Genomic DNA, 72089 nt, shown 5'->3' on the forward strand with positions numbered 1-72089 from the left:
TAATAAAAGAATTATTTTATTTTTAAATGTATTTATGTATCAAGTATTAATATTTAATAAGTATTATATAATATATACCATTGATTCATAGACCATTTGACTATTATGACACTTTGACTCGTGATGGATGGCCTAAGCTCGTAAGTCGTAACCTGTAAGGTTAAGTCTGTAACCATTTTCCCATTTTCCCTAAATAATAATCTCAAAATCAAATCACGTATTGGCGTATCTCCTTCTTCCATATTTCTAGTCTCCCGGTCTCCCACTGTCCCACTCTCCCTCTATAAATCTGTGATCGAATTCAGGTATCGAAATAGTGTTGGAGAATTGACTTTGTTTTTCTGGGAGAAAAAATGGGAATTGTGGCTATTACTTTAGCACTTGAATTATCTATGTCTGTATTAATGTTTAGTTTGAGCATGTTTCTATAAATGTTTTTAATTTTCATTTGGACGTTTAAGACTTAAGTGTCTAAAATTCGAAAATGTTTGCATCAACCATCAAGAATTTATTCATGTTTAATTGTCAATTTTATTTATGGAATCTGACCCACGAACCCAAATCTGACCCACGAACCCACCTACCTGTGAACCCGTATAAATAAATGCGTTGACAGGTCATATATGGGTTTATATTCCAAACCCGTCAACCCGTGTCCCGCCAACCCATGATCCGTATATTTAAATGGGTCATGTTTGGGTTGGCATATTTTGACCCGCCAGCCCAAACACGACATGATTGCTAGGACTATCGTGGATAATGTGTCGATTGTGAGGGAGTACCCGGATGTGTTCCCGAAGGATTTGACTGGGGTACCTCCAGAGAGGCAAGTGGAGTTCAGGATTGATTTGATTCCGAGTAAGGCTCTGATAGCCAAAGCACCGTATCAATTGGATCCTACTGAGATGCAGGAGTGTTTTACACAATTGCAGGAGATGTTAGACAAGGGATTTATAAGACCAAGTAGTTCGCCATGGAGTGCCCCAATTTTTTTTGTGAGGAAGAAGGATGGGTCTCATCGTATGTGTATTGACTACCAGGAGTTGAATAAGGTAACAGGGAAGAACCGTTATCCCCTTCCAAGGATTGATGATCTTTTCAACCAGCTTCAAGGTGCATATTGGTTCTCCAAGATTGATCAGCGTTCAGGTTATCATCACATGCGAGTCAGGGACGAGGATGTGCAGAAGACAGGTTTTTGGACTCGATATAGCCATTATGAGTTCATGGTGATGCCTTTCAGGCTCACCAATGCTCCATCCGTGTTCATGGATCTCAGGAACCGTGTGTGTAGGCTGATACTGGATCGGTTTGTGATAGTCTTTATTGATGATATCTTGGTCTATTCCATTACTCAGGAGCAACACGAGGAGCGCTTGAGGGAGGTGATTGAGACCTTGATGAGGAAGAGACTTTTTACAAAGTTCTCCAAGTGCGAGTTCTGGTTATGCGAGGTGATGTTTCTAGGTCACCTTGTCGGTCAGAAGGGTATTTTGGTCAATCCAGCCAAGAATGAGGCTGTGATACAGTGGGAGATTTCGAGTTCTCTATCTAAGATTCAGAGTTTCCTTGGTCTGGCGGGTTACTATCAGAGATTCATCTAGGATTTCTCCAAGATTGTTGTTCCATTTTCCCGACTGACCAAGAAGTCGGTGACATTTCGATGGGGGCCTGAGCAGCAGGCAGCTTTCGAGACTCTTAGACAGAGATTGTGTGAGGTGTTGATTCTGACCTTGCCAAAGGGTGTAGATGATTTTGTGGTTTATTGTGATGCCTCAATCACAGATTTGGATGCAATTTTGATGCAGCGGGATCGCACGATCGCTTACGCTTCGAGGCAGTTGAAGCCTCACGAGGTGAATTATCCGACACATGATTTTGAGATGGGGGCTGTGGTTTTCGTCCTCAAGATTTGGTTGCATTACCGCTATGGAGTTCGTTGTACTATTTACACGAACCACAAGAGCTGGGGGTATTTGATGGATCATCTGAACCTAAATATGAGGCAATGTCGTTGGTTGGATGTGGTGAACGATTATGATTGTGAGATCCTTTATCATCCAGGGAAGGCTAATGTGGTGGCCGATGCTATCATCCGCAAGTCGGTCGCGGCTCCGATTTGTGGTATATGCTTGAGGGTGATAGTGATTACTCCATTACTGGAATGGATACGGGAGGCACAGGCTGAAGCTATAAAGGAAGAGCACCGAAAATGTGAGCGGATTGTGGTTCAGGTGGATTCCTTCGATTATGATAATTGTGGACTATTAACTTTGCATCGGAGGGTCTGGGTTCAGTATTGGGGCCGGGTGTGCCCATTTCTGATGGAGGAGGCTCAAAAATTGAGATTCTCCATTCATCCCAGGGCAACAAAGATGTATAGGGATGTTCACCCTGATTATTAGTGGCCCTTCATGAAGCAGGATATAGCATGGTTTGTGGAGCAGTGCTTGTGACAACCCGAAGTTCGTTCCATCATTTGTAACCCTTTTCGTTAATATATTCGTCGTTTTCAATTTCATTTCTATTACATCATTAAATTAAGTCATAAATGTGGGATTTCTATTATTACTTAATGGGTGTCCAAACGTGTTTAGAACTCATATTAACACCCCATATTAGTAATTGGAAACATTTTAGAATCGACCATATCAGGTTACGACGATTTAATCGGGTGCGACCAAAAGCATCGTATAACGTCAGTATCGGGTAGAATTCCACCGTGTCCCGAACTTGGAACATATTTAAAGTGGATTAAGCTTCCATTTGAAGCTTTTTCTCTCTCTCACTACTCTCTCTCTCTAATCTCTCTCCTCCAAGCCAACTTAAAGTCCAAAAATCATCAAATTTAAGCTCCATTTTATCAAGGTAACCTCCCTAACTTGTTGTACAACCTTTCTAGCTTCCAAATTCTAGTTCAAACTATTATTTAGGACCATTTTCATGTGTTTACGGCCCTGGATCATGCTTGGGCTGTAAACACACATATAATGGGTTTTTGAGCCTTTAAACCCTTCCAATCCACTTTTGGAGCTTAGATATGGCTAAATGGCTTAATGGACTGGACTTAGGACACCTTGAATCCAATTTTTGGGGAGTAAACATGAGTTTACTACCCAAGAACATGCTTAGTCTGTAAACTCATCATCATGGAGAGTAAACTCAAATTTGAGTGTTTAAATGCCACTTAAACACACCAATAGCCTTGGATTAAATTCTAGAACGCACCACAATCGATTTAAGGGCCTTAAACTTGATGAAAAACACCCCTTTGAGAGTTCACGGTCGTAAACCCCCCTAAAATGGGTTCCTGGGCCGTAAACTTATATACACTAGTCAAATGATGCCCAAAATTCATTCTAAGGCTTGTAAAATTGGTTTGAATCATATATGATTAATCTAGGGCCACCAAATCATGAAAGGAATGGGTATATAGGAGCTTAAGGCTGTAAACACCTAGTTTAGGGCCGTAAACTCCCTTTGATGGTCCCTTTGGTGGGTTAACTCATTCCTATTCCTTAGATTAAATCATAGCAACCCTTCCCAAGTGTTATTTGACCATTTGACACCATAATACCCCACATTCATGAGTTCACGGCCATGAACTCATGTGTTCATAGTCTTAGGTCCGTAAAATCCCTAAGGAGTTTACTCTTGAAGAGTAAACACATTTTCCAAAGTCCTACACGTCTGTAGATGTCACCTGGGTCACTCCAAACACTTGATTTGAAGTGTTTTCTCGTATTGGAGTGTATAATCATATCTAGTTAGTGATTTAAAGTCTAATTAGATACATTTGTATATCATTTCACATTATATAGGAACCTCACGCGTTATCAAGCCCCGAACCGACACATAGCATCCAAACCAACACGTTTTCTCGTATGGTGAGTTCATACCCCTACCCTTTTTCAATGTTTTTCACTGTTTTTAGGGGGAATACAAGCAAAGTACAAGGAATACTTGTACTCAAAACTTGTTTTATATGTGTTATGTTTCATATTACATATGCTTTTAACACTAACAATTATAACAGATAACCGTTTTAACTTACAAAACACTCTATCGTATGATTTGTGAAAAACGTTATAAAATGTTGTATATTATATTTTCACAAATGGTTTTCCACATTATAATAGTTAAAAGCATAACATTTGAACTTTGAACATTAACTTAGAATATTGTTTTGTCCTCGGTAACACTCCACAGAGATACGCGAGTGGAGGATCGTCATTTGATCTTTCTGTATTATTACTAGTAAATTTGTTATTCCTATAAAATGGAGACATGTCCTTGGAGAACACTCCACAGAGATACGCGAGTGGAGGACCGCCCCTGTAACCAGAATCTCTTAGATAGGGAGTGTGACTTGAGTGTACAGATCTATACGGGGCTGACTACCCCGCACCTGGCTGCTAGCTACAACCGAACCGAAAGGTTCAAGGGTGACGAAAGTCATAAAGTGAGATCGACTACTTATTGCCATATTTAGTCTATCGTATGGTTATGGAACTCGCAATTTGGATAACAAGGATTTACTTTTTAGTAATAATGGGTTTAGTAATTAGTTTACTTTGTATTTATTAGTTTTATATACATGTTAAAACTAACATACACATCACAAGGATAACCAGGTTTTCAGTATACATCTTTCACATTACATTTCAGATCGGTAGCCAACTTTTAGGAAAATATGGGATTTTTCTGGGATAACAATTGTCCATAACCAGAACCATGTAACATAACAGATAACTAAACTTACATATAAGAAAATATGGGATTTTCTTGGGTCGTAACATTTTCAGAAACCAAAAGGAAACTCGTACATTTTCAGAAAACAAAACCGCTTATGAACTCACCAGCTTTATGTTGATTTTTAAAATGCTTGTATTCTCAGGTCCGCATTAGACAAGTACTCGATGATCCTTTTGACGAAGACGGAGTGCGTCGAAGACATGTCTTGCTTTTGTTCATATATATACATATGTATCACACTTGTACAACTTTACTTTTGAACAAATGTAAATTTTCGTATGTAATGTAATGGTTGTTTACTTTGCTTACTATGTGCATTGGATTTGATACTCAACATGGAGTCCGACCCGGAAATGTTTCCGCCTTGGTTTTCGGGGTGTGATAGTGCTTGACTTGCAGGAAAGTCAAGGTTGAGCATCAGCGATCTCACGACAAAATGCAACCATTGGAGATTCCCGTATGGAAAAGGGAAGACATCACCATCGATTTTATCATAAAGCTTCCCAGGAATGCATGCAGAGTGGATTCTATTTGGGTCATCATGGATCCATTGACCAAGAGAGCACACCCAATCCAGGATAGTATTTCTACAGAGAAATTAGCCAAGATTTATGTTCGAGAGGTGATGGTACGTCATGGGGTGCTCGTGTCTGTTGTTTCAGACTGAGATGTTCTCTTTACTTCCAGATTTTGGAAGCAGTTTCATGACGATCAGGCACTCGTCTCCATTTCAGTATGGCATTTCATCTGTAGACTGATGGTTAGAGTGAACGGATGATTCAGACTCTTGAGGGCATGCTGCAAGCGTGCGTATTGGATTTCGGTGGGAGTTGGGATACGTAACTTTCGTTGGCGGAATTTTGTATAATAACAGTTATCACGCCATCATCGATCGACCTCCTTTTGAGATGCTCTATGGGAGGAAGTGCAGGACCTCGATTTGTTGGGGGGAGGTTGGTTAGCGAGTCATAGGGAGTACCGAGGTGGTGCTCAAGACCACTGAGTTGATTCAGCAAGTCCGGAGCAGACTCCAGATGGCTCAGAGTCGGCATAAGAGTTATGCTGACAGGCGTCAGTCGGACTTGGAGTTTCAAGTGGGAGACATGGTTCTCCTGAAGGTGTCACCTTGGAAAGGTGTCATCCAGTTCAGGATGCGGGGCAAGTTGGGACCTAGGTATATTGGTCTCTTCAGGATTTTGGCTCGGGTGGGTCGAATTGCTTATCGTCTTGATCTTCTAGCCGAGCTCAGTCAGATTCATAGCACATTTCATGTCTCCCAACTGTGGAAGTGTTTAGCGGATGACTCCATAGTGGTACCCAAAATAGGATATTCAGGTGGATGACAGCCTAAATTATATTGGGAGATTGGTGGAAATATTAGATCGAAAGACGAAAAACCTAAGGAACAAGGTTGTGGAGCTAGTAAAGGTGCAGTGGCTGCAGCGTAAGGGGTCCGAGTGGACGTGGGAGCCATAGGAGGAGATAGGGGAGCATTATCCAGATTTGTTCAGGTTAGCAAACTTCGAGGATGAAGTCTAATTCCAATGGGGGAGAAATGTAACATCCGTGATTTCAAGGTATTCCTAATTTATTTAATCTTGTATTTAATTGTTCTAGGCCACGAAGTTGTTTTGGGCTTAGAGGTTTGGGCCTCTATGTGCTTGGACTAGCTGAGGTCGTACGCTAGGCATAAGCCTGGTATACGCGAGGTGTAGTAAGATCAAGGAAAAAGTGGAGCCATCCGCGTACATGCAACGTACAAAATGGTACGTGCAGTGTACGTGTGCTGACTTAAAACCCAAATTTTTAGGGTTCAAGCTATATATATATATATATATATATATATATATATATATATATATATATATATATATATATATATATTATGTTCCATGCCCCAACCTCCTTAGTTCAGAAACCCCAAAATCTAACCCTCATCATCCTTGTGTGTTCTTGACCTTATTGAGTTCATTTTTGGTAGCTTGGATCCTTAGAAAGAAGAAAAGGAAGTTGGTGAAACTTGAGCATGAATATCGAATCATCATCATCATTTAGAACTTGTTTAATTAATGCTTATATCTCTTGTGTTAGAGATTTTGGACCTTTTTGGTCTCATGGATGAAGTTTTGTGGATTAAGGTCGTTTCATAAGCTTAGAGTTTCCACTCTTGGTGCTATTTGATTCCTAAAGTCATAAAGTTGGCATCTTGGAGGTCTTGAAGCACCCATGCATGAGTATTGGTCATTTTTAAGGAAGTAGATTGTCATATTCCATGTTTGGGTTCATTTGGGGGCATGTAAGCCACCGAGTGGTCGACTTACGGGTTAAGACACTTCATTGGACTTAGATCTGTATTGGAACCTCAGATCTTAAGGGTTTAAGTGTTGTTTGGGGTTATAGCTTAATAAGAGAGTACACTGGGTATACAAGCCCTGCAGCCTGTACACTTAGCGTATGGTTGAGTACTCCCCACGTACTCACTGAGTTTAGGCTTTGCGTTATTTGGGTCACTTTCATGGATTGGTGACTTGGTCCATGTTGGGACATCTAGAATTGGACCATTGGGCTAGAGAAGCATTATTGGGCCTTAGGCTAAGTCCATGCAAAAGGATTGGTCCCAATTGGAAATTGGGCCATATATTGGGCTTTATTGGATTGTTTAACTTTTGGGCCATAGGTTTGTGATTTAAGGTTTTGCTTTTGGACCAAGTTATGTTAAGGGTAAAATAGTCTCTTACCTCAAGTAGGGATTTTTGGTTAATGATGTAGATATGATTGTTAATTAGCTTTTATTTGGAAAGTTTTAGCTTAGGGACCTGTAGGACCAGCAGTCGGGGATCATTTCGGTCAACTTATCGAGGTGAATTTCCTTACTGGGTTTAGTGGGTCGAAGGCACCAATGTCATCCCATGTTTATGCTATAATAGTATGCTAGCTGTCTTCATGACTCTTGCATGTTTATGTATTTATATGCTTTCCATGCTAAGGTCCGATGTCGGGCTGGGCCTGATGACTGTTTATATGCTATATATCTATGTTGTATGTGCATGTGTTTAATTAATATATGTTATATGCATGCTGGGTGGGGCCCGATTTACTACCGATCTCAGCTCGATGACCGGGAGGGGTCCATTATATGTGTATTATATGTATGGTATGTTGTAGTTTGAGGGAATTCACTAAGTTTCGTGCATATGATTTCTAGTTTTGTTTCCGGTACTTCTGGTTCCAAGGGGAAGAGCTCGAGTTGACTGTATCGCACACACCATTGGAGTTTCGCATTTGACATTCACTTTGATTTTGATAACACTTGATGTATTGGTTTTGTTGTGATGAATGTTTAACATTCGAAATACTATTTATCTATTATAAGAAAATGAAATTTTTTGGACCATATTGTTGGAATGTTTCAACGCAAAGTATGACACCCTTCGATGGTACAACCTGCATATCAGTGAAAGTGATAGAACTTTGAATGGTTGAGACCAAGAGGCCAGGGGAGTGGTTAATCTCTAGGCAAAGAAAGGGTTTTACAGGTCCGAAAGATGAAGAATATGGTATGAATGGGTAGGGCTAATGGTGGGTAGTGAGCTCTATTGGGTCCCCAGGGTCTCTTGGGAGCACCTTGTTGCTGCTGAGGATCATAATTAGCCATAGGTGCAACGTTGTTATGAGGGGTCATGGAAAGAAAAGGTTCAAAATCACTATCAATTCCTTTTTTCAAAATCATGTTGCAGATGCATGATGTAAGTCCATGATCTACTTGTATATCAATCAGATCCGTTTGATGATGCAGAATCCCAATCAAACGGATGACGCCAGATCAAAATAGAAGAGAATAATATAAGAATAACTTGAATCTTCAATGTATTGAATAGATTGGAATGATGCTCCTTTACATGAGATTCGCACACACACACACACACATAAGCTCATTTCTCTATCTATTATTCCCTCCCTTCCTCACACCCCTCGCCCTATATATATACATACATACATGAGAAACATGGGCCGTAAATGGGTTTACGGCTGTAAACCTGTTTATGGCCGTAAACACCTCCCTGGCCATAAACCTTACCGTAAACTCATAAAACATTACAGAAAAATACAGTTGCCTAGAAAAGCAAAGTATAAACCATAATTTTGACCCAACAATCTCCCCTTGGTTTATAGCTTTCTTTTCTTAATTGACCCAACAAGCTCCCCCTAAAAAGTAGCTGGCTTTTCTTGTCAGTCTTCATCGAGAGCTTGGCTTCAGCATTAATCTTCAAATTCTTCACAACTTCAAGATGAACATAATGAATCTTCAATGAATGAATTCATCTTGAGCAGTTGGGATTTTCTTCAAAATTTGACATTGAACGCACATTGGGTGACAAGGCTTGATGTACTGATTCTTGAAAGATGGCGCTTTCAGCTTGAGAATCATCAGAGATAACTAATCTTCTGGTTCACTTCAGCAAGTTTAAGATAGCAGCGAACTGATTGAGGAGGCTTCTTGAAAAGATTCTTGCAAGATAGCGCTTCCAGCTTGAGAATCTTCAAAGAAAATATCAGAGAGAGCTAATCTTCTGGATCACTTCAGCAGGTTTAAGATAGCAGGAGACTGATTGAGGAGGCTTCAATGCAATCTGTCACATAATCTTCAAGTGCAGCTTCACCTTGCTTCTAGGGTTGAAAGATTGAATGTTAAAAGAATAATCTTCATTTCTTGCGCATTCGAATGAGAATTCTTTGATGATCACGGATGAAGCCTTGGCTTAGAAATTCTCAATACAGTCTCCATGAGTCTCATCTACATCTGAATTCATTTTTCAAGACAAACCAAAACTAACAGAAAATTTTAGCACTCAATATTTTTGGGTTTTTCATATTTTCTGAAAAGAAAAAAATAAATAAAACAGAAAAAATATTTTTGGATTTTTGATTTTCTTGAACAAGAAATAAAACAGAAATAACACTAATTTTTTTTATTTTTAATTTTCTGATGTTATTATTATTATTATTATTATTATTATTATTATTATTGTTATTATTATTATTATTATTATTATTATTAATTCTCCCCCTAAATTTGTGCATAGAGGAAAACTATGAACAAATCTAACAAAAACAAAAATATTTGGGATCAAAGTTGTGAGACAGTTTGAACTTGTTTATCAGTACCTTCACCTTCATGAATAGATCTGGTCAATTTCCGGTATTGTGGTCCACTTAAACACGAAGAATATTGACAAATTTTTCTAAATACACCATTTAGCTGACGACGACCACGTGTATTGTTGTCTATTTAAATTAAGCAGCGATATCTACAGACAACCTCTAAATGGTTCAATTTTAGTTGCACTAGAACGTGTTTCCCGCTTCCTGATATACCCTGGTTATCAAGAACTTCCTAAGGACTCCTTACTTTAGGTGAGTAAACAATTATTTAGGAGGAAGTTAGATTTAGAAATAGGTGCATATGTTATGTCCTAGGTCGGATATATTTCAATCACGCAGAGGGGACCACATATGCCTAATTAGGATAGAGGGATTGAGAGGTAGAATGTTGCATATGCTGTGTCCCCGGTCGGATCTTCCGATCACGCAGAAGGGACAACATACGGCTAACAAATATAAATAGTTTCATACATAAGAAGGTGTGTAGAAATAGAGTTGCATATGTTGCATTCCAGGTCAGATCTTCCGATCACGCAGAGGAAGCAACATATGACTGACAAATAGAAAGCAAGAAAATAATTTCCTACATACCTACTTTATGTGAACCCCCCAGTCACCGTATCAGAACCAGAATTAAGGACATAAGTCCGTACATCAAGGAAAATTTGAACCACAGTTCTAGATGCGTATTAATTTAGTGTATCCTGTAGGTTCCTGGGTTTATCTCACTGCTTAATCTACCAGAGCGTCGTATGGTCAGTCCAAACAATCCTATCTAAATCCACATTTTCAAATCCTTCGTGCCTAACAGCACATTGATCACAGAGTCTATAAAATTCAGATTTAGTCCTTTACACATGTTTTAGACTGCCTGTTATCACTTTCTTGATATCACTTCCCAATAATAACTACTAACGAAAAACTATTAAGAAAATGAAAAATTATCTTTAAAACGAATCAGAGTAAGATAAACTTAGGAGTATAGAGAAGAAAACACAAACCATAATTCACCGATTGAATTTGCATCCAGAAGGACTGAGAACAGCACACATAATCTCAGAACATATCCGAAAATTCTTCATGTCATTAACCACTAACCCCATTTGTGATCGCTTCCTTTCCTCCTTTCCCGCAAAAGGACACATACTCTCAAACAAAGGTCTGAATGTTGTACAGTTGAGAGATGTCCCATATCATGTGCCTGTAACATCCACTAAGTCTGATGATATGCCTTCATTGCTACTCTGACATAGAGAGGGATCAGTTGGTCTTTGGAACCTAGTCCATTTTGAAATTGTGTCGATCTTTGTCATCTTTGCAAGGAACATTCTCCCACGACATGTCCTGTTTATCACAAACAGAAGATGTAGAAATATTAGAGTCATTAGGTGATTTGGGAGATTGAACCTTTGGAACCCATTTATAGATGGGTTTGACCCATTTCTTATTCGATATGATGGGGGCCTCGGCACTTGATTTTGAACTCGAAGTCAGCTTCTGAGATGATTTTTGACCTAACCGGTCTTGGCTTCACATGAGCATCTCTTGGATTGGACTTCTTGGTTGGCATTCCCCTCTTGCCTTTGGAATTTGGATTCTTGACCTTGGAAGTTTGATTCTTGGCCTTCTGTGCGTTCCAGTCACCATTACGCGATTGTGACCTGGAAGGCTTTCTTTTGAAGTATCTCCCACTTGGCGCGTTCTGCCAGCCTTGTGCATAGTAGGTAATGTATGCACGATTAGGACAATTTCTGGCAATGTGTCCAGGTGTTCCACAGTGAAAACATGCCTTTTTCTTCACTGTGAAGTTGTTTCTTCCTGCCCCTAGTGGCGTATCATTGCCTTGTCTCTTATTGTTCCCACAAGCATAATTACAACAGGCACTCTGTTTCAATGGAATTGGTGACCTATATTTCTCAACAGTAGGTTGATCAGAAGCAGCTAAGTTCGAAGCAACAGATTCAGAGTTCAAGGAGATTTTGGTTTGTTCAATGGTGTTCTCCTTGTTCTCATTCTCTATTACTTTACCTCCTGACACAAATCCAACTGATTTTCCACATTGAAGATGTGCCTTCCTGTTAATTTCTTCTTATGTCATAGGGATGGATGTGTAGTTATGATTGAAAGGTGGAGGAACACTATCATACCCTAGACCTTTTTGCTGGTTATTTTTAAATTGCAAACAATGGTCTATCATGTTCGCAACTACTTAGCTTGACACATCAAATTTTCTAAAATCAAAATCTACAGTTTCAAATTTGCTTTTTAATGTGTCAAGCTCAGCAGTTAATTCAGTAAGTTGTCTCTTAACATAGTCATAATTTTCACATTTATTACTATAGTCTTCCTGAAGCCTCCTAAAGTCTTTGATTTTCGCTTCTAATTCAGCCTTTAGGCGTTTTTGTCATTTCCTGAGTTGATATCCTTCGTATTTTAGGTCCTTGACTTCCTTTTTTAGCAAATCAGTATGTTCACAAAGAATTTTAATCGTATCTTCACAAGATGGAGTACATGAAACTTCATTAACCGGGATGTTTGCGGAACTCATTGTTTTTCTACACTTCAAAGCGTCAAGTTCTTCAGTTACAACAGCAAGACTAAGACGATTTAGATCTTTTGTCTTCTTGATGGCAGCCACGTTCATATCCCACGATTTCGAAAGTGAATTCAGCAACTTTTTGTTTATCTTATATTTAGTCAAGAATATCCTAACTATATTCATCAGTAGTAAGTGAAGTAAATCGCTGCAACTGAGCTTCCAGGGTTTCTTCAGGAATATAATTGAACATGTTGAACTTCCGTCTTAACATATCCTGAAGACTCTCTTTCATGTCTTTAATTCCCTCGTAGACCTCAAGAACCATTAAAAGCACAACTATAAGCCAAAATCAAACTTAAAAGTCAAACTCATAAAGTCAAACTCATAAAGTCAAACTCAAAGAGTCAAACTTAAAAGTCAAATTTAAAGAGTCAAATTTAAAAGTCAAACCGAAAAGCTAAATTTGAAAATTTGAAGGTTAAATGAGAAAGTCCAAGGTCAAACTTGAAAGTCAAAGTCAAAATTTTAAGTAAAAAGTCAATTTAGAAATTTAAAAATTAAAAGTTAAAATTTTGGAAGAAAATAGAATTATTATTATTTTATTTTTTTTGAATTTTGGGCTAAAAGTGTAAAAATTGCGAAAATGAAGAAGTGCATATACGATATTTGAATTAAGAAGCGAAGATATTTATCATCTAGCAAACTAGATGAGTTGGTTAAGGCATGTGTCTGATGAATCAAGGGACCCGGGTTCGATCCCCGACACCCTCAATTCGTTTCCCTTCCTAAGATGTGCACGAGTAAGCCACTAATGCTGCCGAGTCTAGCCTAACCCACCAAGTCGTACCAAGCCGTCTTCCCTAGCCGCCCAACGAGCCACACACTTTCCGAGTCGCAACCGCCATCGTAAACTCCGACCGTAAACTCACCGGACGTAAACCCTTCAAAGGCCATAAACACTGCTTTAGATCGCGAAAAAAACGACGTTTTTCACTATTTTTGCTCCAAAACTCGATCCAGAAACTCGTTTTTATGAAAAACACGAAGAACAAACCCCCCTTAATTTTCAGAGATCTATCCAAAAACGCAAGAATCCTTCCAAAATAAGATTAAATAAGCTCCAGATCTGACAAAATTGATTGATACAATCCAAGCTCTGATATCACTTGTAAGTCCTAAATTTGCTTGTGTATCAATCAGATCTGTTTGATGGTGTGGAATCCCAATCAGAAGGATGATGCCAGATCAAATGAAGAAGAGAAGGAGAAGAATAATAACTTGAATCTATGATGTATTGAATATATGAATGAAGCGCCTTACAATAGATTTACACACATTCTCTTCTCCTCTCTTGTTTCTCTATCTACAATTCCCTCCCTTCCTCACACCCCTCACCTATATATATATATATATATATATATATATATATATATATATATATATATATATATATATATATATATATATATATATATATATATATATATATATATATATATATATATATATATATATATATATATATATATATATATATATATATAAAATGAGAAACATGGGTCGTAAATGGGTTTACGTCCGGTAACCTGTTTACGGCCGTAAACACCTCCCTGACCGTAAACCTTACCGTATACTCAAAAAACATTACAGAAAAATACAGTTTCCTAGAAAAGCAAAGTATAAACCATAATTTTGACCCAACACATGTGCTCTTCCTACATGCCACAAATTCCCTACGAAGTTAAATGTGGTGTTTCATATGGTGTGATAAAAAAAACAAAAACCGAATAACCGGACCGAACCAAATGATTATGGTTTATTTGGTTCGGGTTATTCTGTTATTTGGTTAACTCAGTTTGGTTAACCGAATAAGGATACATTATTTGGTTTGGTTTTTGTTAAATTTTTTTATTTTGGTTAAACAGGAAAAACTGAATAAGCTATATAAGTAATATATATTTTTATAGTTTTATATCTATAAATTAACATTTTATATTAAGCTTGATGGATTAGTTACTAAAAAAGATTTTGATAACACATTATTTAACTATAAACCATTATAATTTTATAATTGATTATATATTATATTAAAAAAACAACAACTAATTAGCTAAATGTTAATTAATCTTCAGTCATTTCTTTAATCTTCATATACGACTAAAGCTATTGTAACATCCAGATGATTTAAGGTACTCCTAATTTCATCCCTTTAATTTATTTATATTGCAATTGGTCCTAAAGTTCAAGAAATATATGCATGAAGGGCCTTAATGGCATTTTGGTAAAATGAAGCTTCGAAGTACGCCATGCGTACATAATGCATGCTTAGCATACTAGGGCGCGCCCTAGTACCTAGGCGTACATCGTTGTACGTGGGGCATACTAGCTAAATAAGGAAACCCTAATTTTTAGGGTTTGGCTGGTATTTAAGCATCCTCATCGCTTCATTTCCCTTCATCTTACTAGCCACCACCCTCTTATTCATGTTTGCAACTCTAATATCCCCTTGAGGAGCCATTTCTAAGCTTGTGAGTGTGTGTGTGTGTGTGTGTTTTAGTGCTTTAGAAGAATAAGAAAGGAAGAGAAGACCTCCTTGAAGGAGTGGAGCTCTCTAGATCCCAAATTACACAACCTTTGGCACCATTTTGAGGTATCAAGTTCTGAACTTGGTGTTGTTTCTTGTAGATCTTTTTTGGGTTAGTTTTAGGTTCTTTTTGTCCCAAATGTGGTGTTTCTTGAACAAAGCATGTTCTTAAACCTTGAATATGTCATTTCAGACCCTTGGGAGGGTCTTGACTCATAAAAATGGGTTTCAAATGGTTGGTTTTGCTCCATGTATCTTGTAAAATGTCTTAATGGATTAAGAAGTTGAGATAAGCACTTAATAGGCATGCAAAGTCATAAAAGTGGAAACTTTATGACTCTATAGTGTATTTTGGACATGGATATGAAGTTGGGACATGAGGGCTTAAGTCGTTAAGCTCTTAATGAAGTTTTTGGGCTTGTGAAGGCACACCCCGCGCACTCGAAGTACGCCCCGTATACTCGGTCAACCACCCCGATGGTAGTCAACTGCGAGGGTTTGAGTATGCCCAACATACCTCCAGAGTACGCTCCACATACTCGCACCAGGTCAGCTCGGTTGGGTTGACTCGGTTGACTTAGTGGGTTTGACCAGTTGACTTGACTTTAACTTTGACCAAGTTTGACCGTAAGGGTATTTTGGGGATTCTAATTGAGTTTGGTCATTTGGTTGGAATAGGAGGTAGTCGGAGCTGAGATTCAGAGTTGAGATTCCTTTAGCTTTTGTCCAGTTTACGAGGTGAGTTTTCCTCACTGTACTTGCGACTCGAAGGCACCAAGGCTGGCCCATTGGTTTGATATTCAAATATGCTGAGTATAGAACATATATGTATGAGTATGCTAGTTAGTGAGACAATAGTAGTAGATCTGTAGGACTACATGTGATTCCTTCTGCATGATTATTTATATATGTTGTTATCTATTATATGTCGACATATTGTTTTGGGTTGGGTTGAGGCTGTACTGCTTCGTGCGGTAGTCAACAAACCCTGGAGCAATCCAGATATGAGTTGAGGGTCGGGTAGGGCATGCCAGAATCATACTGACGGCTCATGAGCATTCCAGATACGAGCTGAGGGCCGGGAAGGGCATGCCAGACTCGTATTAAGGGCTTGGTGGCATTAAGTCTGAGCATTGATCTAGTCGGGGAGCAAGCCAAACATAAGCTATGGGCCCCGAGGACAAACTAGACTTATGTTGTAGATTCAAGGTAATCCAGTCTTTTAGCTGTGGACCCATTGCATGTTGTTAATTGTATATGTGTTGGTACTTTGGGGGAACTCACTAAGTGTTGACTTACATTTTTTGGTTATGTTTCAGGTACTTCGGATGACTGCAGAAATGCGAAGGTGTGACCGTACACATCATGTGTGTATGATCTATGATTTTGAGAAAACTCTGATGTCAGAAATGTTTTAAAAACTATTTGTAAACACTTTATGGTTTTGGAATGTATTTAAAAAGTTAAAATTTACCTCGATTTTTATGGATGTTATAGTTATACTAAATTTCCTTTACAACTTGTATGACTACATCGATACTTTAAAACAACATATCGTGAAAGACTGAATATAATGTGATGTATTAATGTATTTTTTCATTTGGTAAAATTTTAATATGTTTTTTTTTCCTTTTAGTTTAATATTTGTTTTTTACAAGTGAAATTTTATTTGGTTTAACCAGTAAACCAAACCGAATAAACTATAGTCGAATTAACAAAAATTGATTAAACCGAACCTTATTTGGTTTGGTTATAATTATTTTTAAATATAAAAAAACCAAAAAAAAACTTAACTAATTAAAAAAAAAAAAAAAAAAAAAAAAAAAAAAAAAACGCTATACCACTAGTGTTCCGGAGCAAGTGGTTGTTTTACCAAAAAAAACAAATTTTTTTTTTTTGTTAATGAGGTCATTTATACGAGGGTTAGATTAAACCGGAGGCTTAAGAGGGTGTTTGGTTTTGTTTTTAAAATGACTTTTGAGACTTTTGGCTTTTCCAAAAAGTCAAAAGTTTTAAAAGTTGTTTGGTAATTAAAAAAGATCTTTTAAAATAGCTTTTTGAAAAGAAGGAAAAGGAGGATTTTAAAAAATCAGTATGTGTGACTTTTGTCAACTTTTGCATTTTTTTTCTTTAAAACCATCTTTTGGAAAAAGATATGAATCAAAAAGTTCTTTTCTAAAAAGGACTTTTTGGTTTAAAAAGCTATCCCAAACACCCCTAAATTGATTTAGGATGTAAAAATGAAGGGAACTTTTGTAAGCATCTCAACCACAAGGGTGTTTTCCGACTTTAAGTAAAAGTTGGAGGCATGAATAAACTCCGCACCTGAAAACCAGTCATAGAGATCCTCGCAGACGAGAAAGAAAATGGCGAACATTCGAGTTTTGAAAGAGTGGTTCGACCGAGTTGACTCAGAAAAAACAGGGAACATCACAACAATCCAACTCCAGGTTCTTTCGTTTCCAACCCTTTTAATTCTAAGCTATTTTGATCCCAAATTTTTGAATCCTCCCGATGAAAATTGACGAATTTTATATTGTTAGACTGCTCTTGCTGTTGGCAATCTACAATTTCCGATCACAGTTGTTCAACAAATGATCAGGTTGGCATATTCTCCAGCTTCAACATCATCAACTGTTTAGATTTCTTCCAATTTCTATTTTGTTCTTTATTCTGGGTAAATTGATGTCAAATTCATCAGGAAACTGAAATTTTTCGACCAACAAAGTCAAACCAAAATCTGGGTACTTTAAAAAAGCTCATTTTGTAAAGCATAGCCTATTTATGATCGAATCTTCAAATCGTCTTACTTATAAAGTAGCAAGTAGCAACTATGATCATGAAATGATGAAATGTCGTAATGCACCTTTTCCCCTTTACACAATCACAATATATTTCACGTTTATAATGTGTTTATGGATGTTACGTTTTTGTTTTCTTCTACCTTCTACAGGATGTATGATTTTGACAGAAATGGAACCATGAGTTTTGAAGGTAAACCTCATATCTTCACTAAGCTTAATGTGTTAAATCTAGTGAACATTTGAATTTGACTTAGTTTCTTTTCGTCTTCTCAGAGTTTGTGGCTCTTAATAAGTTTCTTCTAAAGGTTAGAACTTTTCTATTCCAAAAAGATTACGCTATATGACTTTTGAGATCAATTATCCAAACTTTTCAACTTAAAAACGACCAAATCTTTTCCAAACAATCCACCTACATACAAAAAGAATCAAATAAACCACTTCGAATTGCTAAAAAATAATAACTTTTTCTAATATCTTTACAGGTTCAACAAGCTTTCTCAGACTTAGAGAGGTAAAGCGACATTCATTTATCTCAATTTAATAAATCGAATCACTTAATAATGTTTTTTGGTCAAACAGGGGTCGTGGGTTTCTTGTTCCTGATGAAGTCTATGAAGTAAGTAACATCATTGTGGCCTTGTGGGCCCCTATATTTCCTATATTACCCTTGTTTAATACGTATAGGCTTTTTACTCTGTGAATTCAATAATAATAGGCTTTGCTGAAAATGGACATCTCTCTTGATTCTCCCGCATTTTATACTGTTTGTGAGGTATGAATTATGTATATGATACTACTTATTTAATCAATCATGTTACGTATTAATATTATAAACCTAAGGTGAAAATTATACTTTACTTTATGGAAATTGCATCGATTTACGTTTTGGATGTAGAGCTTTGATAAAGAAAAAAATGGAAGATTTCGGCTGGATGATGTCATGTCGCTTTGCATATTTGTTCAATCTGCTAGGTAATTAAGCAAAATCATATACCTTTAAATTCATACAAATTGTTCTTACATAAATATCTTAATGGGTGTTTGTGTAATTTTGGTGTTATGTTTTGTAGGAATCTTTTTAATTCTTTTGACACGAGTAAACAGGGGAGGGTGACTCTTGATCTTAATCAATTCATATTTTGTAGTGAGTTTACCTTATTTAAGTATATTCTAATGTTTATGGCTTATATATATTATAATGACCTTTAAGCTTGTTTTTTGAATTATTTGCAGCTGCGAATTGTAGAATATGAAGCCTATCTGCATATGTGATATCCCACGTGGAAAATAACAATTTAGTTTCAACAAATGCGATTGAGTTTCTATAGTTGGTGTTAATATCTTTGTATTTATTGGGATCCATGTATTATTAACATTGTTGTGAGGGGTTATTATAACGTAGTTTGGAATAGGGTTTTAGCTTTTGATTTAATGAGTGCAACAAAAAAGAATCACAATGCTTTTTGACTTTTGTAAAATGGTTATTCTTTAAGAAGGCCCATTCCGTCTTGTACTAGAAGTAAAATATGATATGTAAATTAGATCCAAAACTTAACTTAGAAAACGTCATAAATAAGCACCCTATTTGTACTAATTAAACTAGAAACCTAAACCTACACAAAAACTTCATAAAATGGAAACTTTTCTTTTTACCTCTAGACTTAAATTGTCCCAGATTTCTGGATTATTCCAACCGTTGATTTCTTAACCAAGGGTGAACTCATATTTCTTCCGGAGTCTCCGTTTGAACATTTTTGAGGTATCATATCAAATGACATTTTTGTATGTATCAATTGAGTGAATATATACAATTTGATGATGTTTGATGATATCAAACGACCCTAAGTGAGTTTCATCTTACTATTCCTATAAGGGATTTTCTAATATGTGCCCTAAAGCACATATAAAAAATATTAATTATGAAAAATATTATCGTATTTAAATGTGAAATGCATTAATTATGGTAATTATTAATGAATTTTATATTTAATTATGATAATATTTCTTATAATTAATGTGTTTAACATTTAATTATAGTAATAAGTATGATTAATTAATACTTCTTATATGTAGGGATGTCAAAAAGTCCCGTGGGGGCCCCGTCCCGTTTGGGGGATTTTTTTTAAAAAAATCGGGGGCGGGGGCAAGGTTAACCCCCGTTTTAATTTCGGGGGCGGGGGCGGGGGTAGGCAATCCCGTCCCGAAATCCCCATGGGGACCCCGTTAATAAATTACACATATATCTATATATATATTAATTATACAAATATAATAAACAATAACATGATTTTGAGCTTCCAAAATTCATCAAAAAACATGTTTTTAAGTTGTTAGTATAATTTTTTAAAATGCTATAACTTTTTTATTTTTAACATACAAAATTCTGCTATAAATAATTATTTGTTACCTAAAAATAGCTTATTTTAGCCTAAATAACTTCTTTTAGCCCAAAAAAAAGTAGCTCCAAATCAATCGGGGGCGGGGGAACGGGGGCGGGGGCGGGGGAACAGAGAAATTTCGGGGGCGTGGACGGGAGATGCACTCCCCGCTCCGTTTGCCCCCGTTGACATCCCTACTTATATGTGCTCTAAGGGCACATATTAGAAAATCCCTTCCTATAATTAAGCTCAATTCTAGTTAATTCATGTTAGTTTTGATTATACGAATTTCCTTCTTCATATCAAACATATTTTCAAAAATGCGATATTAATCAAATCAAGTAAAATTTTAACCCAATTAAAAGCTATATTATCATATCTTACCCTCAATCAAAGCCTTTGATGGTAAAAAAATGTCGTTGAAATGAATAAGAATATTCATTCTCGAGCTCCTAAATCACCAAGGATCTATGTGCTTGTTAACAAAGCAAACGGGTCAAATCCGTGGGTTTTGGGTCACTACACGGGCCAAGAATAAGTTCTATGGGCCTGCATGGTGTGAGCCCAATTCCTTCTTAGGCCTACTCGAGCCGCACCAAACATGTTAAAGTTTTGAATGTTTTGCCCATTTGTAATATCCATGCTTCAATGTACCTTTTCATTATAAACATCTGTATTGTCATTTATTTAAAATTCATAACTTTCAAACAAAAAGTACAAGCACACATAAATTTATACAAATAAGCAACAATTTCATTTGCACCGAAAACATTTTTAGAAAAGCCGGACACGATTTAGTGATCTAGTCAACAAATAAAAAACCCCATCAACCTTGGAAACCGTATATTTTAGTAAAATCGAATAATACACCTAAACTGAAAGGTCATTTGTTAATATTGGCAAAAATACTACAAATTTTTAGGGACCAAACTAAAAAAGCATACGATTTTTTTTTATAAATCACCATAATTTATATCTATAAAAGGTTAACGTATAATAAGTTCTTTTCCTAGCGAGGAAAACCATATATAAAGATAAAGAGAGGGGGAGATGATTTCTGAAATCCGGCTCGAAACCGCCTTCTTCTGTGATTTGAATTCCCTGAGCAATTTTTCGCTCACATCACAAAGTAACAGAGCATGAAGAGATCCACACGAGTGAAGGCACCAAAACTCAAAGATGGAGTCGATATGATCAGCAACTTGTCGGATGATATTCTTCACTTGATCCTTTCATGTCTTCCTACCACCGAAGAAGTTATTCGCACCAGCATTTTGTCTACAAGATGGAGGTATCTACATACTTCCTTTTCCTATTCCTCTCTGGACATAGATTTTTCCCGAACACTGAAATCCCCAACACGATTCGAAATGAACAAATTCAAAGAGTTTATGAATAGGGTTTTGGTAAACAAATCCATCGATCTGGATAGTTTCCGTTTATGTTGTTCAAATTACGACAATCTGAGGACATTAGGGCGGTGGATTGAAGCAGCAGTTACGAGAAACATCAAACTGCTTCACTTGATGCTTTGCCCCATAGTTACCTAAGTCGTGGTTCGATCCGGTACGGGAACGAGGTACGGGTACGGGATTCACTAGATTGGACGTATCCGATTCGGAGGGGGTAGGCTCATTTCGGTACGAACCGGTACGGTGTACCATGAAGTCCGGTACAGTGTACCCAAATGTAAACCATTTTTAGAAACATATTATTGTAAATGTATGATGAACAAGGAACATATTATATCAAGATTACCAAAATACCAAAAACATAGTCTTAATTCATTAAGTACCAAAAGATGTAACATATTACATGCAAAATTACCAAACGTAAAACATCACAAGATTACCAAACATAAAACATCTAATCTAACCGCTGCCTTTTTCCTTTTCCGTTCTCCACGCTTTCTTCATCAAGATTCTCCCAAATCATTTCCTCCAATCGGGCACTTGAACCTTCTATATAATCGCTTTCCGGATTTATATCCCATTTTTTCAGGGGTCCGAATTTATAAGATTCTGAGAAACGGGATAGAAGCCGAATGTTTGAGTGAATAAAAACTAGTTTGTCCGCTCTCTTGCAATTTAAACGATTTCACTTCACGTTATGAATATAGGAGTATGTACTCCAATTTCTCTCCGCCGAGGAGCTACTAATCAGTTGAGAGAGTACTCTTTTCGCTACATCCGCCAATTCTGAAGTCTCCGATCCATAAGTTGCCCACCAATCAATTCCGTCCATGGTTACGGCGTCAATTTGAGTTGAGGTCATAGAGTAAATTCCTTTCTTCATATGAAATTTCACGAATTGTTCTCGTAAAATTTTTGCTTCTTCTTCATTCTCCGCAATTCTATCAAACGCCTCCATAACACCAAGTACAATTTCTTTATCTTTGTTGGGAGCTTTTCGTGCCATGCCACTGGGTGCCAATTTTTCTAGGTAGTGCTTATCATAGAATTTTGGATTTAAGGCAAATCCCAAACAATGAAGGGGTATTGTCATCTTCTCCCACCTATCCAAAACAATTTTTTCAACTTGAGGATAATAACTTGCATATTTATTTTCCCTCATGACATCCTTGATTTCACCTAGCATGTTGTCCATCCTTTCATAAATCTCTCCCATTTTGGGACCTTCACCATCACAAAATTTTAGTAACAAAAATATTGGTTTTGTGATAGCCAATATATTTTCAACATCGTCCCAAAACTCATCATCTTTGATTGTATCGGCGATTTTTGATCCAAGTATTCGAGTGGCTTCATCCCCATTCTTGACCCATTCCCGCCAAGAATTAAGAACAATAGTTGTAGAAAGAGCCTCCCTGCACTCCATTAATCTATGCAAAACTATGTAGTGTGAGGCAAAACGAGTCTTTGCAACCTTCAATAACTCTAGAGTTGAGTTTTCCCTAAAAAATGATAAAGCATGTGTGTGGTTAATAAAATACTTGACAATACCTTTACCTCTCTTATAGGTCTCCTCTGGCCAATAAAATTCCTTCGCCAAGTCCTTAAAAATGAGATTTAAGGTGTGCACGCAACATGGGGACCAAAAAATATGTTTGTGTATCCTTTCGATCTCCCGCCCGGCAGCCTTGCAATTAGCCGCGTTATCGGTTACAACTTGTAATACATTACTTGGTCCAATATTATCGATGGCTCCAAGTAGAAACTTTGAAATTTCTACCCCCGATTTTTCAACCCCCGAAAAGTCTTCCGCGTACATGAATGTTGCACCACGGGAATTAACCGCAAGGACATTGATGAGTGGATTATGTTTCACATTAGACCACCCATCCGAGACTATTGAGACTCCTTGTGTGATCCACGTGCCCTTAATCGGTGTAAGCTCCTTCTCAACGTCCCTAACACATTCATCAAGTAATACGGTTCTCGCTTTTTCACACGATGGGGGTTTGTATCCATCCGGTGCATTCTTGATGGCGCTAATCATTTCAAGGAATTGCGGGTTACGTAAAACATTGAAAGGGATTCCGTTGGCACATAATCCTCGAACTATCTTCAAGTCCACCACGTTCCTCTCTAATATTCCAAATGATTCTTCAATGCGTTTCCTTGAAGATGCATTTTTAGAGAGAACGGAATTCTTCAAAGACTTTGCAACTCCACTGTTTTCTGCTTCTGTAACCTTCTTCCTAAGATTTTCTCTTTTCTGTTGATCTTTAACCATGATAGGACATCTTCTAATATCGGCGGTTTTCCCTACAGCAGGTCCAAAAAAATGGACATGGATTCGGGTGTACGAGCTGGTAAACTTGCCTTTACAGTGGTTACAAACCCACTGTTTAGAACCTCCAGTATTTTTACTGTTTCCTGCACCACAGAATGTAATTTCTTCTAAAAGTGGTCTGTTTGCATCTTTTCCTTCAGAGATTGTTGATCTTTGTTGTGTTTGCTGCACTTCATCATCAACATCAATTATGTAATCTGCTTGTGTTTCACTGATGTGGGTGTTGTCTTGTGTTTCACTGTCTGCTGGAGTATTGGCATTTCTTCCAAACGCTATTTTTTTTAGTGAAACAGTAGAGAAATTGGACTGGACTGGAGAAGAAGACAAATTGAAGATGAAGAGAAATTGGAACAGATTTTGGATGAGATAATAGAAATCGAGTATCATAATATATTTATACCCATAAATTTGATAGCTTGGTACAGACAATTTGGTTGGAGATCGAGGAGACTTACGACTTTTTCCAAGTGTTTCGTTAATTCCCGCCAAATTGAAGGCTGGCACTGAATTGGCGTCCCAATCGACATCCCAATTGAAGCAATCGACACCTCAATTGAAGCGATTCACAAAATTCGTTGTACCATACGTGAATTGAAGATCGATCGGCCCTTTGCCAAGCGTCGATTGGTACGCTAGAATTCCCGATTCTGCTCTCGTCGATCTCGATTCCGCTCCCATTCCCAGACCGAATAGATACGATTTCAATCACGATTCCGCTCCCGTTCCTGATCGATTTGGTACGCCTCCGTACCCCGATTCGGTACACAGCGAACCGGTACGAGGTACGCGGCCTCAGGGGCGAATTAGGTAACTATGCTTTGCCCTAAGAAGGAGTTCAAGGTGCCCCATTGTGTAGCGTCCAGCAGTTCATTGGAAGTATTAAGGTTGATAAACCAGAAGGAGGGGAAAGTGTTGCTGATGCAAAAGATCCATTAATGAAACCATTTTGCAGGTTACGTATATCGTTTATATACCCTTGGAAATGTAGATTCCTTGAAGAAAGTCGTGATTCACCCTGAACTATTTAGGCGTGAAAGATTATCACCATTTTGGCCGAGTTTTTGCTCATATTTGGATAAAGATAGAATGCTAATGTTGACTGAGCATCTGAAAAGGGTTGACTTTAATGGAGAAAAGGAGAAACTATCTGTAGCACGTTCCTTAATGGAGATGTATTGGAAGAAATGGTTTTCAATTGGGGTAATGAAGCAACTTATCATGAGAGATCAATGGGAACTACATGCTTAGCTTTTTTTTTTTTTCTAACTGTAATTAAGTTGTATTTGCCTATTTTCTTCTCATATGGATGCTTTTTGGATTTGGATTTTTGTAACATGTGGCTTCATTTTTAATTGATACTAGAAAAATACTTTGAAACTAACGTATGTTTTTTAAATGAGTTTAAGAATCATAACATAAACTTTTTGTTTTTAAAATGTTTCATCATGACTTGGGCTATGTTTGACAGAATAGGAGAAAAGCTAGCTGATAGTTGATAAGCTGACCCGAAAAATTTAAAATAACATAAAAAAAAAAACATGTATATGAATAATTCAATATTATTCATTTACATGTTTCACGAATTAAAGAGAACTCCAAATCTCATTCATGACTAACAAATAAAATGATTAACTTGGTCACCACCAAGTGAGAATTTACACAACTGCCCTTAGTTGTCCAGTCAGCAAAGCGTGCTTTCGGTGTTTTGATAGAACCGATGGAACCTTAACAGCCGCCAGCTGTGCTGCCAAGTCACCACCATCGGGTCCCGCTTGTTCACGAACCGCATTGACTATTGTCTGCAAGATTTGCAATGGATCACCATGGCTGACTATCAAGATTGCACATCTGCAACATCAACATCAAGGGCATTTACGTCTTTTTGCATCAAGAACAAGTCATTTATATACGAAAGAAAGTACATTGCCATTTTTTACCCTTGAAATTGAGACTCGATCTGTAGCAAGACATTTGTGAGTCTAGAAGCAACATCAGCAACACTTTCCCCACCTTCTTCTGGTTTCATTAATGGATCTTTTTCATCAAGATCCCATATTTCTGTATACTGTTTATATATATATATATATATATATATATATATATATATATATATATATATATATATATATATATATATATATATATATATATATATATATATATATATATAAAATAAGAAAATACTATTATTATTTATTAAAACTCATGAAGATAGAAACATTTATAAAACTTACTTTCTCATGAGATTGAAGTTCAAATGAAGGACCAAAGTAACGCTCTCGAAGATCTTCAAAGATCTGCATTACAAATATAAAAACTATATAAATCATATAATGAATAATACATTTTACTTATAGTCAAATTTATTTTGATATAAATTCAACACTATAATATTGTGAAGGGTAAAATAGTCAATTACACATATTTTGCATTGCATTACCTTGGCTTGAGGTCCTTCTAAGGAAAGATTTAGAACCGAAGCAACCACTTTGGCTGTGTGAGTTGTTCTTGAAAATGGAGAATAACAAATTCGTACGTTTTCTAATGGAATGTCATTTTCCTTGAGTTCCTGCATATATTTTAATTTTTATATCATATTTATGTCAAAGTAAGATGTAAATATTTGAAGCTATAATTATTTTATGTGTGGTTTGCCATATATTCATATGGTAATGTGAGGTTAGTTGTCAAATGTCATAAATGCCCTCCAACAATGCAAAATGTAAGGACCAAAATACGAATAAAATTGTCATAAGACATCAGAAAAAGGAAATTGTTGAACCTTTAGGAATAATTCTCCAGCCAATTGTGCTTGATTGATTCCTTCTGAAGCTAACTTGTATTCCTCAAGCTTTCCATTTTCCTGTTAACATGACCATGGAATTATTATTATTATTATCATTATTATACACCAAATCAAATTTCAAAATGTTTCCCACAAACATCATATGTGATCCACATTTTATTCATCTTCCATCCAGAAATTCTATTTCAAATCAATCATATATAGAAAAAAAAACAAAAATTGAAATGGAATATGGATTGGAATCAAATTTCTGAACTTTCCCATCTGAACTATGATACAGAATCTGAAACATTAATTCTTCAATAATTTGATGTTGTATGCAATTCGGAATGTGTTTCACGTTTAATTACCAAAATTCGTCCAAAATTTACCTTTACTAATCAGATGAACTGATCTTCAACTCCAAGATCATAAGAATTTTAGGTTTTACAGGAAAGAAATGTTTAAGAAGCAAAAACATCAGAAAAGGCTATGGAATCTGAAAGCTTCCCGTTTGGATTATGTAGAACAAAGTGATGCAAATGCCTGGGTTCGATTTCAGAATCAAATCTAATACAGATTGAAAAAGATCATCGAATGAAACTTACGAAAGCAATTTGTAGAGAAAGTAAAACCAATTAGGCAAGGGGAAATTGAGAGAAACTAACCATTGATGACACGATCAAACCTTTTTCATTAGGAATGCTTTTCCCGTGTCTCAGTACCCAGTATCTGTTTCTCATAAACCCCATTTTTATACACACTATCACTCACCAACTGATTCGCAAATGTGGGGAAGTAAGATTATGCTTAGCAGGTGTAAGCAATCCCCGATAAGCAACTAATCCAGTTTGAGAAAGGAAAGAAGATGAGATGACACAAAGCTTTTGGCGAACGATGTCGTTTCTTTTTCTTTGTTTTTTTAAGATAGCGTTTGGCAGATGGACTGAATGAATCAGAACAATTGAATTTGAATCAATTTATTTACATTTCAACTCTTTTTTACTGAATGTGCTCATTTGCTCATGTGCAAAGTATATATATTTTTAATCGGGACATTGCTCAAATATTGAGTTTCGATTACAAGCAATATATAGATTAATTACTATATGGTGAAAAATAAGGGGAAATGACACAAATATCCTACGAACTTTCTAGGATTTACCCGTTGAGTCTCTAAATTATTTTCTTCACTTTATTGAGGGAATGAACTTGTGGGAGACTTGTCGTTTTAGTCCTCCTAACTTATTTTCACCGGTTTTCGTTTACACGTAGACTAGAAATGCCACGACACCCACTTTAGTCCACTCAGCCATAACTTGGAGTGTATGTGGAACATGCGAACTGTTCCAACCACCAAATTAAAACGATGATGCTTCATTCCAATCGTAGGCTCTAGGATTTGACTTTTCGTTTCCATTGTCGTATTTAATTGACCATTTCGTGACCTAAAACTGTTGGATTCATGTCTAAATCCATAACTATAATTGATATGTACTTGACCTGAGAGTAGCGTGGTCCATTTAAATTGCATATCACCAGGACAATTTGATAGAATGGACTTTTGAGAAAAAGTTATTTATGATTTGTTAATATATTATAAGTTCTACTATATTAATATGAAATCATATTATGTAATTAGTATTGATCAAGAATTAGTTTGGAATTAATTTTGTGATCAAAAGACACTAATTAAATAAATGAGGATTGATTTGGTAAATCATTCATTCTTATATAGCGGGCTTGTGATCCATAGTTCTTAATGTTGGGCTAAACCATGTTGGGCTACACCCATGTGGTGAACCATGGATACTCCATGGAGGTTAAAACCCATGGAGCCTAAGGAATGTGGAAAGTCATGCACATTAGGGTTTGCATGGTGTAACCCTAATTAAGCCACACTATATAAGAAGCCTCTTAGCCTCCAAAATTGTGCACTAGTTCTTGAAAGATCATTGAGCTGATTTTGGTGTGAGGACATTCTCTCAAAAGTCATCCTTTGTCCAAAGGTGTGTTGTGATTCCATTTGAGGCATTCATACTATTAGTGCTAAGTTCTTAAAGGTCCACGGTTTCTAACTACAACAAAAGGTATGTCATCTAACTAGAATTTTATAGTAAAGATATTCCATTGTATGCTAGTTAGGATGATGCTTTAGGAAAACAAAGTCTGCATGTATATTAGAGAAAACATAGATCCAAAGCATCTAGGGTTGCATGTACACCATAGAAGTGTTAGAATGCTCAAAACCCTTCAGTGGTATCAGAGCCCAGGGTTGTTTTCCAATATACTTGATGCTACTTGCTTTCAAAAGTTGAAAAATCGATTTTCTGCTTTCTGGACAATGGACTCGCCAAGTCCACTAGGGAACTCGTCGAGTCCCCTCACAAAACTGACCAACTCGCCGAGTCAGTTCATGCACTTGACGAGTTGGTGCTCCAGAATGCAAATTTTCGAGTTCTAAGGCTGGAATTGGACTAGGATCATTACCCTAAACTGGTTTTGAACTTATATGGTTAGACTAATTACATGAAATTTGTTTGATATGAATTGTCTTGTTCTTATTAGTATAATTTAGATCATAGACAAATTGTTTGATTTTGTAAGTTGCAATAGTTGATCTAAATGTTTTTTTGATGAATTCCATAACTTGTCCTCAATTTATGGAAAGTGAAGAGTCTCATTTTTAAATGTCATGTTAAATGGTTTTATGTCATCCATAACTTGTCCTCAAGTTATGGAACTTGAAGAGTCTTTTACATAAATGTTTTATGAACTCCATAACTTGTCCTCAAGTTATGGAATCTCAAGAGTCTTTTCATAAAACCTATATTAAACTCCTAAGTTATGGATACCAAAAGTTTTTGAATAGTTCAAAACTTGTTCTCAAGTTTTGGAATTTGTAAATGCAAAGTCCCACTTTGAAACATTTAATTTCAAACCCTAGAATTTTAAAAGTTTAAAATTCAACCCTTATACTGTCACACCCCAAAACCAAGAACGACGGAAACGTTCTGGGGCGGAGGACGTCATGTAAAGTATCACAACACAGTAAATGTAAATAAGCAAACAACATCATCCATTGCATTAAATATATAATTTTAATACAAGCGTGTTCTGTACATTTTAGACACCAAAAATAACGTATATCAAAATAATAAGATGAGTCTTGAATGCCCTCCATCTTCTCAAAAGTTGGCCTCGGTACCTGTCTACTGATGACCTGAGAATACAAGTTATTTTGAAAGAGTTTATCAGCATTAAGCTGGTGAGTTCATAAGTATTTTAGTGTCGGTATTTGTCATCCAAAAATGTTTGAACATGTATCAAGTATAAGTTTGTAAAATGTATGTAAAGGTTTGTAAGTATTTGTAAAAAAGTTTGAATCTCTCAGAAAAACCTATATTTTCTATTAAAGTAGCCTTCTACCAAGGCTTAACTGTTTTGTATGCTTGTTTGTTGTAAAAGTGTGTAATTTCCCAAGTGTAACTATCATTTAACAAAATATAGTTTGTACATTAATGTTTAAGTGAGGTTATCACTAAAATATGTAATGGGTAAATCATTGTAGTACTGTAGTTTTGTATTATAGGAACTACTGTTGTACTAACTACCTTAAACCGGGTTTATATTAAGGTATCATGTGATAAATTGCACCATACTATCGACTGGTAACAACGACATACGAATGGTCGTAATAACGGAATGACGTTTGGCACCCACAGACCTGCAGGTCCGGCTGTAGCTAGCAGCAAGGTGTAGGATAGTCAATCCAGTATAGATCTATACGCAAACTCATGCTCTCCTTCCAAGAGAATTTTGGCTACAACTCAGGCCATGACAATTAAGGCATGCTCCGATACAGTGGATCACAATTGTTAACGTATTCTTGTATATGTAATGAAATGAACTGTTCTAGTATAGTTGTATATGTTCTTCCTCTAGTATGGTTGTATATGTTCTCTTTCTAGTATAGTTGTATATGTTCTCTTTCTAGTATAGTTGTATAAGTACTCGTAGTAATAAGTATTAACTCATGAATGAACTGACTCATTTATCTAGAAATTGCAGTAGTATGATCCTATGTTACCCCGATGGTAACTTACTGATGATGTACTGATAAGTATGAATATGGAAGTACTTTTATGTCTATACATGTATATATGATATATAACTAATATTGAAACGACCCTCGGATGGTCACCCAAAATCCCACCAGACCACATCCAAATCGAGGAAAAGGAAATAGAGCGGATGGCCTTCCTAAGCCCTTTAAACATTACTTATATACCTATACATATATGGGCATGCAATTTATAAGAAGTAAAACAAAGTTTAATAAAATCATTTGATAAGTAAAAGAGTTTGTAAAACATTTTGAAGTGAAATAGTTTGATAAACAGTTTGAACAGTGATAAAAATCATTGGTTTTCTAGTTATTAATCACATGTGATTAATGTAATCACATGTGATTGATGTAATAACTGTAAGTGTTTAACTTGTATCCCCCCATAAAGTATTTAAAACATTTAAAAGCATTTCAAAGGTTAATTTAAGGGGTATGAACTCACTTGTGGTGAGTAGATTGGATTGATGTATTGGGTACCGTGCTAGGTGGCAAAAAGAGACTTGTTCACACGCACGAGCCTAGTTATCATATAATGAGCATATATATAACTAATTAGCCAAATAATAACTTAACAAAATAAGTTGGGACACTTAGGAACATGTAAACACTTTGTATAAGTGTTATAGGTCCTAATGGTTGCATTTAAGTTGCTATGGGACAAGGTTAAAGGGTTTGAAGCTTCAAAAGACCTTGTAAAAGAGTTCACCACCCAACAAACCCCACCTTTGGAGTTTACGGTCATAAACTCCTTGAGTTTACGGCCGTGAACTCCATGGTGGTTTTGGGTGTTTTAAGGTGCTAAATGAATCCTAGAATAAGCCTAGCATTGATAGATTAATCCTTGAAGTAGTTTAAGGCCTTAGAATGCTCCATAGAGGAGTTTACGGCCAAAAGACCATATCCCCTAGAGTTTACGGCCGTAAACTCCTATGGGGTGTTGGTTTTAATTCTTTTAAGTCACTTGCACATGTAGGATAGCTTCTATGTTTTTGATTTAGGCTAAAGGGGACATTAGGCACACATTTGTGCCTTTACTTGGAGTTTACGGCCCAAGAGATGTTCCTTGGCCGTAAACTCCCTTTTAGGGATGATTTTGATGTAATTTACTCCCCATTCAAGTTACAAGTATCAAAGGGTAATTGTCTTAAAGCCTTAGGGGTGTTTAGGGCACTCTTAGCCCTTGAAAAAGGGGTTTACGGCCCAAGATCATATCCTTGGCTGTAAACTCCTAAAACTAGATGATCTTGGATGATTTCTAGCCTATGTTCATACATTAAGTCCTTAATTAGTTGCTTAACATGGAAATGAGACTAGGTAGCTTTTAGGCCTTGTTTTGGAGTTTACACCCCAAGAACGTTCTTGGGCCATAAGCTCCCGGATCTTGTACTTTAGACATGTAATCTATGTTATAAAGCATAAAACAAGTAATAAAACACATCTAGGAAAGTAGACTCACAATCTGGGATGAAAACCCGAAGATCCGTCAGAGAGAAAATGGCTTTTCTCTAGTTGGAAATGTGAATAATGAATTAATTTAATTCAGAAATCTATTTATAGTCGTGAAATATTTTGGCAGAAAATATTTTTATTCCGGAAGTTGGACTATAACATTATGAAACTTGGAATGTTCAAATTTCACAAACCCAGGAGTATCCACTCTCTTGATAACTCCTTAAACGTAAACCCTAATGTACACAAACTTATACGGAAAAGTCTGAAACTCACTGAAACTGGACTAGCTTCTATTGAATAGATAATGTTCGTACAAATGGAAAATTTCAGGTTGTCACATTATCCCCCCATTAGTAGGAATTTCGTCCCGAAATTAGAATTTAAGCAAATAAGAAGTTACAAATAACTAAGCGAAAAGATGAGGGTATTTCAGTTTCATCTGATCCTCACGTTCCCAAGTGAATTCCGGTCCTCGCTTGGCGTTCCAGCGAACCTTCACAATCAGGATACAGCTTTGTTTCGGCTGCTTGACCTCACGGTCCATGATCTCTACAGGTTCTTCCACGAAGTTGAGGCTCTCGTTGATCTCGATCTCGTCGAGTGGGATTAAGAGAGTCTCCTCGGACAAACACTTTTTCAAGTTAGATACGTGGAATGTAGAATGTACGTTACGAAGTGTGTCAGGTAGATTGAGTTTGTAAGCTACGGGGCCGACTCTTGCGAGGATCTTGAAAGGCCCTATGTACCTTGGATTAAGCTTCCCACGCTTACTGAAGCGTATCAAGCCCTTCCAGGGTGAGACTTTGAGAAGGACTCGGTCTCTCACCTGAAAATCCAAAGGTTTTCTTCGTTTATCAGCGTAGCTCTTCTGTCGGTCTCTATAGGCTTTCAATCGTTCATGAATCTGGACGATTTTCTCTGTCATTTCCCGAATGATCTCCAGACCGGTGAGAGTACTGTCAGAAGCTTGTCCCCTGGCTAATTGGGTATCACCCACCTCAGCCCAACACAGAGGGGATCTGCATTTTCGACCGTAGAGGGCTTCAAATGGTGCTGCCTTTATGCTCGTGTGATAACTGTTGTTGTAGGAAAATTCGATGAGAGGTAAATGGGTATCCCACGCTTTTCCAAAGTCAATTACACAAGCACGCAACATATCTTCTAAAGTCTGGATTGTCCTCTCACTCTGTCCGTCAGTCTGTGGATGGTAGGCTGTGCTCATGTCTAGCCTTGTTCCCAGGGAATGTTGTAGTGATTGCCAGAATCTTGAGGTGAACCTACTATCTCTATCGGAGATAATGGATATAGGCACACCATGTAGCCGTACGATTTCCCTAATGTATGTTCTCATAAGTTTCTCCATCTTGTCGGTTTCTTTGATTGGCAGGAAGTGTGCAAACTTGGTCAATCTATCGACGATGACCCATATGGTATCAAGTCCACCCGTTGTCTTGGGCAACTTGGTTATGAAATCCATAGTGATCCACTCCCACTTCCATTCTAGAATCTCTGGTTGTTGCAGTAAACCGGAGGGCTTATGGTACTCGACCTTAACCTTTGCACAAGTAAGGCATTTACTTACGAAGGTAGCAATCTCTGCTTTCATATTAGGCCACCAGTATAGCTTTTTAAGATCCAGATACATCTTATCTGAACCTGGGTGGACGGAATACTGAGTGTTGTGCGCCTCGGTCATGACCAAGTCTCGGAAACTACCGTGTTTCGGTGTCTAGATCCGGTCCATGAAATATAAGGCTCCGTCACCCTTGGCTTCTAAATTCTTATCCATTCCTCTGAGGGATTCACTCGTCACATTTTCAGGTTTCATGGCTTCAAGTTGGGCCGCCTGAATTTTTTTAGACAAGTGCGAATGGATGGTTATCGACAATGACTTGACCATGCGACCAGAATATTCCTTCCGACTTAGGGCGTCTGTTACTACGTTGGCTTTACCCGGATCATAACGAATATCGCATTCATAATCACTGAGTAGCTCGACCCACCGTCGTTGTCTCATGTTGAGCTCCTTCTAATCGAATATGTGTTGTAAACTCTTGTGGTCGGTAAAGATAGTGCTTTTCGTTCCATACAAGTAATGTCTCCAGATCTTCAAAGAAAACACCACTGCTCCCAGTTCAAGATTGTGTGTCGTGTAGTTAACTTCATGTGACTTCAACTGTCTGGAGGCATAGGCGATGACCTTACCTCGCTACATCAGAACACACCCGAGCCCTTGGTTCGATGCATCGCAATAGACTACGAAGTCTTCTATCCCTTCGGGGAGAGATAGTATTGGCGCGGTGCACAAGGCTCGCTTGAGCGTTTGGAACGCTCTCTCTTGTTTCTCTTCCCAGTCAAAGGCAACGCCTTTCTGGGACAGGGTTGTAAGAGGTTTCGCTATTCGGGAGAAGTTCTGAATGAATCTGCGGTAGTAGCCAGCGAGGCCTAGAAATTGACGAATTTCAGTAGGCGTCTTCGGTGCTGACCAGTTCTCAATGGCTTTAATTTTGGATGGGTCCACGTGGATTCCCTCTTCGCTTACCACGTGTCCTAAGAATTCGACTCTTCGGATCCAAAATTCACACTTCGAGAACTTCACATAGAGTTTCTCCGTTCGTAAAGTTCCTAAAACTTGTCGCAGGTGATCGCCATGCTCTTCCTTACTTCGGGAGTAGATCAGGATGTCGTCAATGAAAACGATGACGAACTGATCTAAGTAAGGTCAACATACTCTGTTCATCAGGTCCATGAAAACTGCGGGCGCATTGGTCAATCCGAATGGCATCACCACGAACTCGTAGTGTCCGTAACGAGTTCGGAAGGCTGTCTTTGGAACATCCTCCTCTAGTACCCGTAACCGGTGATATCCGGATCTCAGATCAATTTTGGAAAAATAGTTCGCCCCTTGCAGTTGGTCAAATAGATCGTCTATGCGAGGCAGAGGGTAACGATTTTTGACCGTCAGTTTGTTGAGTTCTCTGTAGTCGATACACATACGGAATGATCCGTCCTTCTTCTTAACGAACAAGACTGGTGCTCCCCAAGGTGAGAAGCTTGGTCTTATGAAGCCCTTGCTGAGCAGTTCGTTAAGTTGACTGGATAATTCCTGCATCTCTGCTGGTGCTAAGCGGTAGGGAGACTTGGCTACTGGGGTAGCTCCTGGGACTAAGTCGATTCTGAACTCGACCTGTCGTTGCGGAGGTAATCCAGGTAGTTCTTCTGGGAAAATGTCAGGGAAGTCGCTCACTACTGGAATGTTCTTTAGTTGTTTCGTTTCGAGGCTTATGTCGACAACGTGAGCAAGGAATGCGTGGTATTCTTTGCGCAGATATTTATGTGCTTGAATACTTGATATAATGAGAAGACTCGCACCAGGTTTGTCACCGTAGACGATAAGAGTTTCGTTAGACAGGAGGTTTAAACGGAATGCTTTCTCGAAGCACATTATGTCGGCACGATGAAGACTCAACCAATCCATGCCGATGATAACATCGAAGCTTTTTATTGAGACCGGCATGAGGTCGATTGGGAATGAATGGTTATCTAGGGTTAGGATACATCCTAAGTATATGCTACTGGTGTTTTCTGTTTTTCCATTAGCCATTTCTACTGTGAATTGTTCTTTAAGTGCGTGTGGTTGTTGTTTAAGCATGCGAGCAAATTTATGGTTCACGAAGCTTCGCTCCGCTCCACTATTGAACAGAGTGCATGCATAGGAGTTATCGAGGAGGAACGTACCAGTCACCACTGTCGGGTCAGCAACTGCTTCCCCGTGGCCTATAGCTAGTACCCTCCCTACTCCTCCAGCATTCTTCGCCTTGGGGCAGTCCCTCTTATAGTGGCCTGCTTCGCCACATCCATAGCAGGTCGGGCTCGCGCCAGAGCCGGGGACTTGTGTGATCGGTTGTGCTGGGAATTTACAGAAACGGACGGTGTGTCCTTTCCTGTTGCAGTTAGAGCACTGCATTTCGCGGCAGGGGCCGTTGTGGTGGAAGTTGCATTTGTTGCACTTTGGCAAACTTCCAGCATACTGCTTCATCGGAACAGTAGCAGTAGCAGGGGTTATCGCGGCATGCACTGCCACAATTTGTTGCTTTTTGGCAGATCGCTGCTTCTTCTTGTCATCCCAGAACTTCTGCTTAGTGTCAGCGGGTTTAGAGGGTTCCGGGATGGCTAGGGTTGTTGTGGTTGCAAGGGTTTTGACTCCATGGTCAATGAGTCGATGTGCTAGTCGCTTAGCACTATCGAATGTAGCGGGGTTTGATGATAGGACATTCCCCTGATACGGAGACACTAGCCCCCATATGTACCTTTCGATCTTTTTCCCTTCAGTGGGAACCATATTAGGGCAGAGGGCCACCAGTTCGCCGAATCTGGCGGTATAAGCAACAATGTTGGTGTCCTTCATGGTTAGGCTCCAAAGCTCCTGCTCTAGTTTCTGGATCTTGCCCCTCGGGCAGTATTCCTCAATCATGAGGTCTTTCATCGTTTCCCAGCCTATGTCGTTGGCCACGACGAGAGTTAGAGATTTAACGTGGCCGTTCCACCACGTAAGTTCCTTTCCGTCAAAGGTGCATGCGGCATATTTGACTTTGCTCGCAGCAGGGCATGAACAAATTTCGAAGACTGATTCAGTCTTCTCGAACCATTGTGAGAGGGCAATGACTCCACCGGTCCCATGAAAGGACTTCGGCTTGCAGTTGGTGAAATCCTTGTAAGAGCACTCTCTCGAGCGCACAGGAGTTTCAACTAGAATGGAGTTTACAGGGGTTCCACCTCTGCTGGCATCAGTAGAGTGATACTGTGCCATGGCAGTTGCCACTGCTGCAGCTACGGCAGCATTTAGGGCTGCTGTATCGATGACCGGAGGTGGAGGAGGCGGTGTAGGTGTAGGGTTATTTCGGGGAGATTTGCGAGGAGGCATCTTTCAGCTATAAGTTTATAAAGATGAGAAAAGTGGTAAGAATCAAATTGTAAGTAAGGTGAGAGTGACACATGGACTAACTAACCATAGCCCAACAATTGAATGAGTGTTTGAGATCATAACAAGGAAGATTCGTAGGAAAACACAAGTGTAAAGATTCTTCCCACAAAGTAGGTAGTTGTCAATAATACTGGTATTACTGATGTAACGAGTTCAATGAAAATTGACCTAACAGTAGGTCTTACATCATACCATACGGAAAGTTTGACAGTTCTTAGATTCCTAATTAGAGTACTGAAAGTTAGGAATATTTTACAGATAAGTGCTACTTAGAGCACAGATGTTAAAGGCTAATCCTTAACCCAAAAGATAATGATGTACTAGACATCATCTAACGGTGATGAGTATTCCTTGGGAGAACCCTGAGGTCTCTCATTTGACGGACCACCTCTTGAAGGTGTCGTTCATGAGCCCTTTGACGAGCTCGAAGTTCCATGACTTCTGCTTGAGAGGCAACCAGATGTTGTTGTAGAGTTTCATTGGTTCTCCGGGTCCGTTCCATGTCTTCTTCGAGACGGCGAATGCAGACTGTGTTGACACCAGAGTTGGCATCAATCTCCACGACCCGGTCAAAGGCTACTCGACCTTGCTCAACATTACGAGCTATTCTGCGGATTATGATGGGCAGAGCTCGGTCCGCAGAGCCACCATCGCTAGCGTTGTAAAAACATCGGTCCCCAATGTAGGGTAAGGGTTGACCCTGCTCATCACTCCAGCGATTCAAGTTATCTACCCACAAGGGAGTGGGACCTGGAAAAGCTGGTCGAGGGTTGTTGTTCGGGGCTTGACCTACTGGAGGTAGGTTGTTGACTTCGGGCTCAGAGTCTGATCCATCCGAGAAGCCTTCAGCTTGATGATCATCCAACGGAATTTGGTGCTCATCATCAGACTCTACTTCGAGCCATCCTGCGTTGCCTTCATTTGGAAAGTGCGGGTTGCCGTTATGAAATCCAGCCATTTAGATCTACGCGAGAAGAGAGGTATAAGGATATAGTATATATGTAGTTAGTAGTACAAAATACACCTATAGTATTTTAAGTTTAGGTTCTATTGATCTTCTTGTGGTATTGTTGGTAAGTTTTTAGACTTGTTAACACATCACAACCATTCTAGGGCATATGCTAATCACTCCTAGGACCAGCATAATTGATCAGACTATGCCATTCCCAGGACTGACCATATATCCTCGAGCTTACCTATGATATTTAACAATCGTAATACTTTTGTTCTTGTCGTTGTGACACTGCTTTTAGTATGAATGCAGACTAGTATACTTAATTAAATATTTTAGTATTTAAATTATAGACTCTTGGTCAGAGTGTTTTAATCCCAAATGGGTTTATAGTTTAGTATATCTTTTATGGGTTGATATACTTGATTCACTATAAACAATGCCCTGATACAAATTTGTCACACCCCAAAACCAAGAACGGCGGAAATGTTCTGGGGCGGAGGACATCATGTAAAGTATCACAACACAGTAAATGTAAATAAGCAAACAGCATCATCCATTGCATTAAATATAGAATTTTAATACAAGCGTGTTCTGTACATTTTAGACACCAAAAATAACGTATATCAAAATAATAAGATGAGTCTTGAATGCGCTCCATCTTCTCAAAAGTTGGCCTCGGTACCTGTCTACTGATGACCTGAGATTACAAGTTATTTTGAAAGAGTTTATCAGCATTAAGCTGGTGAGTTCATAAGTATTTTAGTGTCGGTATTTGTCATCCAAAAATGTTTGAACATGTATCAAGTATAAGTTTGTAAAATGTATGTAAAGGTTTGTAAGTATTTGTAAAAAAGTTTGAATCTCTCAGAAAAACCTATATTTTCTATTAAAGTAGCCTTCTACCAAGGCTTAACTATTTTGTATACTTGTTTGTTGTAAAAGTGTGTAATTTCCCTGGTGTAACTATCATTTAACAAAATATAGTTTGTACATTAATGTTTAAGTGAGGTTATCACTAAAATATGTAATGGGTAAATCATTGTAGTACTGTAGTTTTGTATTATAGGAACTACTGTTGTACTAACTACCTTAAACCGGGTTTATATTAAGGTATCATGTGATAAATTGCACCATACTATCGACTGGTAACAACGACATACGAATGGTCGTAATAACGGAATGATGTTTGGCACCCGCAGACCTGCAGGTTCGGCTGTAGCTAGCAGCAAGGTGTAGGATAGTCAATCCAGTATAGATCCATACGCAAACTCACGCTCTCCCTCCAAGAGAATTTTGGCTACAACTCGGGCCATGACAATTAAGGCATGCTCCGATACAGTGGATCACAATTGTCAACGTATTCTTGTATATGTAATGAAATGAACTGTTCTAGTATAGTTGTATATGTTCTTCCTCTAGTATGGTTGTATATGTTCTCTTTCTAGTATAGTTGTATATGTTCTCTTTCTAGTATAGTTATATATGTTCTCTTTCTAGTATAGTTGTATAAGTACTCGTAGTAATAAGTATTAACTCATGAATGAACTGACTCATTTATCTAGAAATTGCAGTAGTATGATCCTATGTTACCCCGATGGTAACTTACTGATGATGTACTGATAAGTATGAATATGGAAGTACTTTTATGTCTATACATGTATATATGATATATAACTAACATTGAAACGACCCTCGGATGGTCACCCGAAATCCCACCAGACCACATCCAAATCGAGGAAAAGGAAATAGAGCGGATGGCCTTCCTAAGCCCTTTAAACATTACTTATATACCTATACATATATGGGCATGCAATTTATAAGAAGTAAAACAAAGTTTAATAAAAGCATTTGATAAGTAAAAGAGTTTGTAAAACATTTTGAAGTGAAATAGTTTGATAAACAGTTTGAACAATGATAAAAATCATTGGTTTTTTAGTTATTAATCACATGTGATTAATGTAATCACATGTGATTGATGTAATAACTGTAAGTGTTTAACTTGTATCCCCCCCATAAAGTATTTAAAACATTTAAAAGCATTTCAAAGGTTAATTTAAGGGGTATGAACTCACTTGTGGTGAGTAGATTGGATTGATGTATCGGGTACCGTGCTAGGTGGCAAACAGAGACTTGTTTACTCGCACGAGCCTAGTTATCATATAATAAGCATATATATAACTAATTAGCCAAATAATAACTTAACAAAATAAGTTGGGACACTTAGGAACATGTAAACACTTTGTATAAGTGTTATAGGTCCTAATGGTTGCATTTAAGTTGCTATGGGACAAGGTTAAAGGGTTTGAAGCTTCAAAAGACCTTGTAAAAGAGTTCACCACCCAACAAACCCCACCTTTGGAGTTTACGGTCATAAACTCCTTGATTTGACGGCCGTGAACTCCACTCTTGGTGGTTTTGGGTGTTTTAAGGTGCTAAATGAATCCTAGAATAAGCCTAGCATTGATAGATTAATCCTTGAAGTAGTTTAAGGCCTTAGAATGCTCCATAGAGGAGTTTACGGCCAAAAGACCATATCCCCTAGATTTTACGGCCGTAAAATCCTATGGGGTGTTGGTTTTAATTCTTTTAAGTCACTTTCACATGTAGGATAGCTTCGATGTTTTTGATTTAGGCTAAAGGGGACATTAGGCACATATTTGTGCCTTTACTTGGAGTTTATGGCCCAAGAGATGTTCCTTGGCCGTAAACTCACTTTTAGGGATGATTTTGATGTAATTTACTCCCCATTCAAGTTACAAGTATCAAAGGGTAATTGTCTTAAAGCCTTAGGGGTGTTTAGGGCACTCTTAGCCCTTGAAAAAGGGGTTTACGGCCCAAGAGCATATCCTTGGCCATAAACGCCTAAAACTAGATGATCTTGGATGATTTCTAGCCTCTAGTGTTCATACATTAAGTCCTTAATTAGTTGCTTAACATGGAAATGAGACTAGGTAGCTTTTAGGCCTTGTTTTGGAGTTTACACCCCAAGAACGTTCTTGGGCCGTAAGCTCCCGGATCTTGTACTTTAGACATGTAATCTATGTTATAAAGCATAAAACAAGTAATAAAACACATCTAGGAAAGTAGACTCACAATCTGGGATGAAAACCCAAAGATCCGTCAGAGAGAAAATGGCTTTTCTCTAGTTGGAAATGTGAATAATGAATTAATTTAATTCAGAAATCTATTTATAGTCCTGGAATATTTTGGCAGAAAATATTTTTATTCCGGAAGTTGGACTATAACATTATGAAACTTGGAATGTTCAAATTTCACGAACCCAGGAGTATCCACTCTCCTGGTAACTCCTTAAACGTAAACCCTAATGTACGCAAACTTATACGGAAAAGTCTGAAACTCACTGAAACTGGACTAGCTTCTATTGAATAGATAATGTTCGTACAAATGGAAAATTTCGGGTTGTCACATATACTATTATAATATTATAGGTTTAGTGTGTGTATATATATATATATATATATATATATATATATATATATATATATATATATGTTTGTGTGTGTGTATAAGAGTAAAGTCAGTCTTACCGTTAGTAGGCCTCGTTCACGAAGTCGGTCTATAAGGGGGTATAAGGTTTACTACCTATAAAATGGTAGTTTAATGGGTGTCCACTCTCACCCACCGCTTCCTTGACTAGTGGACGGTCGTTAGCCTAACAGGTTTGACAAGACATTTAAATTCTCATTAAAAGTATAATGAAATACTAAGTAACTAAACACTTATAAATTCTCAATCTTAGTTACTTTGGAAAATATGAATTTGGTTCTAACCCATGAAATTGTACTTTGCACATTGTTAAGTCGTTTTTGGAGTGTGTGTGGTTAATTGACACACTAATCTGAGACTGACAGTGCATGGCAAAGGGTAGCTTGATGTTAATCATAGATCAATGGAGCATGTGTGGTTAACCGGCACATTGATTAGTTGGTTGTAACATTGAGTGTACCATGCTAATTTGCATGGTTATTCATACCTTGTTTGTGATCCTTGGCATCTCAGTCACAAACTTGAAGGGCACAATCGAGATTTAAACATGTCACTGAATTGTTCAATGAATCTCAAAGGATTTAGGAGTTTCAATCCATTTAAAACCTAATGATAAATGTCGTTTTCATGGTGGGAATTGGTAAATCGTCATTTACTTACCTTCAAATATTTTGCATTCAAATTACGACATCCCTCTTCCGAATTGTAAAATATTGTGTTGGGTCCTAGCCTTAATATTTCATTTGGGTGTTATATTAAGGAATTAAATCAACTAACTTGAATTTCTCCCATTGTAGATGTCTTGTTCAGACAACTATGGTCTTCCCAAATCTTTTGGAACAAGATTCCCTCTTGAAGATGATGTTCCAAGATTGGATCGTGGAAGTGGAAATCTACTTCACTTCCTCCACCTCCTCCAATTATTCTCCCTGACCCACAAGCTCGAAGACTTGAAAAGTTCAAGGTCACTCAAGCCCTACTTGTAAAGAAACATCAAGATGGAAGACCTGTGTGTACTCACGTCTTAGAGATGAAGTCGCATATTGACAGGCTGAGAGCATTGGGTGTCTATGTCTCGAGGAAGTTGGTTGTTGACTGGGTTCTTCAATCACTTCCTGTGTCATGTAGTGAGTTCATTAAGGACTACTATGTGACAGACCATGACATGACACTTATTGATCTTACTTATTTGCTTGTTGTTGCTGAATCAACAATGATTTGGCGCACTGGAAAAACAAATTTGATTGTAAGATCTACTTCTCAAACTTCCATGGGCATTGACAATGGAGACATTGGAAGTACAGAAAAGAGTTCTCTTCCCAATGGAAAGGGATCGGCCATGGTCAACCCGGTTGACCAAAAGGTAAAGAGAAAGGCTAAGTCTGAGATAGTCTTGTGTACCATTCCCAAAGAGTCTATATGTTTCTATTTCCAAGAGAAGGGACATTGGTTGTGAAGCTGCCCTGACTACCTGAAAGATCTTAGAGAAGGTAGAATCAAAAAGTTTGACTCTGCTCCAAGTAAGTCCACTATCTAACTCTGTTATGTTCCTAATTGTTGATTCTTAATACATGATGTGACAAGGTTTCATTTTAATTTTTTGTAGGATCATGCAAAAGGAAAGAAGCTTAAAGGAAGAGTATTCTGAAACTGGTTGCGAAGATGGATTTCAATCGCATGGTTCGATGATCGGATTTTTGAGCTACTGCTTAAGAGTTATGATAGATTGCTTAGAAATTTGTAATAACATAGTTTTCATTTGTAGTTGCATTGTAAGGAAAGTTTTTTCCGCATTTTATAAATAAATAAAATTTTGTTTTATTTTTATATCTCCTTACAATGGCATTTTTGAAAAATTGATGTTTGTATGTTTCTATGTTAGCAATATGAATTTGATTCTTTCATTTGTGGTAGTGACGAGAATTTGCCAAATAGAGAAAGATTCTCATCACCCAAGTTTCAGTTGGATAGAAACTTGGAATCATGCAGCTTGGAGTGTGTGATGAATGAGAACCTTTGTCTTTGGGACATTAAGACTAATTCCTTGTTCACATGTATATGTGAGTCAAGTGAAGGACTAGGGGATCGGGTACACTGGGTGTGCGCTGGTCAGGTCCACCACAAAGAACGATAAGACTATCCGTCATGATTTACTAAAGTTTAGTAAATATGGTTATGCTTACAAGTTTAAGTATAATTCTGAATCATTTGGAAAGTTTCAATGTATGACAAAATGAATGAGAAAAATCAAATTAGGCAAGATGGGAGAGTACTTGAGTATAGTGATCATCTTAATGACTATGAAAACCATATCACAATTGATCCTCAAAGGACATCTTAGTGTATTTGTATGGCTAAGAAGAGGAACTGTGAATTGTTGAAATGGTTAAATCTAAAAGATGAGTCATACTTCGTTCTAAAAACAAGTCTTATGGAATTGGGATTAGTGGGAAATTCTCAATTGATGTGTTTGGGTTCTTTTCAGATAAGGCATTGGATTCTTGGTTTTGGAGCTGAGTAGTGATGGTTGTCCTTTATCAGTTACCTTCAGTAGGAGCAAGGATTCGTCTGCCGTCAGTATGAGGATTCGGCTTAGAATGGGTTCGATTAATGGAAGGCCTTTGTATGTCAGGGTCGACTTTTATCAAGGATATGGCAGGTGGTCAAGGGTATATATTTTCAAGTATCTGTAAATTCATTCAAACTAGATAGGTTATTTGGTTCGGATTGTGAAGTTGAGTCTTTGTGGGAGCAGTTTTGATTGGTTCAATATGTCTTGGAGTCAGTCATTGTTCAGGATTTTCAATTTCAGTTATGGCGGTTGGATACTCATTGGCTTAAGGAAGAGGTGAGATTCATTCATCGTTAGGGCTTGTGATATCTTCTATTTTGGATTCGCCATCAGTAAGGGTGGGCAGTCATCAGAGCAGGGTGACTTCCGCAATCATTTTTAGGATTCAGGGAGTCCAGTCATGATCGTTTAGTTTGGTAAAGGAGATAATAAGGAATGATTCCGAGGAAGAAATCTAATTTAACTTTGGGAGAGTTGTAACACCCAGAAGTTTAAGGAGAAACTTTGGGTATAAGTCACCTTTTGCGGATTGAACACGACGTGTTGGAGGCACCAACATGGTGTGTCCAGATAAGAAGAGGTGCGGGTTTCATTTTGGGCAACATGACATGTTACCTCTTGGAACACGACGTGTTGATGGCTGGAATGAAACCTTAATCTTCTGGGTTTTGCTCCTTATTTAAAGGAATGTTGAGGCTAGGGTTTGCTCACCCTCAGCCCCCATCATCCCCTCAAGCCCTAAAAGAAACCCTAATCATCCTTCCCTCCCATTTTTGAGCTAATTTGTTGTTTTTGAAGCTAAAGAAGGAAGAAGGTAGAGGAATGAAGAAAAGATCCAGCAAGCAAGCCCCTATTCTTCAATTTGGCACTCTTCTAGACCTTTGTAAGTGTCTAAGACTCGATTTTTATCATTCAAAGTTGTTAGATATTGGGTTTTGTCCTTTTTGCTTCTTGTTCATGAATGTTGGAATGGTTAGATCTCATAAAGTTTGCAACTTTATGAATCTCCGGGTCAAGGAGACCTAGTAATGTCTTGGATCTGGTCTATAATCAAGTTTTGATGCCATGCATAAAGATTAGGTCATAAATCCTCATTTCGACCTAATATGGATTCAAGACATGCATTGGACATGTATGTCCAAAAAGCACCAACCCTTGGGATGGTTTAGGTGTTTGAATCACTTCTAGAAATGATGGACTTCAGACTTTAAGGATTAAGTGTGTATTGGTTAATCATTGCATTATTAAGCTCTATGCTTTGGGTTTTGGACCTTTTTGGTAGTTACAATGGATAAAGTTGGAAACTTTATCCTTCTTAATCACATCTTGGTCTAGATTTTTGCTTTGGAGCTCTTGGAGTCAAAGAGGCAACTGAATGTATTAAGTTGTTGGAACTCAAGCGAACACGAAGTGTTAACAAGTCAACACGACGTGTTGGATGAGGTTTTCCCGAGTATTTGGATGCTAGCGGAACACGGTGTGGCCAAGGGAAATAATACGTGTTGGGTCAACATGGACTATTGACCTTGACCGTTGACTTTGACCAAGTTGGACCTTGAAAGTATTTTAGGTATTTTGGGATTTTGATGGAATTGGTCACTTGGTGGAAATAGGTATCGGTTAGAGAGTTGAGATTCAACATCGGTCCTCATTAGTTCTGTTCAGTATGGGATGTGAGTATTCCTCATTGTACTTACAGGTCGAAGGTACCAATGTGTGTTGTAGTTATCTATTAGATGTGCATCCTAGTGGATAGGATGAGGCTATGCTTTGTGATCTATAAGATCTGTCTGTTTGTTTACTGGCTGGTTATTTGTATGCTTATCTATTATATGTGCACATGTTTGGTCAATGGCTAAGGCTTCACTGCTTTGTGCGTAAGCCAACAGGTCAGGGCATTCCAACCCGATGGTTGAGGGCTTAAGGTATTCCAACCCGATGGTTGATTGGACCCATAGTATGTTGGCATTCCAACCCGATGGTTGAGGGCCTTGGGTATTCCAACCCGATGGTTGATTGGACCCATAATATGTCGACATTCAAATCCAATGGTTGAGGGACTGGGGTATTCCAACCCGATGATTGATTGGACTCATAGTATGTTTTTATTGTATATGTGCTATTTGTTCCTGTGTTGGTATTTTAGGGGAAATCACTAAGCTTCGTGCTTATAATTTCATCTTATTGTTTCAGGTGCTTCATATGATTGTGGCGAGACGAATGCATGACCATACACATTTTTGGTTTTACAACTTATTAGATCTTCGGAGACTCTGATTTTAAATAATGTTTTGAAACAATTGTTTTGTAACATTTCTATTAGACAAAAGGGTTGTTTTTAAAAGTTTTAAATTTGTTCAAATTTTTGGGATGTTTAATTTTTGCACTAGAATTTTTGTTTCGCAACATTCCAAAATTATTTATTTTTCGGATATATATTTTGCTTTATGTGGAAAACATGAGTTTCTTTTAACTTATAATCATATAAAATTAGAAATGACCATAAAACCATAATTAACATTTTAAACATATAATACATACCAAAATGATCATAATAAAATGACCAATCATTCATTGAAATTAACATAAAAATCTTCTCTTCTAATAAAAGACTCATAAACATGCCACATGGCATCTTCTTAGACCCTCTATTTGCCACTAGGCAGTTTTTTGTTCAGCTATGTTTTAATTTCCCGCTCATTTTGAGTATCGATCAGATCAATTTGTATCCCGAAATTATTTATTTTTCGGATATATATTTTGCTTTATGTGGAAAACATGAGTTTCTTTTAACTTATAATCATATAAAATTAGAAATGACCATAAAACCATAATTAACATTTTAAACATATAGTACATACCAAAATGATCATAATAAAATGACCAATCATTAATTGAAATTAACATAAAAATCTTCTCTTCTAATAAAAGACTCATAAACATGCCACATGGCATCTTCTTAGACCCTCTATTTACCACTTAGGCAGTTTTTTGTTCACCTATGTTTTAATTTCCCGTTCATTTGAGTCTCGATCAGATCAATTTGTATCCCAAATAATCAGCAAACGTTATTGCTCTACAGTCTATTTGCTACTCTCTAAAGTTAGACATTTTCAATCTATCCCACAAAATCAGGATTGATTTACCTTCAACCCAATCTCAATAAATCACTATTGAAATCAACTTATCAACAACCACTCCTATTATCTTGGTTTTCGTCTATCGCTACGCCCTAGGACTCCCCTTCTATAACCATCATTTTACTCTCTCGCTATCTCTATGAAAACCTTAGAAATTTGAATGAACCACCACCACCTTACCTCCAGTGCTACACCCCACCACTGCCTCTGCTGATCTAAACCAATATCCAAACACCACAACCAATACCACAACACCACATCTCTTCCACCATCACATGATTTCCATCACTTCCTTCACAGTCTCTCTTACTTGAGATTTGTTTTCCTACTCATGCATCTTACGCTACTGAAAAAGACAGAACAGAAGCACCAAATGATTAGGTTGAAGGTAACATATCCCTATTTCTAATTAGAGGTCGATTGGATTATGATTCGTTCTCTCTTTTCTTTTTATTTTTTCAAAATTTTCCAAAGAAGAAGAGTCGTCCTCTCTTTTCTTTTCATCATTATTGTACGTGTTTAGTTTTGTAATTATTTGTCGAAGTATTTTTATAAAATAGTGATTAACAGACAAGCATACCAGGTGTTTGTGAAAATGTCTCACATATACCATGATTGTATCTGTTCATCAAATCACCACAATTTTCATCAAATCACCACAATTATAATTAGATACAGTTCTTTTCAGTTACTTATCTATTATAAATTTTTATTACATTTTCCTTTGTTATAGTATAAGGACTAAGTTTAATAATTTAAATGTAGTTTTTTTTTTCAGAGCTTCATCTTCACCTCCAAATTGGAAAAAAGTTGTTGATGAGAGGCCTGCAGGTATAACACCTCAAAATCATGTTATTGAATTCAATAATGGAATCTAAATGATATAATATCAATGTAATTTCATAGTTGGAGGTGAAGATCATTCATATTAGTTTTATTTTTTCAAATTCTATTTTTAGAGGGCAATGATTTTTTTATTCTTGGCTATTCCAAATTCATAGTTGACAATAAGGATCCAAGTTTCATCTTTTTTTTACTGGAGTTTTTTTATTTTTGATGGCAACAAACTCATAATGTTGGTGTTTGTTGGAGTACATTACTAATTTTATCGAGAGGCGAGCTCTTATTAGTCTCAAATATTATATAAATTTTAAAATAAAGTTATTAGCAAATGATTAAAAAAAGTTAGCATTCAATTGCTTAATAGTTGTACATCTAAAGATGTAATTAGAATAAGTTTTAGATAAGCAAGTTTGTCACTTGTATAACCTATATTGTTGCATGACATGATCCGTCAAATTTGTAACATATGCACCTTGTTTTTTTTTTCTCTAACGTTTCATTCTTGGGTGGAAACATATAAAGCTTTCATATATTTCTTTTTTTAGGGTTAGGTGGAGATGAAACACACCTATTTTTTTTTCAAAGTACAACTATTTTGTTACTTTGTCCCTTTTTTCTTCCTAGGTACATTTAACTTATTTGAATCCTCTTTTGAAATTATATTGGTTTTTCAGGATTACTGATGGCTCCTGCAGTTGTCGGAGCATGATCTAAATTGATAAATTTATAAATAAGACAAATAAGCAACATGTCCATAGGTGGTTTTCATGAGAATGTTTGTAACATACACCATTCACTATAATCTTAGTTAATAATTTGTTTTCATCTCTCTTTTTGTTTTTGTGGCATACATTGCACAAATTAGTAGATAGAGTAAAGTATATTTCTATTTTCTGCACTTTATCTACACGTTATATTTATTATCTTCTGAAAATCTATCTGAATTCTAACTTTTAAAGATAGCTAATGACTAAGTAGTTAACAAATTAAAAGGGAAAATATATTTAATATTTTAAACACATTAGAAAGTGAAACATAAAGGATGAGAGGTATATCTCCATCATGTTATGTTTATTAACATGTTATTATTTTGATTTTTGATTTTACAAAATACTACTTTACAAAATAATACTACATTATAATGAAAAAATATGAGCCAACTTTATTAATACCAAGTATAGAAACAAAAACCATTAACTAAAAGGCACACTATTAACATCAAATTTTATAGAATTTGTAGTATTTACAAATTTATTATCAATGACTATATTTTTGTAATTATCAACATTATTTTTATTTATCAACCGTGTAATAAAAATAACGTTATTTTTATAAAAGTTATTGATTTTAGATAAAAATAGTAAGTTGACCTATAAAACTTACAATATTATAATAAAAGAAGTGTTTCGAAATCTATGTTAAAATATTATGTTTATTTTATTTATCGTTAATTCAGGTTTACTTACAATCCAAAATAAGCTATAGTTTTTTATTGACATTTATTAGGGGTGTTCATGAATGGTTAACTGAACCGAAAATAAGTTTTGGAAGGTTAACCGATACTATCGGTTTGTTCATTTCTTGAACTTAAACCTAAACTGAAAAATCAGGTTACCAGTATTCGGTTAACTTATTTTCTCGGTTAGGTTATCCGGTTAACCAATTAACCATTACTAATTAACAAAAAATTGTTAAGATTGCTAAACCCCATAACAAATTTCCTAAAAAGAATGAATGTCAATGAATAATCCGTATAATTTGTTTAATTATGTTGTTGTTGTTATTAATAATGGAATTAGGATGAATTATCAAATATCCATGGAATATAGAAAATAATATCGACTAATACAAAAATATATTTTTTTAAATAATAGATAAAAGATAGTCAAATATGTAGTTATTTGTATGAAATGGTAATGAAATGAAATGATAATTTTAATCTATATCAACCTATGTATATTTATAACAAATGTTAATGATGACCATTATTGGTTTATCATGGAAAATATAAATAATATGACCGATTACTAATTATAATTGGAAATTTCTAAGAAATAATTTTGATGTTAACTTAAATGACAAAATATAAACATTATTTCAAAAAATAGAAAATAAAATTTCGATTTTTCGGTTAACCGTCCGTAGCAAAAAACATGAACCTTAACTGGACGGAAAAGTCGAAGATTTTACCGATTCGGTTAACCAAACCGAAAAATTCAAAAATATCGGTTTGGTTAACCTGAAAATCGGTACGGTTTTTAGGTTTTTCGATTCGGTTTTCGGTCTTTGGATATTTTGAACACCTAACATGTAGTATTCTTTTTAGTCATTTTACCAAAAACAATTATCATTCAAAAAGACTATTGCATGAATTAAAACGTCTTTGCTCTGTTAGCTACATCTTAAAAAAAATTCCACATCAAACGGTCAAACTTATTTCGTAAAAGTAAATTCATTCAGTTAACATACCTGTTTCTGTAGAGAAGTATTCAACTCCATTTCCATCGAGCAGCTTAAGGCTACCTTCTTCTGAAACAGCAAGAACTCCAGTGGAATCCAGCACTGGTTTATCACGATTAGCCACCCACACCACGGTCTTTGGATCCATGGTATACCATACACCCACATATCGTCTTACTTCTGATGATTCCTCACGTGAAAAGAAGCCCATTTGAAACTTCTTCTCCGGAGATTCTAAATAATCTGAACCATCACTGATGTTTTGCCCCGTTGTTATAATGTCTCTTGCTACATAGCAGGAGAAACAACCCACCATGAATGTACAGAAGGAGATGATTTGCTTATTAGTGTCTGAAGATATCATGATGAGTTTCTGAACGTAACTTCGAACTGTTTGATGAAGATGGAATAGTGATGAGTGTTAGGTGCCTACGTGAACAAAGAATTATGAAAGAGAGCTCAATTTTCTACGTCAAGTCTTAGTCTTCTAATAGGTCAAAATTTATATGTGAGGTTCGGGTTAATCGTCTGTACATGGAATTTGGATTATTCAGAAATATGAGTGTTGGCCATCCATGTGAATGCATTCATTATAATTCGACAAACCGTAAGAGAGACAGCTACCAGTATCATAACTCATAAGTTATTTTGACATATATACTTCAATAACCATAGAGTTACATCCATGAATAGCAGAAAATTACATTAATCCCCCAAAGTTACGCTTCTGTATATCATTAAAGTTATGCCTAAACGAAGTTATGATAAAATTGGTAATAAGAAACTACGAATTGATATTTACTGATCTCCTTAGGGACAAATAGGAGATCAAAAAAATGGATTTATGAGATTTCACTTTTGAAAACTAAAATGAAACGGAATTTTGAACCATTTTGCAAAAAAAATTACGTAACTTGGATTATAATTTTTTCTATTTTGGGCAATCTAGTGGGTTGAAGATGTCAATAATATAACTATTCGTATAATATTTAGTATATATTTGTTAAGAATTTTTAGTATACTTTGTTATTTTAAAATAGAAAATTAAAAATATATAGACAAAAATGTGTTGGTTTGGTGTAACAAATTGCTTTCCACATAAAAAGTTCATCAATTAAATTTTCTTTTAAAAAATTGTATTTATAAATTATAATTGCAATATCACCAAAGAACATTCACAAGTTATATTAAAGAATAAAATCTGAAGTTTTATTACTTAGGGCATCCGTTAAATAGAGTTCAATGGATTGTCACATCATCTTTCTACATTGTAACATCCGTTTTCAGGTATTATCCTTTTGATTAATTATTCTAAGTTTTCGAAGTTTTTGGGGATTTTGGTTGACCGCCACATGGTGATGAATAACCACCTACATGGCGCAACCACATTAATTATTTGGCCACATCATTTAAGTGGCCACAACGTGGTTGGCCACGACGCGGTGGCAGTTGAGTTCAAAGCCCTAGATCTTGGGTCTTTGGTCATATTTAAGTAACCTTATGATTAGGTTTTCTCGCATAACTAGTCTTCGTCCCCTCATATAGAAACCCTAGTATGCATGTGTTCTTAGTGTTTGAGTGTGTCCTGTTGGTGTTTCAAGCTTGGAAGGAAGAGTGGTGTCCTTGTTGCTTGAAGAAGGTGTTTGAGACTTCAGATCTTGTATCACCTACACTTCTTCGAGCTTTAGGAGGTAGCTTGTGTTAGTTCTTCTATTGTTGAGGTTATAGTTGAGCTTCAATTGTTTAGCTTAGGTGAGTTTCCTCAGTATATTATGTATTTTCCTATATGTCCTTATATGGTATGATGTAGAGGAGTGTTGGTATGTTGGTTAGAGTGTCGGTAAGATTGGTGATCATCGAGTGCTTGTCGTAGGGTTTATATGTACTCAAGTAAGATAGCCTGAGAATTCTTGATCTAGGCCTTTTGGTTTGTTCCTCATTTGGTTGTGGCTTTAGGGTAGGATCAACTGTTCAACTGTCTATCTTGTGACAACCCAGAAAATACGTCACCAACCGCTGTCAGAATTTAGTGTTTCGGAATCATGTAATAGGACCACAATGTAATAATATAACATATGGAGAAATATATTCGATTTGTCCTTAATTTAAACAATTACGTCAACTTTTGGATCAGAAATAAGTATGTGAAAAATCGTATCATCTTATGAGTAGGTTAACATTTTTAGAATGTACATAACAGCAGGATTCCAAAAATACAAATTTCGTAAAAATCTGACTTAGTACGGAAAATATATGATTTTTATAATGAATAAAAATCTATCACACATAAAAAGTTACAACATCAAAACTACAAAGAAAACGGTCGACTTTTAGCAAAAGTCACCAAAATGAAAATCGTAGTACCTCAAAGTAGGAATTTTGAGACAAAGAACGCTTAAAATGGAATACCAACGAGAGAATTATGATTTTTATAAAATCATAACAATTATAAAATACGGTCTAAAGATAAAACTTAAACTTGGCCAAAACGACCAAAAGGAAAGTTGTAGTGTACGTCGATACCTACATAGGGATATAAGTATTGTTGAAAAAAGAGCTCGTACACAGGAGATACAAATTTTTAAAGTTGGAAATTCGTTTGCGCCCGTACCCATGCGCGGCATGCGGGGCGCATTTTGACGTGTAGATCCATCAGGATACGAATGATGTGGCACGAATGAAGGCGGACAGATGGCAGCTCCCGGGTGGAGCCACACGCACATTGCTCAGCATGCACTCCAAAACTTTTTATAAATAGCAAGCTCCGGCAATTTAGTTTGGACACCAACACATATCTCTCTCATTCTCGATTTATGTGCCCCTACCTCCTGAGTGGTTCCCGAGTTCCGGAATTATGATTCTACCCTACATCAACGGTTCACGCTTCAAAAGTGAGTTTACGGTCCCACTTTTATAGTTTTCAAACCTTTTACATGTTTAATACATGCTATACTATTACTGATTTCATAATTATTACTAACTGTATAGCATTAGTTATATAATTATGCCTAGAACATTAGGGTAATCTTGTAACATCCAAATTTTCAAGACCAAAAATTTCATTTTGATCTAACGATTTAGAAAACATTTATAAGAAAACATCATCAATTTACATCATTCCATAAAACCATAATCACATGTTTCAAACCATATCATAAAAATAATAATAAAATCAGAGTACAATCCCAAGAATCTCATAATGCGGAAATCCTGTGTGTGTGCGATACGTTGCTACCGTGCCAGCTCCTTCCCCTTCGATGAAGAGGTATCTGAAAACAAAACTGAAAACTGTAAGCACAAATCTTAGTGAGTTCCCTCATCATACCACATACCATACATAACACATACTGCAAAACATAATTGGGTACTAACTACCCCTTCGGTCCTGTCGACTGGTACTTTGCCTAGCATATCTGGGTGCTGGCCTCCTATTCAGCCCTGCCGATTGGTACCTTGCCTAGCATATCAGTGTAACGACCCAAAATTCAAGACCAAAAATTTCTTTTAATAAAACATTACTTAAAGCAAAATCATCAATCCAAAACATAACAGAGTATTAATTTACAAAACACATGTTCGTTATCAGAGTAAAACATTCCCAGGCTATCTAATCAATGGTGTGTGCCATGCGATCACCCCGAGCTCTTCCCTTCGCTACCGGAAATACCTAAAACCAAAACCGAAAACAGTAAGCACGAAGCTTAGTGAGTTCCCCACCCTACCACATACTGCACATACTGGGCCAGGCCCGCTATTCTGGGCCTCACCCGCTATAACGGCCCCGCCTGGCTTCGAGCCCCGCTCGGATACAGATCTGTTTCACTTAGGCCTCGCCTGTCACAGGGCCTCGCCCGCCAACAAATAATAACACATAAACGTATCACAACACATACGCTAAACACATACGACTGATCCTGTCCTAAGGCCTCGCCTATCCTGGGCCTCGCCCTTGTCCTGCTACTGATGAGTCATGGAACCCCGTCCACGCTCCTATTAGTAGTGAGATACGGGCCCAGCCACTCTCACTCCTTCCCTAACTTGGGCCTCGCCCCTGTTCTGCTACTAATGAGATATGGAACCCCATCCACACTCTGTTATTGGTGAGATACGGGACCTCGCCCACACTCACCTCCCTACCAGGCACATACATGTATCACACAGACAACAAGTATAAACTATCATATAAACAAATCCTTGAGCACCCGCCCGCTATTAATGGACCTCGTCCTGAATATCATACTAGCATACTGTGCCTAGGGCTAACTCCCGGGCCTTCTACTCATAACTACATGGGTCGGTATTGTAGCCTTAGACCCATTCACACAAAGGGAAACTCACTTGCACTGGCTGAACTTGCTGATGATCTCACTAGTTGCAGGCCGGCAACTCTCTGAACTCCTGCTCCCCTTGCTCCCCGAACTACCAATATCAAAGCAACACTGAGTCTAACTGACCCCCGAGAGACAACCAAGTCAACTCTGGTCAAAGTCAAAGTCTTGGTCAAGGTCAACCTCCCCGGTCAACCCTACTCGCCGAGTCAACCTACTGACTCGCCGAGTTCATATATTCAGAGTCCTTCCTTTTGCGTCTCGACTCACCGAGTCAGTCCATGACTCTCTGAGTCTACCGATTTCTGAGTCCTAACCTGTCCAACTCACCGAGTCTCCACTCGACTCACTGATTCGAGTCTCAACTCGAAGGGTTTGGGGTATCGCGACCTGACTCGCTACTCGCCGAGTACAAGGCAATCTTCATCTGACTCGACGAGCTGTTCATCCCACTCGTCGAGTTTCTCCTACTCTTCATGCTACTCGCTGAGTCCACTCTAAGGACTCGCCGAGTCCATTCATATCTCCTTACATGCAGAGGACTTTTGAGTCATGCATGGACTCCAAACTGTAGATCCACCCTTCCCAAGCCTATTCCTCACGTAAAGTTGCAAACTTTATGTGTAGAGAAGGAGATGAAGGAAAAATACACCATAAACTAGGCTTTAAGGCAAAGAGGCTCCATAATCAACTCAAGGGCAGATACTTTACGCTTCTCAAGACCATAATATGCTTAGATCCGAAGTAGCAACTTCAAATCTGGCTTCTAACTCAAAAGGGGTAGCTAATCATGGCTAGAAAACCCCCAAAACTCACAACCATAATAGATCTAAAGGAGAGAAACGACTTAATACCTTCAATAACTCAGAAAGTTTCCCCAAATCTTTAGATCTAAGGCCAATCCTTGAAGCTTCAATGATTCCCCTTCTTTTTCTCCCTTCAAATCACCCAAAAATGGCTTGGAAGCTTGAATGAGCAACAATGGGGCTTAGGGTTCGATGTTCTGGGTGAAAGAGGCAGTAAAGGAACCCTAGGGAAGAGAATGAGACGTTTAAATAGGCACCAAGTCCCGAATTTAGGGTTTTTCCTTGTACAGACCACACTCGCCGAGTCCCCTTGGCCGACTCGCCGAGTCGGTCACTTACTCCTCGACTGGCGAGTCGGCCACTTACTCCTCGACTCGAATCCCGCTCGGACTCACCGAGTTCCTCCTTGGACTCGCCGAGTCACCCTTTAAAATTAGGGTTTTCTTTCCTTTCTTGGCCTTCCAGACTTTGGGTGTTACAACTCTCCCCCACTTAAACTAAACTTCATCCTCGAAGTTTGCTATGATCCACCGCCTGCGATATGCCTCCAATACCCCACCAATTATTCTAACATCAGCTGCCTACCTTCAATGGCCTTCCGCTCAGTCATTCAGAATTACGTAAATCCTTGCGGGTAATAATCTCGGGTCAACCCTGACCCTGAACATTCTGCAAACCCAAGTTAATCAACCGACAATCCTTCTTGTACTCTCCGAGTACTGCAACTGAACCCATAGGGGTTCACCCCTTCTTTCCTTGCGCGATTTCCTTTCCTTTCCAAAGCAATGCTCCATAACCATCTATTTCCTCTGCCCATGTGAAGACCCTATCTTCACCATATCTATTACTCCCGCTACTCCCAGTACGGGTCATTATCGCCAGTATCCACTGGGCATTCTTTCTACTATCATTTGGTGTCGAGCACCCCACGATCAACTAACTGAATTCCACCATATGCTGCATACTCGCAATGCTACTGACTGGAAAGCTATTCCTTATCTGGCTTCCGGATGAACTGAGACCAACCTGGTCCCTACCAACCTATCAATATCTGGATTACCAGCTCCCACCGATCGCTGACCCAACACGACTACTAGTCGCTCCCAGCGACTTTCGACGAAACTTCAACCACCTATAACTGCTCAATCTTTTCTACCATGCAGGCACTACAATTTCCTGGGATCCCCGATCCCCTATCTTGACTCTAAGATCCCTACCAGGTCCCACCTGTGCTGCTAAAACTCACGGGCCTCGCCCACGGGTCTCACCCACCCCTATCCTTCTAGTCTCACTTGCCTAACTACTCTCACATGGGCCTCGCCCACGGGTCTCTCCCAACCATACTACTGAGCAACCCTGCTCTCAGGTCTCACCTACATTGCTACTCTCATACGGGCCTCACCCGCGGGTCTCACCCAACTATATCCTAGAGCGGCCTCTCCCAAGGTCTCACCTCTCAAGGGCTATACAGGCAAACTCCTTACCATTCTCATCCATTACCCATTCCGATCCCCATCTGAATGCTAGGAGATAAGGGCCTCGCCCCAACTCCGCCAACGAAGCTACTATGGAATGCTACGGCTTACCTGCAGTCTTGCATCACCTTCTATCACCGTCTGCTAGTGAATGCTACGGCTGCCCTGTAGTCTGACAACACTTCCCACCACTATCTGCTAGTGAATGCTATGGCTGTCCCGTAGTCTTTTTTACAACACTTTCCACCACTGATCGCTAGTGAATGCTACGGCTGCCCCGTAGTCTTACAACACTTTCCACCACTGATCACTAGCGAATGCTACGGTTGCCCCGTAGTCTTACAACACTTTCCACCACTAACTGCTAGTGAATGCTACAGCTGCCCCATAGTCTCACAACACTTTCCACCACTAACTGCTAGTGAATGCTACGGCTGCCCCCATAGTCTCACAACACTTTCCACCACTGATCGCTGCTGAAGAAGGTTGAGGCTCTCCCGCCGCTCTTCCATGCTCTACATGATGTCTCTACCACTATCTACTAACACGAAAGCATCCCATGCGATCTGTCCTCAAGATCTTCATTCCGACTCACACGAGTCCTACAGGCGATCCTTCAACCTGAATTCCGAACCACATACTCACCATCACCATTACACGCACGAACTAATGGGGAGTTTCTCAAACTCCCAACCCTAAACTACTCAATCCATTAAACGTTGAACTACCTCTTTTCCTTCTCAGAAATCGCGTACTCGTTCTGGATTTGCATGCTCTTACCCTTGTACACTCGGAGGATTCTCCCCCACTTCGATCCTGCTTACACCTCGCTGCTCAATGAATAGAAATCCCAATCCTTGCTACCATTCCATAATCAATCTGCTGAGAAATCCCAAGCTTACCATAGCTAGGGATCTAACCAGTCCATTTCTAAAACTTATACGACTCCGAACTAGTGAGACATACCGAGTCCCTCCAAGGCATGCTACAATTACGGCACCCTAAGTAACCTTCTCCAATAGAACCCATCCCTTAACTACTATCCAAATATCCAAGATATGCAAATGGCATATAACTCGATCACAATCAAACCGCTCAAAAATAAAATACTCATACCGATAATGATGCAGAACCATAACAATATAATCATGCACAAATAAAGAACTAAAAACGGAAGTCACATACCTGCAACGTCCGGCGCTGCTCGTGTCTCCAAGGTAGCCATCTGAAAAGCCCTACCTCCTACCGCAGGCGCCTCTGCACGGCCCTAACGGCCGTCTGTGATCCTCAAGGTTGCAGAGGCAGGTGCCATCACCCGTCCTGCTGAAAACAAACTGGGGCACTGGGCCTTCTTGTGGCCCCGCTGATTGCAGTGAAAACATATCAAGTCTGATCCTTGAGTGGTGGTAACAGTATAATCCCTGCTAATATGACCAGTCCGACCGCACTTGAAGCAGCCAGACTCACCACCACTACCTCTCCTACACGCACCCCCGTGCGCCCTGCCACACTTCCCGCATCGGTTGCGGTCCCGATAATCCCTCGATCTCGAATCTGATCCCTTGGGACTTTTGCCCGAACTCGCGGCTACTTGAACCTCATCCGATTTCCTCTTCCGGATCTGCTCTAAATCAATTTCCCTCTCCCTGGCCCGAGAAATCATATCTTCCAGCGTCTTACAGCCAGGCCTGCTCACGAACTCCCTGATGTTAGCCCTCAACATCTCGTGATATCGGGACTTCTTCATCTCCTCATCCGCGACGTACTGCGGTACGAGAAGAGCCCTCTCCCTGAACTTGGCGGTGATCTCCGCCACAGTCTCAGTGGTCTGCGTCAAATCCTGAAACTCACGTGCCAACTCCTGCACCTCAATAATTAGCGAAAACTCCCCCCTGAAACTGGCTGAAAAATCACCCCAAGTCATCGCGTCCAACGCGGCATCATCACCCGAAGCATGACCAATCTCTTCCCACCAATCCCTCGCTCTGTCCTTCAGAAGACAGGAAGCGAGTCTGACCTTGTCCTCCTCAGGACACCGGCTCGTATGGAACGTGTTGGCAACATCAGCCAACCATATGTTGCTAGCGATAGGGTCCCTAGCCCCATGATAATCTGGTGCCCCGCAAGCCCTGAACTCCCGAAATGTCAAGGTACGCACTCCCATCAATGCCATCATCTCAGTACGGAAGGCTCCCAGCCTCTCATCCAAAATCTCCAATATACCCTCCTTGACCGTGCCAAAGATCACAGGAGTCTGATCTAGAATATTGTGCATAACCTCAGCTGATATCAACTCCCTCATTCGCTCCTCGAGCTGCTCGGCCCCTGAACCAAAGCCTGATCCCTCTTCGGCACCTGATCCGCCCACTGGTCTCTCTCGCAACGTCACCATGCTGAAACATATAACATAACCACTATCAGAATACTCCTCACTGCTGCGAGACCAAACATACGCACTACCAGGTTCCCAGTCTTGTCTCGGCCTTTCCCGAATCGAGTACGGATCCTCTGCTTTCAGTAGTACGGGCCCATACTACCTTCCACATCTATCTGTACTTTCCTCAAGGATTGCTTCGACTCCACTAGGTCCCTTTTCTACTACTACTGCTCCCAATACTATCTCATCCTAGGCTTACCCTAGGGAAACCTCTGACTCAACTCAAACCAGTCCTCAGCTGCTGAAGGTCTCCTGGTGATGTCAATTAGCCATTACCTGGGTACCATCACATGTGACGAGGCTCAGATAATCCTTTAAGTAAAAGACTCGTCCCTACAACGGTTGGACTCAAACAAGATTTGCGCAATAGGACCAAATCCAACACTCTGAAATTATTCAACCCTGATCACATGTGACGTGTCGTATCCACCTAATGGCTAACTCCCATCACTCAGAATCCCATAATGCACAAAGAAAGCAGCATTCAGACAAAAGGGAAAATCTAACCATAACATACTCAAGCAATCATAATATCATACCAAGAATCTGAACTAGCATGCAACACAAACTCATAAACTCAGGCATAACCTAAACAGGCTATCCTACTAGTATCTAGTCAACACTATTATACAACTCAAAGCACATATAACAGGCACATAAGGCATCCTCCCTAGATCCTTAGTCCTAATCTAGCATGTTGTTCTATTAACTGATAGTCAAAACATAGACTTGTATGGGTATTTTGGGGTACTTACTTGAGCTCGGTTGATTGCATGCACCACACCTCTTTTCTCGTTTCAAAGTTCTTTTCTTTCTGAATTCTTTTTGCTTTTCTAAAACTCTTTTCTTTCTCAAACTCTCTTTTTACAAAACTGTCTTTTCATTTTGAAAACTTCTATACCAATTCCTTAGTTTGAGTTCAGACACACCCGAGAGCATGTCCGAATCCCTCAAACCAAGGCTCTGATACCAACTTGTAACGACCAAAAATTTCTTTTAATAAAACATTACTTAAAGCAAAATCATCAATCAAAAACATAACAGAGTATTAATTTCCAAAACACATGTTCGTTATCAGAGTAAAACATTCCCAGGCTGTCTAATCAATGGTGTGTGCCATGCGATCACCCCGAGCTCTTCCCTCCGCTACCGGAAGTACCTGAAACCAAAACCGAAAACCGTAAGCACGAAGCTTAGTGAGTTCCCCACCCTACCACATACTGCGCATACTGGGCCACGCCCGCTATTTTGGGCCTCGCCCCTGCCTCGGGCCTCGCTCGCTATAACGGCCCCGCCGCTCCAGGCCCCGCCTGGCTTCGAGCCCCACTCGGATACAGATCTGTTTCACTTAGGCCTCGCCTGTCACAGGGCCTCGCCCGCCAACAAATAATAACACATAAACATATCACAACACATAAGCTAAACTCATAAGACTGATCCTATCCTAAGGCCTCACCTATCCTGGGCCTCGCCCTTGTCCTGCTACTGATGAGTCATGGAACCCCGTCCACGCTCCTATTAGTAGTGAGATACGGGCCCAACCCACTCTCACTCCTTCCTTAACTTGGGTCTCGCCCCTGTTCTGCTACTAATGAGATATGGAACCCCATCCACACTCTGCTATTGGTGAGATACGGGACCTCGCCCACACTCACCTCCCTACCAGGCACATACATGTATCATACAGACAACAAGTATAAACTATTATATAAATAAATCCTTGGGCACCCGCCCGCTATTAATGGATCTCGTCCTGAATATCATACTAGCATATTGTGCCTAGGGCTAACTCCCGGGCCTTCTACTCATAACTACATGGTTCAGCATTGTGGCCTTAGACCCATTCACACAAAGGGAAACTCACCTGCACTAGCTGAACTTGCTGATGATCTCACTAGCTGCTGTCCGACAACTCTCTGAACTCTTGCTCCCCTTGCTCCCCGAACTACCAATATCAAAGCAACACTGAGTCTAAATGAATCCCGAGAGACAACCAAGTCAACTATGGTCAAAGTCAAAGTCCTAGTCAAGGTCAACCTCCCACGTCAACCCTACTCGCCGAGTCAACCTACTGACTCGCCAAGTTCATATATTTAGAGTCCTTCCTTTTGCGTCTCGACTCGCCGAGTCTACCGATTTCTGAGTCCTAACCTGTCCAACTCACCGCGTCTCCACTCGACTCACTGATTCGAGTCTCAACTTGAAGGGTTTGTGGTTTCGCGACCTGACTCGCTGAGTCCAAGAACAGACTCGTCGAGTACAAGGCAATCTTCATCTGACTCGACGAGCTGTTCATCCCACTCGTCGAGTTTCTCCTACTCTTCATGCTACTCGCCGAGTCCACTCAAAGGACTCGCTGAGTCCATTCAGATCTCCTTACATGTAGAGGACTTTTGAGTCATGCATGGACTCCAAACTGTAGATCTACCCTTCCCAAGCCTATTCCTCACGTAAAGTTGCAAACTTCACGTGTAGAGAAGAAGATCTAGGCAAAATACACCATAAACTAGGGTTTAAGGCAAAGAGGCTCCATAATCAACTCAAGGGCAGATACTTTATGCTTCTCAAGACCATAATCAACTTCAGATCTTGCTTCTAACTCAAAAGGGGTAGCTAATCATGGCTAGAAACCCCCAAAACTCACAACCATAATAGATCTAAAGGAGAGAAACGACTTAATACCTTCAATAACTTACAAAGTTTCCCTAAATCTTTAGATCTAAGGCCAATCCTTGAAGCTTCAATGATTCCCCTTCTTTTTCTCCCTTCAAATCACCCAAAAATGGCTTGGAAGCTTGAATGAGACCCAATGGGGCTTAGGGTTCGATGTTCTGGGTGAAAGAGGCAGTAAAGGAACCCTAGGGAAGAGAATGAGATGTTTAAATAGGATCCAAGTCCCGAATTTAGGGTTTTTCCTCTCACAGACCAGACTCACCGAGTCCCCTTGGCCGACTCGCCGAGTCGGTCACTTACTCCTCGACCCAAATCCCGCTCGGACTTGCCGAGTTCCTCCTTGGACTCGCCGAGTCGCCCTTTAAAATTAGGGTTTTCTTTCCTTTCTTGGCCTTCCATACCTTGGGTGTTACAATCAGGGTGCTGGCCTACCCCTTCGGTCCTTTCGACCGGTAACCTTGCCTAGCATATTTAGGTGTTGGCCTACCCCTTCGGTCCTTTCGACTGGTACTAGGGACTATTTCATCCCCTACTCTAACACATAGCATCCTGGTGCATAAATATACAAGTTATATACTGCCTAACTTATTTGGGTGTTGGCATACTCCTTCGACCCTATCGACCGGTATTAGGGTCTATCCTACCCCTTCTATCACATACCACATAACATCATAGCATACTAGCACATAAACATACCAGATAACAATATACCAGATAATTATCACAAAGAAAATTACCCATACTATAACTCTTACTAGCCAGCCTTGGTGCCTTCGACCCACTTCTACTAGAAGGTAACTCACCTCAATGTCGTGAAGTGTTTGAAATGTCCTTGATATCGGGATCAACTCCTCTCAACTCCTGCATATAACAATCTTAATTACCATTTCATACACTTGACCCCTTTCAAGGGTCAACTCAGGTCAAAGCCAAAGTCAAGGTCAACACCCTGGTCAAAGTCAACTTTTGGTCAAAGTCAACATCTGGTTGACTCAACTCACCGAGTTGATCCATCAACTCGCCAAGTTCCATAATCCTTAGAATGCTAAAAGCTTCAACCCTACTCACCGAGTCTTTCAAGAACTCACCGAGCTCTCCTTTGTACAGAATCGGGGCCTTCTACAACTGACTCATCGAGTTCATCCTGGAACTCGTCGAGTCTTACTTCATGCAAGTTAGCATGTCTAGTCCTGGACTCGCCGAGTTCTCCATAAACTTGTCGAGTTCTTCTGCATGCAGTTGGTACTTAGTCTTGAACTCGCCGAGTTTGTTCTTGAACTCGCCGAATTCCATGATCTTCATGTCCATAACGAACCCAACTAGCTGATTCTTCTTCCAACACAACACATTGTTCATTATCCGAAGAGGTTTGGGGGAAACTACGACCTGACTCGTCAAGTCAAATGAGCGACTCGTTGAGTCCCTCCATGTCCAAAACTATTCAGTCGATTTTAGTTGGCCTTAATGCATCCAGAACATAGATCTAACCTCCTAGGGTCCATATTACACGTAAAGTCACAAACTTTATGTCCATACATGGCTCTTCAAGCTCAAAAGACCCAAAAATGAGGTCCACAAGGTGCATGAGACTCCCATGGCCATAAATTTGGTGTCTTTATGCCATGGGAACCCTCAATGGTTCAAGATCTGAAGTTATATCCCCCTTAGAACCATAAAATCCCAAAAAATGGCTTTATTAAATCGTAGAAAAGGTATAAATTTTCCCTAACTAGAGATCTAAGAGATAAATGGTCACAGTTGAAGCTTTTTACCTTAAATAAGCTAGAAATGTGCCAAAACTTCTGGATCTACTTGCCTTCTCTTGATCTCCCAATCCTTCTATTTCTTCTCAAGCCTCTAACACACACAAAATGGCACAAAGAGCTCAAGAACACTCAAAAATCAATTAGGATTTCTTGAGGATGGTCTGAGGGTGATGGAAGTTGTAAAGGAATCCAGTTAAGGTGTTTAAATAAAGGTTCAAACCCTTAAAATTAGGTTTTCATCCAGATAGACTTACTCGTCGATTCCGGGCATCCGACTCGGCGAGTAGGTTCTTCCACCCACGTCCAAGTTTTGCCTTGACTCGACGAGTTGGGGCCTCCAACTCGTTGAGTCCCAGATTAAACATAAAAAAAAATCATATTTAAAGTACGTACCAGGAACCGGGCACTACAAATTTTATGCTTGGTGTAACACTCTGATCATGGAGGTATTTAATTTCTTGAATTTTTAGCTTTGGTTTTAAGGTCACAACGTGAAACATGATGGTTACATCGTGAATGCCCATTGACTTATTAACTCGTGATTTTGATTCTCACGACATGAGACATTGAATGCTCATGAAGTGAGATTGGCTTGGTGACCAAAACCTAATATTTCAGGTATTTAATGGAAAGAGAGGGCTAGGGTTGCCTATCTTAGCCTCATGTACTCTTTTGCCTCTTGAAACCCCTAATCTCGACTCCGCTGAAGTCCTTAGTCATTTTTGAGATCCTTAAAGAATTCTTTGGTGGTTTTTGACACTTTGAAGTGGAAGAAGACCATGGTTGAGCAACCTCTTAGCATTTTGGCTTCTACCTTGCAATCTCTTGGAGCTTTTGGAACATTGTAAGTCTTAAATCTTGGACCTTTCTACCTCTTTCATGCTAGATCGAAGTTCTAAGCTCCTTTTTGCATGTTTGTGTTGGATTGCATGCTTAGGATTCATAAAGTTGGCAACTTTATGGATCATTTAGTCATTATGTATAATTTTGTCTTTAGATCTAAGTTTTGGTATAGTTTGAGACTCCAAGCATGAGTCTAGATCTTATTTTTACCACTCTTGGCCTAGTAAGAGTTTAAGTCATCCATTGGACATGCATGACTGAAAAGCTACGATTTTTATCATCCTTTGGATAATAGAAAACCCTCTTGAAAGTCCCTAGATATGGTTGTAAGGAATAAGAACTTAATGCTTAGAGTTGGTCAGTACATATCTCATGACATGAGGATTAAGCCTATCGCATCGTAAGAATACTAGTCACCCTGACTATTTTGTGTGGATTAGGTCACGACATGACTCAGGGTGTGGTCACGAAGTGAAAAGGATTAGAATCGTATTAATGGGTTGAGTTGATCGGCTGAGTTAGGATTGGGTCGAGTTGGTGCTTATGACGTGACCATGAGCTGGTCACGACGTAAGGACCAGTTGTTGGAGTTTAGACCGTTGACTTTTGGGCCTTAGTTAGGTTTTGGTCCTTGGACTATTTATTGCATGAGTTGGGCCTTTTTAGGCCTTGGGGTCTATTATTGTGTTAATGGGCCAAGTTTGGTTAGGCCCATTGTGGGAAGGGCAAGATGAGCTTTTATCTTAGGGGTTTGGATTTGGGATTTAGGCCCACGGTTATGGTTTATAACCTATTTCTTATTAGGATGATTTGTTTGTGTTTAGTGTGGGATCTTCTGGTTCGGTAGTCGAGCATTTAGTTGTTTATTAGCAGACTGAGGTAAGTATTCTCACTGTATCAATGGGTCAAAGATACGAAGGCCGACCCATTATCTATAATATAGGATATTAGCTATATTTGTAATATTTATATGAAAGACCAAGATTTGACCCTTTTCAACTATATGAGAAACCAGGATATGGCCATTGGCATCTATATGAAAGACCAGGATCTGGCCCCTAGCAAATGTATGGAAGACCGGGAATTGGCCCTTAACAGGAAATTACTTGTAAGACTATGGTTTGGCCCATAGCATTAACTTATTGATGTTTGGTATGTGGTACTTGGGGGAAACTCACTAAGATTTTGCTTATAGATTATATTTTTGGTTTCAAGTACTTCCATTACTAAGGGGAAGGTCCCGGTGTGATGGCGCAACATTCTCTCCTCACTATTTTCCACACTTTTTGATATTATACCCTGATGATTTGAAATTGTTATTATGTGATGGTTTTAAAACAATGTGATGATTGTAACTCTTGTTTTAAAAATGAAAATTTTAATCCTGGTTTTTTGGTTGTTACAAGTTGTTATCAGAGCCTTGGTTTGAGGGATTCGGGCACACTTTCGGATGTGTCAGAATTCAAACTGAGGAAATGATAATATTTTCAAAAGAAAATTAATTTGAATTTTTGAAAAGGATTCTTTTAAGAAAAATGGAGTGCAATGCGTGCAATCAGCCAAGCTCAAGTAAGTGTTTCCCTAACTACCCATACTTATGTATTATGGTCAGTATGCTTGATATGTGAACTACATGCTAGATTAGGGCTACGGATACCTTCATGAGTTATATGATAGAATTGCCTATTTTGTGTGATGCCTTATAGCTCAATAGAACTTGATGCCATGTATTACTTGGAATTGATATCGGCTCAATTATTTTTATGTGTATGCTTTCAAAGTTGTATACGATTTGGATTTTATAGCCCTAGAATGATCAATTTAGCCTCATTTCCTATTCCTTGTTTGGTTGTGAAATTAAGGTAGTGTAACAACCTAATTTTCACGTCCAAAAATTTCATTTTAATCAATTAATTTAATTAAACATTCGTAGGAAATATTGTCAAATCATAACATCTCATAAAACTATGTATAATGTCTGAAAACCCAAATCGTAAAATAGTGATAATGTCAGATTACAATCCCAATGAATCTCTTAGTGCGGAATCTGAGGTGTGTGTATGATGTGCAGCTACCTCGCCGGCTCCTTCCCCTTCGCTGAAGAGGTACCTGAAACAAAACTAAAAACTGTAAGCACGAAGCTTAGTGAGTTCCCCCATAGTACTACATACCATACAATATACTGTCAGGCAATTCTGGGGCGCCTGACTTACCCAGGTCAAACCATTATGGGGTGTTTGGCGTACCCATGTCATGCCATTCTAGGGTGCTTGACGTACCCAGGTCAAGCCATTCCGGGGTGCTTGACGTACTCATCGGTCTATTTCACCCGACTACCGGGGACTATTTCACCCCTACTACTACCATATAAACACATATCATGCTAGCATATAAATATATTAGGTAATAGTAATCCTATGTGAATATCACAAAGACAATCACCTAACATACGATTCCTATTGGTGGGCTGGCATTGTGGCCTTAGACCCACCGCTACTGGAAGGTAACTCACCTCGTAAGGCTGACTGCTAGAAAACTGCTCGGTAACTGTCTGACTGCTGCTCCAGTAATCCTCCGGCTATAATCCCCACAGAACACTCATTCAGAATCTGATATCTACTCTTAGGGTAAAATGACTATTTTACCCCTAACCAAGTCCAAGTCAAAGTCAACTTCCAGTTGACCCGACTCGCCGAGTTGGTCCGCCAACTCGTCGAGTCCCTAACCCTTTACCCGTCCTTATCCATGACTCTACTCGTCGAGTTTAGCAACAACTCGACGAGTTGCCCTTCTATATGAATATCGAATGAACCTTCATTCGACTCGCCGATGTGTATGAACAACTCAGCGAGTTTACCTTCATCTAATAAACAAGTCATGTCCTTGACTCGCTGAGTTGTATGAACAACTCGTCGAGTTCATCTTCAACTATAAGGAGATTACCTTGGACTCGCCGAGTCGGTTCTAGCACTCGTTGAGTCCCATGAACTCCAGGTCTAAGGCTAAGTCCAATACGTTGGGTAACTCCCTTGGACCCTCTAAAAACCCTTCTAGCGCTTAACTGGGTTCCTTCAAACCTTAACAGAAAGGGGGAGTCTCGCCTCGGACTCACCGAGTCCTAAGAACGAATCGTCGAGTCGAGTATGTCCAAGTCTCATTTCACGATTTCCAGCTTACAACTCTTGACCAAAATATAGATCTAAGCTCCTTCAATCGTTCTAGCACGTAAAGTTACAAACTTTACGTGCATGCATGGGACTTTGAGCTCAAAAGGACATAAAATAAGCCCTCATGATGCATGGGACCTTACATGGGTGCAAAAGCAGCCCCTAACTGCCTTATGACTCCCTTAATGACCTAATTCTAAAGCCTCAACCCCCAACCATGCTTGCAATCATGGTTGGTCACCAAAAATGGCTTATAAAAACCCTAAATCTCCCCCAAAAAGGGATCTATCAAATGAAAGAGCAAGATAATAGCTTTATACCTCTAATGAACTGTGGATGATGCACAAACTTGGGTTCCCCTGGTCTCCACTTGTTTCCTCAAGTCTTTCACCTTCCTCCTTATGGTCACAACTAGAAAGATCCACCAAAAATGCCTTAGATCTTCTCAAAAACGGCTAGGGTTTGCTATGTGGAGTTCTGGAAGCATTAGGGACGAAAAGGAGGCTGAATAAGTGGTTTAAATAGGGTGCAAACCCTCAAACTAAGGTTTTGTCTGGATAGCGCCTACTCACCGAGTCCGGCCGCTGACTCGTCGAGTAAGTCATTAAACTTTCGCATCCAAGATGCTCCGAATTGACGAGTTAGACCTCAACTCGCCAAGTCCAAGGCCAAAATGCGAGGTACTTGAATGAAATACATACCAGGAACCAGGTGCTATTGGTGGAATCTTCTTTCGATAGTCTATGTGATCCTATTTTTTTGTACAACATGCATGTGTAACATCCCAAAATTTGAAATAAATTTAAAACTTTTCAAAATAACCCGTTTTCTAATAGTAGTGTTACAAAAGCATTGTTTTCAAAACATTATTCAAAATCATTGTCTTTCAAGATCTATTCAGTAATAAAATCAAGGATGTGTATGGTCACGCCTTTGCCTTGCCACTACCATCTGAAGCACCTGAAACAACAAACTGAAATTGTAAGCAGGAAGCTTAGTGAGTACCCCTAAATACCACCATACATAAGATAACAACTATTATCATGCTCAAACACTCATGTCTTGCCCAATCAGCCTCCGGCTGGAATACCAAGCATGTCTACGATGAGTCCAGTCATCTCTGGGATTAAATACACTCGTGTCATAAGCAATTTGGTCCAATCAATCATTGAGTTAGAATACCAAACATATCGGTATTGACTGATGCACAAAGCATTCCAGTCTTACCATATATCATACAACCATATTAGGTCCTCTAGGCCCTCATAAAAGACTTGAAGATTGAGAAGATTGGAATGAGAAGAAGTTTATAGATCCAACATCTACTTCGTTTTAGCATTCATTTGAAGGTAAAAAGTTATCACCTTGATCATTCTCTTGTTATATCTCTTAATTCAAGAGTTTAGGGTCATTTCTAGCTTATTCTTGAGGCATTTCTAGTATTGAGCACGTTTGAAAGTGAGGAGTTCAGATCTGGACGCCTCTAGGCCCTCATAGACATAAAGTTCTTGACTTTAGCAAGCTTTGGCCTTTCTCCATGCCCTAAACCTCTTCTTGAGGCTAGTTTTAGGTATTTTAACCTCTTGAGGTCTTACATGCATGTAAAGTTAGCAACTTTACACAGTAACTACACCCTAGGAGGCTAGATCTACAGTTTGGAGCCTTGGTTTCGCTTAAAATCGTGTGAATGAGAAAAGGACTGAAGGAACTCGACGAGTTGCATAGTCAACTCGACGAGATGGATGAGGGTTTCCCGTTTTTTGGATTCTACGTGAACTCGGCGAGTTAGTGAGATAACTCGACGAGTTGGTTAAGGTTTTCCCGATATTCTAGATGTTGCATGGACTCGACAAGTTACTTGGTAACTCGGCAAGTTGACTCAGGCTTTTGCGGTTTTATGAGTTCTGAAGGAACTCGACGAGTCTATAAGTTGCACTCGATGAGTTAGGTCAAGATGGACTATTGACCTTGACCTTTGACTTTGACCAAGGGTTAACCAGTTTGACTTCTGAGGGTATTTAGGTAATTTGAAATTTATGGGATTGGATCAATGGTGGTTGTAGGTGTTTGAGTTTGGAGCCGTGTTTCGGGAGTTTGATATTTTCAGTTCAGTTCAACATTGAGAGGTGAGTTCTTCTCACTATATCAACAGGGTCGAAGGCACAAATGTCAGCCCTCCTTTTTGGATTGTTATCCTGGTTATCGCATGATGATATGTTTAGTGACATGTTAGGTCGGTATCTTGGTATATAGGATGATGATATGTTTAGTGACATGTTAGGTCGGTATCCTAGTTTATAGGATGATGTTATGATTAGTGAACTGTTAGATCGGTTTGACTGTTTATATATGCTAGCATTTGTTATCTATATGTTGATTGTATGTTTTGGGGTTGGGTTAAGGCAGACATGCTTTGTTTTGTAGGCCAACATACCCAGGGAGGCCTGGATAGACTGCGGGCCCAATGGAGCATATCAGTCAAGCCGAAGTCCCGAAGAATGATCTAGACAGGCTGAAGTCCCGGTAGGGCGGACCAGACATGCTGAAGGTTCTGAGAGTGGGCCAGATATACTGAAGGTCCGGTGAGGGCGGTCCAGTCATATTGTAGACTCTATACGCATGATGCTTGTTATGAAATGGTTATGCTTTGTATGGCATTGGTATTTTGGGGGAACTCACTAAGCTTCGGGCTTAAAGTTTGGACTTTGTTTCAGGTACTTCGGATGATCCCGGGAAGGCAAAGGCTTGATCGTGCACCTCCTCACATTTTATGATTTTCATTTTTGGGATACTCTGACATGAAACTATTTTGAAAACATTTTGTAATATATATGGTTTTGAATGCTTGGAAAAAGTTTTAAATTTTCATGAATTTTATAGATGTTACACTAGCATTCTATCATGCAAAAATTAAGAAGATCCTTAGCCCTAAATAGCATGTGATTCATAGATTCATAAATCAAATCATACCAAATAACATGTATGGGTATTTTGGAGAAACATACTTGAGCTCACCTGATTGCACGCACCATACCCTTTCATATTTTAGAAAACTTTTTCTTAAATATGTTTATCTTTTGAAAACTTACCAAATCCTTGGTTTGAGTTCAGACACCTTAGAGAGGCCACCCGAATCTCTCAAGCCAAGGCTCTGATACCAACTTGAAACATCCAAAAATACGGTCCCAAAATAATTATTGTTAAATAGATAAAATAGTATTCACGCAAATCAAACATACATCTCAAAAGGAAATCAATGTATCAAATGGTATAAAAACCAGCGTAGAATATCATATGCGGAATTCTAATGGTTTGTGATATGCAGTCATCTAGAGCTCTTCCCTTTGTAACCGGAAATACCTGAAACACAAACTAAAAACCGTAAGCATGAAGCTTAGTGAGTTCCCCAAGATACCTCATACCATACATATCATATAACGGGCCCCGCCCAAATGAGATACGGTCCCCACCCACACTCGAATAATGGGCCATGCCCAATGAGATATAGGCCTCACCCACACTCGCATAGCAATGAGATACATGCCCCACCCACACTCGCATAACAATGAGTTATGGGCCCCGCCCACACTCGCATAACAATGAGATACGGGCCTCACCTACTAAACATATAACCATATAATCATATAACATTCAAACACATGCTGTCACACCCCCAAACCAGAACGGCGGAATCGTTCGAGGGCGGTTGACTTCATGTAGTATCGAAACAGTTAAATACATAGTAAAGAAAGCAAACACAACCAACATATATATAATTGAAAAAGTTA

The 72089-nt window shown here is 38.7% G+C and overlaps 3 protein-coding genes and 1 long non-coding RNA gene across 4 annotated transcripts; 1 reads left to right on the top strand and 3 right to left on the bottom strand.

Moving 5' to 3' along the window:
• The first annotated feature begins 17332 nt into the window (after positions 1-17332).
• Positions 17333-19354, top strand: LOC145011308 (uncharacterized). The gene is made up of 10 exons (XM_078970009.1): positions 17333-17491; positions 17585-17643; positions 17995-18035; positions 18119-18150; positions 18328-18356; positions 18425-18461; positions 18561-18617; positions 18741-18817; positions 18916-18989; positions 19079-19354. Exons 1-10 carry the CDS (start codon positions 17408-17410, stop codon positions 19096-19098), a joined length of 510 nt encoding a protein of 169 aa, XP_078826135.1. The 5' UTR covers positions 17333-17407; the 3' UTR covers positions 19099-19354.
• A 2632-nt stretch (positions 19355-21986) lies between these two features.
• On the bottom strand, positions 21987-25182 carry LOC145009310 (uncharacterized). Its single transcript, XM_078968012.1, has 2 exons — positions 24380-25182; positions 21987-24290 (listed from the first exon to the last, which is right to left on the bottom strand). Exons 1-2 carry the CDS (start codon positions 24504-24506, stop codon positions 22321-22323), a joined length of 2097 nt encoding a protein of 698 aa, XP_078824138.1. The 5' UTR covers positions 24507-25182; the 3' UTR covers positions 21987-22320.
• Positions 25183-25468: 286 nt separating this feature from the next.
• Positions 25469-27715, bottom strand: LOC145009311 (Phosphoglycerate mutase family protein). The gene is made up of 6 exons (XM_078968013.1): positions 27433-27715; positions 26762-26842; positions 26420-26548; positions 26214-26276; positions 25917-26044; positions 25469-25827 (listed from the first exon to the last, which is right to left on the bottom strand). Exons 1-6 carry the CDS (start codon positions 27514-27516, stop codon positions 25635-25637), a joined length of 678 nt encoding a protein of 225 aa, XP_078824139.1. The 5' UTR covers positions 27517-27715; the 3' UTR covers positions 25469-25634.
• Positions 27716-38816: 11101 nt separating this feature from the next.
• Positions 38817-51265, bottom strand: LOC145012979 (uncharacterized). The gene is made up of 2 exons (XR_013664773.1): positions 50816-51265; positions 38817-38981 (listed from the first exon to the last, which is right to left on the bottom strand). It is a non-coding gene; the product is annotated as an uncharacterized LOC145012979 (long non-coding RNA).
• Between the last annotated feature and the right edge of the window lie 20824 nt (positions 51266-72089).

The sequence above is a fragment of the Lactuca saligna genome, chromosome 8 (assembly GCF_052625555.1).
Source record: "Lactuca saligna cultivar CGN05327 chromosome 8, ASM5262555v1, whole genome shotgun sequence".
Lineage (NCBI taxonomy): Eukaryota > Viridiplantae > Streptophyta > Magnoliopsida > Asterales > Asteraceae > Lactuca > Lactuca saligna.

Excerpts from the sequence above, each read along its gene's own strand:
- LOC145011308 (XM_078970009.1), top strand. The coding sequence starts at position 17,408 with ATGGCGAACATTCGAGTTTTGAAAGAGTGGTTCGACCGAGTTGACTCA. Across the intron at positions 17,492-17,584 it reads TCACAACAATCCAACTCCAG|ACTGCTCTTGCTGTTGGCAA; the intron begins GTTCTTTCGTTT and ends TTATATTGTTAG. Across the intron at positions 18,151-18,327 it reads TTAATAAGTTTCTTCTAAAG|GTTCAACAAGCTTTCTCAGA; the intron begins GTTAGAACTTTT and ends ATATCTTTACAG.
- LOC145009310 (XM_078968012.1), bottom strand. The coding sequence starts at position 24,506 with ATGTCGATTGGGACGCCAATTCAGTGCCAGCCTTCAATTTGGCGGGAA. Across the intron at positions 24,291-24,379 it reads CCAAGCTATCAAATTTATGG|TCCAGTCCAATTTCTCTACT; the intron begins GTATAAATATAT and ends CTTCTTCTCCAG.
- LOC145009311 (XM_078968013.1), bottom strand. The coding sequence starts at position 27,516 with ATGGGGTTTATGAGAAACAGATACTGGGTACTGAGACACGGGAAAAGC. Across the intron at positions 26,843-27,432 it reads GTTTGATCGTGTCATCAATG|GAAAATGGAAAGCTTGAGGA; the intron begins GTTAGTTTCTCT and ends TCATGTTAACAG. Across the intron at positions 26,277-26,419 it reads TAGAAGGACCTCAAGCCAAG|ATCTTTGAAGATCTTCGAGA; the intron begins GTAATGCAATGC and ends TTTGTAATGCAG.